At 36.2% G+C, this 72,089-nt stretch overlaps 3 protein-coding genes across 3 annotated transcripts; all 3 read right to left on the reverse strand.

Moving 5' to 3' along the window:
• Positions 1 to 26,626: 26,626 nt before the first annotated feature.
• Positions 26,627 to 27,205, reverse strand: LOC149260546 (protein NRT1/ PTR FAMILY 8.2-like). Its single transcript, XM_089459980.1, has one exon. It carries the CDS (start codon positions 27,203 to 27,205, stop codon positions 26,627 to 26,629), a length of 579 nt encoding a protein of 192 aa, XP_089316106.1.
• Positions 27,206 to 31,579: 4,374 nt separating this feature from the next.
• On the reverse strand, positions 31,580 to 37,975 carry LOC149260547 (protein NRT1/ PTR FAMILY 3.1-like). Its single transcript, XM_089420837.1, is given in 5 exon segments — positions 31,580 to 33,018; positions 35,844 to 36,400; positions 36,508 to 36,725; positions 36,836 to 37,081; positions 37,265 to 37,975. Coding segments are annotated over 4 exon segments (1,908 nt in total). The 5' UTR covers positions 37,062 to 37,081; positions 37,265 to 37,975; the 3' UTR covers positions 31,580 to 32,111.
• A 985-nt stretch (positions 37,976 to 38,960) lies between these two features.
• Positions 38,961 to 43,693, reverse strand: LOC149260548 (protein NRT1/ PTR FAMILY 3.1-like). Its single transcript, XM_089420835.1, has 5 exons — positions 43,542 to 43,693; positions 43,100 to 43,348; positions 42,743 to 42,960; positions 42,080 to 42,636; positions 38,961 to 40,200 (listed from the first exon to the last, which is right to left on the reverse strand). Exons 2-5 carry the CDS (start codon positions 43,326 to 43,328, stop codon positions 39,294 to 39,296), a joined length of 1,911 nt encoding a protein of 636 aa, XP_089276961.1. The 5' UTR covers positions 43,329 to 43,348; positions 43,542 to 43,693; the 3' UTR covers positions 38,961 to 39,293.
• Positions 43,694 to 72,089: the final 28,396 nt, after the last annotated feature.

The following is a 72,089-nucleotide window of genomic DNA, read 5'->3' on the forward strand; positions in this document are numbered from 1 at the left end:
TCAGGGCAGATTTGAAGGAAGGAAGAACTATGGCGGCTGTAACACAAGAAGCCTTTCAGGAATAGGTGAAAGATGTGAATTGGTTGTGGCATTTGAGATTTGGACATCTCAATTTCGGAGGCCTGAATCTGTTGCACAGAAAGGGAATGGTAAAGGGATTGCCATTGATTGAGAAACCGGATAGCCTTTGTGAAGGTTGCATCTTGGGCAAGCAACACAAAGAAAGCTTTCCAGCATGAAAGAATATAAGGGAAAAAGCACCCTTGGAAATTGTTCACTCTGATGTGTGCGGACCGATGCAAATACCATCATTTGCTGGAAATAAATATGTTTTAACTTTTATTGATGATTACACCAGAAAGACATGGGTGTATATGCTGAAACAGAAGAGTGAAGTGTTTGAGAAATTCCGCCACTTCAAAACTCTTGTTGAGAAGCAGTGTGGGCATTATATCAAAGTGCTTAGAATAGATAGAGGAGGAGAGTACATCTCCCAAGACTTTCTGCGTTTTTGCAGAGAGAATGGCATACAAAAGCAGTTCACCGCAAGGTATACACCTCAGCAAAACGGTGTTGCTGAAAGAAAGAATAGGACCATTCTTGACATGGTCAGAAGTATGCTGAAGGCAAAACATTTGCCGCATGAGTATTGGGCAGAAGCTGTTACTTGCGCAGTTTACATCTTGAATAGATGCCCAACTAAAGCTGTCATGAACAGAATACCAGAAGAGGCATGGAGTGGTCAAAAACAAACTGTCACTCACATGAGAGTATTCGGTTGTGTAGCATATGCACATGTACCGGATCAGCTAAGGAAAAAGCTTGATAGTAAGGGGGAGAAGTGTGTCTTTATTGGCTATTGTGATGAGTCAAAAGCATACAAACTCTATAATCCATCCACCAAGAAATTAATAGTAAGCAGAGATGTGCAGTTCATTGAAGATGAAGCTTGGGATGGAAGCTTGGAAAAAACAGTGAATGTGAAGACAATTGTGTCTCATGAAGAAGAAGAGGAAGGGACAACAGCAAATAATCCTTCCTTGGTGGCTCCTCCTACACCACAGCAAGTTCAACAAACCACACCACAAGCTGGAATTCGAACAGCCTTGAGAAGTCAAGGAAGAACAGTTGTTGTCACACCACAAACAGCTGTTGCTGAAACACCACAGGGATCAGATATACCCTCAAGTTCAGATGAAACTCCAAGCACACCAAGAAGACCAAGATTCAGAAATCTGAGTGAGATTTATGAACAAGGAGAGGTAAGTAACAATACCGGTCTAAATTCATTATTCGCTTTATATTGTCATGTTGATGACCCAATTCATTTTGAAGATGCTGTAAATTAAGATAAATGGATTGAAGCAATGAATGAAGAAATTGGTGCAATTGAGAAGAGTAAAACATGGGAGTTAGTGGACCTCCCTAAAGGCAAGGATGCCATTGGAGTTAAGTGGGTCTATAAGACCAAAAGTAATGTTGAAGGCAAGATTGACAGGCACAAAGCAAGGCTTGTTGTGAAAGGCTACAAGCAGCAACAAGGTAAAGACTATGATGAAACCTTTGCACCAGTAGCAAGGATGGAAACAGTGAGAACAGTGTTGTCTATTGCAGCACAACATAAATGGAAGATTTATCATTACGAAAATATGGTTAAAAGATTGCTTAAACCTTTGAAGGTGCTGAATCCATATATACAGTAAGAAAACTAGTTTAAATGGTTATGAGCCACCGGGGTGAAAGGACTTTGCACTCCTTGATTCTAGGGCACCAACAGTTAAAGACCACTTAGGAGAAAGTCAAAGGATCATCAACTTACTAAAAGAAAATCTAACCATGGCTTGTAATAGAATGAAACAACAAGTTGACCAGCACCATTTTGAAAGAGAGTTCGAGGAGGGAGATTGGGTCTTTGTTAGACTCCAACATTATAAGCAACTATCACTAAAACAGTAAGGGAAGAATAAATTGTCACCTAAATATTATGGACCATACCAGATAATCAAAAAGGTAAGAACAACTGTCGAATCCATAATACCTTTCACATATCAAGTCTCAAAAGAGTATTAGGGCAAAACCAAACAACACAAACAGAAATACTAGAGACCAATGAAGAAGGAAGAATAGTCCTTGAACCTGAAGGTATACTCGCTACCCAAGAAAAGGTTTTACGATCTAAGACCATAAAGGAATACCTCATCAAATGGAGTAGGTTACCATAGGAAGATTCATCTTGGGAATCAGAACATTCGTGCATCAACACCGAGGCCTACCTATGCTTTGAGGACAAGGCATCTTAAGGGAAAGGCAATGTATGAACTTAAAGTCATAACAATTAAATAAAATATTAAAATATTATTTAAATAATTATAATAAATTAATTAGCAAATAATTAGTTACATGAAGAGACATCAGTCCCCAAGGGACATGTCTCTCTGATTAAGCATGGCCAGTTAACTCCTATTTAAGGAGCACCACCTCAGCCTTGTAAACATCATTCAATTTTTATCAATATATATATATATATATATATATATATATATATATATATATATATTACATTTAGAATTTACCTAGTATTTTATTATCAGTCTACAGTAATTTAGAATTAAATTTCTAACATTTGTAGAAGACATCCGTAAAAAATAGAGGTAACACAATCTTTCACAGATTGGGTTGAAAGGAAAACTTCCATGTAAAGCAAACTGGTATTCAAGAAGAAGCAAGGGGAAAAATTTCCTCAATTGATCATTTAGTAAATCTTTTGGGGATTAAAAGCCTCCATGTATGGGGAGATGTGATTTGGATTGGAGCATTATATTATTTATCATCTATATTGATGCTTTCAAAGTGGGAAAAAAAAAAGTAGGAATCAACTTGCACAGTCATCTTAATAGCAAGTTCGAGTTTGGAAATTAGGATTTGAAACTATCTAGAGTCATTTTAAGGCATCAAATGGAATTTTTTTGGGTCAAACATTCCTCAGATTTGGCTTGGACCCTTTGAAGTTGATCTGTAGTCACAGACCTTACCAACATTGTGAATCACATCAATCATCACTCATAAGCAAAAGTTATGCCTCTTTCAATTTGACCCACCATGTTATGAGAGCATGTCATATTATCACTTAATACTCATGCATTTTAAGCTAGCCACCTATGGACTTTCAAGAAGATTCTAGAATACTCAAAACCATAATTTTAATCAAAGATTAAGGACCTAAACATCTCGCCCCTTATGGCTACTAGGAAATACTAAATCTAAAGCCACTAAGAAGAAATGTTAATTCAACAATGCATTAGGAGTGAGAATTTATGTAGCAAAACAGGAGATAATGTTTTATAGTAGCCTTATAGACCATAGGTATTAGGCAACTCCATAGAGAGTACATCTCTATTTATATTTCCATATTTCCATATTAGAGAAAAGATAAAAAAAATATCTACGCTTTCTAGCTAAGTTTTCTACCATATAAATTTTCCAATATAATTTTTATGTTATTTTTTAAATAGTGTACTTATAATTTTTAAATAAATTAATCTTTTCAGTAAAAAAAAAATGGAATATCTTATAAGATCTGTTGTGGTGAAGTATTCAAATGTAGTGGATAAATTAATACAAACTAACTTCATATGTATATTATTCTAATCATTACGAAAATATGGTTAAAAGATTGCTTAAACCCTAATTATATTTAAGCCGCTATTGACGATGAAAGTGAAAGATTGAAATTGGTGTAACCTCAAGGACATATATATACACCGCTATTAACGATGAAAGTGAAAGATTGAAATTTATTCCATTCATGATCCATTTACAGATTGTGAAGTTTAACCAGATCAAGTTCCAGGTGGCCACACGTTGATATCCAAATTATATGCAAAAACTTATGTACATTCAGATTTGTGGCTACACATCGTTTCGGCAGCAAAATCAGAACCCTACAAAACATATGAGGATTCTCTGCAAAATGAAATGTCCACTAAGCACGATGCAGACGTTAACCACCTATTAATGAAGAGTCATTTCATCTCATCTCATTCTCATGTTGAAACAACTGGACTCGACGCACCTCTCAATTCCCCATTTTGCCCATGATTTGCCAAAATTTATCCTTTTGGGAGGATTTTCTTTGGTTAGGAACTAGGTTATTTTGGGATGATGATGACACCGTGGCCCTCCTTACCATAATATAACGAGAATCATGGGGGCTCGGTCTTGGCTAACCACAGTTATTTCGCAGGGTTGTCCGCCGAAAGCAATAATGTACTGAAATTTTCAAAACACTATGGCTGACTCGTTTAAAAAAAATACATGGACACGCATATCCATAACCATTGATTGTTGACTCATTAAAAAAATACATGGGCATGCATATCCATAACGATTCCCTTAATTTTAAATGGTGAAGTCGACAAATGCTCAAGTATGTCCTTTGTACTTTTACGTATATCTCTGTATCCTTGAAAGCTACCAAAAATATTAAGCCAATATAATACGGAGTAAACATAACTTTGATTATGTCATACCAATTTAATTTTATCACTTTGATCTTCATTTTGTCACTTTGATGTTGATCAAAATTATAAAAAACTCTCCGCCTTTCAAACCTCGGCTAATTACATGCACTGTGCATGTGCTACTTGAAGAAGTTCCGAGTGGTATTGAATTTGTCAATATGTCTGGTCTTCTTTATTTTACGCTTTTGACATGGAATATCGCAGCATAGTTAAACAACAACCGAGAGTGGCTGTGGCACATCGCTCCCCGTGAGTATTTACTAACCTTTTTGAACTTCCCTGAACTAATGAAACAACACATGGATTGCCACTATCATACTGCATTGTGCAATTATTAGTATTTAATAAATGCATGCAGTTGCAGACATGTTAGCATCACCACTAGAATGTGAAGGGCGCGGGTACTCCATGCACCATGGGAAACGAAATACAATTCCACCCCTGCCTTGGCGTAGGCTTTCACCGGCACTGGAGACGTGATGGTATTTGCGGAGCTTTCCAGTTTATTGTGACCATTTAAACTTCTATTATCGCGCTATTGTGCGGAAAATTTTAATTTTTTGAGCGGTAGTCCAGCTCATTGTTCGGACCCCGAACCTCCGCAAATTGAGTTCAATCTGCGGAGGTCCGCACAATGAGCTGAAAGCCAAGCCCACTCCGCATAGTGAAAGCCACATATAGTGAAAGCAACATATGAGGCCAAACTTCGTTGTTTCCTCCAAGGCGTTAAAAATACGAAGATAGTCAACCCTTTTGCAGTAACTAATATGAGGATACTAATGACTGTTGTAACCACTATTGCATGTCGACTTTTTGAGTAATGTGGGGTTTACGGTGTGAAGAAATACTATAAAGGGCTAATGTTTATTAATATAAACTATGATTTCTTTTAAATGTTTAAAAAGAGTAAAGTGGATTAGAAATTCAGATATTTAAATCCAAAACATTTAAGTTGAAATAAAATTGCATTCACTTGTTGAAAATGCTCGTGCATATGGCTGCAAAAGCATGTCTCAAAATTTATTATTGAGGTTGTGTTTGTTAGACTTAATAGAAAAAGTTAGCTTTTTCTTAGATTAGGTTGTTTGTTGTGGTAGGATAACATTGAGAACTTCTGATTAGGTCTAAGATCTTATTATTTAATGAGTGGTTCAAACCACCCTGTTTATGTGCTAGTTTATATGTAACAGACCTATGTGTGGATGAATGCAGAGCGTTTAAGTGCAATTTCTCTCTTCATTTTTATCATAGTATCAAAGCTTCAATGTTGAGTGAAGGAAAGCGAAAGTGTTTGGGTGACTGAGATTGCCTGTAGTGTGGCTCTTAGTGGCGGTGGTGGAGAAAGTTTTTTGTTGCTTAATCAGCACGTAGTGTATCTCATAAAACACACTTTTCTATGTTGACCAACGCACTTCCTCCACAGAAAACTGCATTGTTCGCTGGTTGTGAAGTGAGCCATCGAAATTTGAAGTCCCTTGAGGCCCTCAAGGCCGAGGTGCACAACTTCATCGAAATCTGCTGATCGTTGTGGCCACTGCGTGCTAGTGGTCTGTGCTGATGGGAGCTTTCCTCACAAGTGCTGCCACAAATCTGGATCGGTGGCACCATGTTTGTGGAGACGAGATCTACTGATGTGGTCAAGTAGACCGTCGTGCTTGATGCAGTGAGGAAAAGAGCCTGTGGTCAAGGAGTTTGTCATGGTTGGAGGAACCGACAAGAAGAGCTGAAAACCCAAACCCAATCGAGCAGTCTTCTCGTGGTCGCAGCAGCATTGTGGATTGCGCGCAGCTCGTGAGGAAGTGAATCCTGTGGTCGCAACACTAAAGGCGGATTTGTTTGAAGCCTAGTGAGATCTGTTGTCGTGAGATCTGTGGTGAGGGAGAGGACGTCGAGATTTTTAAAATCCGCTGAGATTTGTCAACTAAGAGAACAACACAGATCTAAGTGGACCTTATGGATACCAGATTGAGCAGTGAAAAAGCGGATCGTGGTTGCTAGATTGCACCTGAATCTATGTGGCTGCGTGGAGCCTTTCCCTATGGTTGTTGGAATTTAATTCCAACTGCAACAATGAACAGCTGGTCACGAAACTGATAAGCAGTAAATTCTCCAGGCTGTTTGATGTCGCAAAGTCACCTTTGATATTTTTACACATAAATGTGCATTAAACTCACACAATTGATTTCCCCTGCAACCGCCGACTTGTTTTTGATAAAAGCATCACCGCCTTGCTGCAATAAATTCGGAGATAGGCATTAGAAGATATTTTGCAATTATTTTATTGTTTAAATCAGATATGTTTTAACATATAAATATATCAGACAACAGTTCTATTTTAATGGTTAGCGGAAGAGTGATATAGAGCAGAGGAGAGCTGACAGCAGCGTGAAGATAAATTCTTCAGAACACTGAAATGCACAGCAGTGCACAGCAGAGTAGACGCAACAACGTAGCAGACAGCAGAAAAAAAAAAATGCACAGCAGTGCAGATATTTGAATGTAATTTGTTTTATGGTTGTTTGCTGAGAGAGAAGGTAGATGTTATTTGTGTAAAATAAAAGCATTCCTTGTTGAATCCCTCTGTCAAGAGGAAGGTGTTTTTTAAAGCACAATCTTTTGTAAAATTCCCTCAGTATGAGGAAGACAAATCTGTAACAGTTAGTTTATTTTTAATAAATACAAGTTTTTTTTTTTCCCGTTGCTGTTACACCAATTACAGCATTGCTGCAACACCAAACTCTGTTGCTGCAACACCGTTTCCAGAGAACGATTTTTTCTGTTTTCTGAGTTAAAAACAGAGTATTTTTCTGTGTCAAAAACATAGTATTATTCACCGTTGCTACAACACCAATCTACGTTGCTGCAACACCATTTCCAGAAAACAATTTTCAGTTTTTCTGTGCAAAAACAGAGTGCAAAAACAGAGCAATTTTTGTCTGTCTGTTATGGAATTTATCAGAAAATTCCAACATGGTATCGGAGCTGGTCTAGGCACTCAGTGAGTAAAAAACAGAGCTTGTTTTTCACTGTAGGAGCTGTAAGAAGCTTGTTTAGCAGACTTTTTCCAGCAGAGAAAGTTTTTGCTTGTTTTCATTTTACAGTCAGTATCTCTTCTTTACCAATACAGGTTAAGATGGCAGATGCTGGAACAGGTTTGACAAATTCCCAACTGCCACAGTTTAATGGGAAAAATCACAGTTATTGGTCCATAACAATGAAAGCATTGTTTGCTTCTCAAGGAATATGGGAGCTGGTTGAAAATGGCTATGCTGAACCTGCAAATGCAACAACACTGGCTGCTTTGACAGTAGCAGAAAGAGACCAATTGAAGGGCGACAGAAAGAAGGATGCCAAAGCCCTCTTTTTCCTCTTCCAATCAGTACATGAAAGTGTTTTTCCGCGGATTGCAGCAGCAACAAAATCTAAGGAGGCATGGGATATACTCAAAACTTCCTATCAAGGCATGGAGAAGGTGAAGACTGCAAAGTTGCAGATGTTGAGGAGAGACTTTGAAAATCTCAGCATGAAGGAATCTGATACAATAGATTCATTCTTCACTCAGGTTATTGGCTTGATAACCCATATAAGATCTCATGGTGAGATTCTTGAAGATAGAAGGATTGTAGAGAAAATCTTGAGATGTTTACCCTCAAGGTTTGAATCTATTGTTGTAGCAATAGAAGAAACAAAAGATCTCTCACGGTTCACGGTAGATGAGCTGAGTGCTTCACTTTTGTCCCATGAACACAGACTGAGTAGAGGAACAGATTCCTCATTTGAGCAAGCATTCAAGACTCAGATGTCTTTTGGCCAAAGAAGAGGTCGAGGCAGAGCAAATAACAGAGGTCCTGGAAGAAGCCAAAACAGAGGCAGAAATTATCCTGCTAGCACAAACGGAAGGAGCTGCAATCAGAACCAAGCTGAAGGTTCAAGCAAACAGCAAGCTCATGGACAAAGGTATGACAAATCCCAAGTCCAATGTCATTATTGTAAGAAATATGGGCACTATGCCAATGAATGTAGGAAAAAACAAAATGACATGAATAATAGGCAGAATGTTAATTTTGCAAATGAAGAAGATAAGAACCCAAAGAACGTGCTGTTAACATGTAACATAGCACAAGACAAACAAGACGATTTTTGGTTCTTAGACTCAGGTTGTAGTAATCACATGACTGGAAATATTGCAATGTTTGCCAATTTGGATGAAAATGTGAAATCTGAGGTAACAACAGGGACTGATGATAAGATAACTGTCAAGGGTAAGGGCAGAGTCAGTATTCGAGTAAAAAATGGAGAACAGATGATTGTGCCAGAGGTATACTATGTACCTGGTCTGAAATGTAATCTTTCGAGCATTGGACAGCTCATAGACAAAGGTTACAACGTGTTCTTCAAAGATGATACGTGTAGAATCAGAGACATACCTCCAAGTAAGAAGATCATTGCATAGGTACAGATGACCAGCAATAGAATGTTTCCTCTCAAACTCAGGGCAGATTTGAAGGAAGGAAGAACTATGGCGGCTGTAACACAAGAAGCCTTTCAGGAATAGGTGAAAGATGTGAATTGGTTGTGGCATTTGAGATTTGGACATCTCAATTTCGGAGGCCTGAATCTGTTGCACAGAAAGGGAATGGTAAAGGGATTGCCATTGATTGAGAAACCGGATAGCCTTTGTGAAGGTTGCATCTTGGGCAAGCAACACAAAGAAAGCTTTCCAGCATGAAAGAATATAAGGGAAAAAGCACCCTTGGAAATTGTTCACTCTGATGTGTGCGGACCGATGCAAATACCATCATTTGCTGGAAATAAATATGTTTTAACTTTTATTGATGATTACACCAGAAAGACATGGGTGTATATGCTGAAACAGAAGAGTGAAGTGTTTGAGAAATTCCGCCACTTCAAAACTCTTGTTGAGAAGCAGTGTGGGCATTATATCAAAGTGCTTAGAATAGATAGAGGAGGAGAGTACATCTCCCAAGACTTTCTGCGTTTTTGCAGAGAGAATGGCATACAAAAGCAGTTCACCGCAAGGTATACACCTCAGCAAAACGGTGTTGCTGAAAGAAAGAATAGGACCATTCTTGACATGGTCAGAAGTATGCTGAAGGCAAAACATTTGCCGCATGAGTATTGGGCAGAAGCTGTTACTTGCGCAGTTTACATCTTGAATAGATGCCCAACTAAAGCTGTCATGAACAGAATACCAGAAGAGGCATGGAGTGGTCAAAAACAAACTGTCACTCACATGAGAGTATTCGGTTGTGTAGCATATGCACATGTACCGGATCAGCTAAGGAAAAAGCTTGATAGTAAGGGGGAGAAGTGTGTCTTTATTGGCTATTGTGATGAGTCAAAAGCATACAAACTCTATAATCCATCCACCAAGAAATTAATAGTAAGCAGAGATGTGCAGTTCATTGAAGATGAAGCTTGGGATGGAAGCTTGGAAAAAACAGTGAATGTGAAGACAATTGTGTCTCATGAAGAAGAAGAGGAAGGGACAACAGCAAATAATCCTTCCTTGGTGGCTCCTCCTACACCACAGCAAGTTCAACAAACCACACCACAAGCTGGAATTCGAACAGCCTTGAGAAGTCAAGGAAGAACAGTTGTTGTTACACCACAAACAGCTGTTGCTGAAACACCACAGGGATCAGATATACCCTCAAGTTCAGATGGAACTCCAAGCACACCAAGAAGACCAAGATTCAGAAATCTGAGTGAGATTTATGAACAAGGAGAGGTAAGTAACAATACCGGTCTAAATTCATTATTCGCTTTATATTGTCATGTTGATGACCCAATTCATTTTGAAGATGCTGTAAATTAAGATAAATGGATTGAAGCAATGAATGAAGAAATTGGTGCAATTGAGAAGAGTAAAACATGGGAGTTAGTGGACCTCCCTAAAGGCAAGGATGCCATTGGAGTTAAGTGGGTCTATAAGACCAAAAGTAATGTTGAAGGCAAGATTGACAGGCACAAAGCAAGGCTTGTTGTGAAAGGCTACAAGCAGCAACAAGGTAAAGACTATGATGAAACCTTTGCACCAGTAGCAAGGATGGAAACAGTGAGAACAGTGTTGTCTATTGCAGCACAACATAAATGGAAGATTTATCATTACGAAAATATGGTTAAAAGATTGCTTAAACCTTTGAAGGTGCTGAATCCATATATACAGTAAGAAAACTAGTTTAAATGGTTATGAGCCACCGGGGTGAAAGGACTTTGCACTCCTTGATTCTAGGGAACCAACAGTTAAAGACCACTTAGGAGAAAGTCAAAGGATCATCAACTTACTAAAAGAAAATCTAACCATGGCTTGTAATAGAATGAAACAACAAGTTGACCAGCACCATTTTGAAAGAGAGTTCGAGGAGGGAGATTGGGTCTTTGTTAGACTCCAACATTATAAGCAACTATCACTAAAACAGTAAGGGAAGAATAAATTGTCACCTAAATATTATGGACCATACCAGATAATCAAAAAGGTAAGAACAACTGTCGAATCCATAATACCTTTCACATATCAAGTCTCAAAAGAGTATTAGGGCAAAACCAAACAACACAAACAGAAATACTAGAGACCAATGAAGAAGGAAGAATAGTCCTTGAACCTGAAGGTATACTCGCTACCCAAGAAAAGGTTTTACGATCTAAGACCATAAAGGAATACCTCATCAAATGGAGTAGGTTACCATAGGAAGATTCATCTTGGGAATCAGAACATTCGTGCATCAACACCGAGGCCTACCTATGCTTTGAGGACAAGGCATCTTAAGGGAAAGGCAATGTATGAACTTAAAGTCATAACAATTAAATAAAATATTAAAATATTATTTAAATAATTATAATAAATTAATTAGCAAATAATTAGTTACATGAAGAGACATCAGTCCCCAAGGGACATGTCTCTCTGATTAAGCATGGCCAGTTAACTCCTATTTAAGGAGCACCACCTCAGCCTTGTAAACATCATTCAATTTTTATCAATATATATATATATATATATATATATATATATATATATATATATATATATATATATATATATATTACATTTAGAATTTACCTAGTATTTTATTATCAGTCTACAGTAATTTAGAATTAAATTTCTAACATTTGTAGAAGACATCCGTAAAAAATAGAGGTAACACAATCTTTCACAGATTGGGTTGAAAGGAAAACTTCCATGTAAAGCAAACTGGTATTCAAGAAGAAGCAAGGGGAAAAATTTCCTCAATTGATCATTTAGTAAATCTTTTGGGGATTAAAAGCCTCCATGTATGGGGAGATGTGATTTGGATTGGAGCATTATATTATTTATCATCTATATTGATGCTTTCAAAGTGGGAAAAAAAAAAGTAGGAATCAACTTGCACAGTCATCTTAATAGCAAGTTCGAGTTTGGAAATTAGGATTTGAAACTATCTAGAGTCATTTTAAGGCATCAAATGGAATTTTTTTGGGTCAAACATTCCTCAGATTTGGCTTGGACCCTTTGAAGTTGATCTGTAGTCACAGACCTTACCAACATTGTGAATCACATCAATCATCACTCATAAGCAAAAGTTATGCCTCTTTCAATTTGACCCACCATGTTATGAGAGCATGTCATATTATCACTTAATACTCATGCATTTTAAGCTAGCCACCTATGGACTTTCAAGAAGATTCTAGAATACTCAAAACCATAATTTTAATCAAAGATTAAGGACCTAAACATCTCGCCCCTTATGGCTACTAGGAAATACTAAATCTAAAGCCACTAAGAAGAAATGTTAATTCAACAATGCATTAGGAGTGAGAATTTATGTAGCAAAACAGGAGATAATGTTTTATAGTAGCCTTATAGACCATAGGTATTAGGCAACTCCATAGAGAGTACATCTCTATTTATATTTCCATATTTCCATATTAGAGAAAAGATAAAAAAAATATCTACGCTTTCTAGCTAAGTTTTCTACCATATAAATTTTCCAATATAATTTTTATGTTATTTTTTAAATAGTGTACTTATAATTTTTAAATAAATTAATCTTTTCAGTAAAAAAAAAAATGGAATATCTTATAAGATCTGTTGTGGTGAAGTATTCAAATGTAGTGGATAAATTAATACAAACTAACTTCATATGTATATTATTCTAATCATTACGAAAATATGGTTAAAAGATTGCTTAAACCCTAATTATATTTAAGCCGCTATTGACGATGAAAGTGAAAGATTGAAATTGGTGTAACCTCAAGGACATATATATACACCGCTATTAACGATGAAAGTGAAAGATTGAAATTTATTCCATTCATGATCCATTTACAGATTGTGAAGTTTAACCAGATCAAGTTCCAGGTGGCCACACGTTGATATCCAAATTATATGCAAAAACTTATGTACATTCAGATTTGTGGCTACACATCGTTTCGGCAGCAAAATCAGAACCCTACAAAACATATGAGGATTCTCTGCAAAATGAAATGTCCACTAAGCACGATGCAGACGTTAACCACCTATTAATGAAGAGTCATTTCATCTCATCTCATTCTCATGTTGAAACAACTGGACTCGACGCACCTCTCAATTCCCCATTTTGCCCATGATTTGCCAAAATTTATCCTTTTGGGAGGATTTTCTTTGGTTAGGAACTAGGTTATTTTGGGATGATGATGACACCGTGGCCCTCCTTACCATAATATAACGAGAATCATGGGGCTCGGTCTTGGCTAACCACAGTTATTTCGCAGGGTTGTCCGCCGAAAGCAATAATGTACTGAAATTTTCAAAACACTATGGCTGACTCGTTTAAAAAAAATACATGGACACGCATATCCATAACCATTGATTGTTGACTCATTAAAAAAATACATGGGCATGCATATCCATAACGATTCCCTTAATTTTAAATGGTGAAGTCGACAAATGCTCAAGTATGTCCTTTGTACTTTTACGTATATCTCTGTATCCTTGAAAGCTACCAAAAATATTAAGCCAATATAATACGGAGTAAACATAACTTTGATTATGTCATACCAATTTAATTTTATCACTTTGATCTTCATTTTGTCACTTTGATGTTGATCAAAATTATAAAAAACTCTCCGCCTTTCAAACCTCGGCTAATTACATGCACTGTGCATGTGCTACTTGAAGAAGTTCCGAGTGGTATTGAATTTGTCAATATGTCTGGTCTTCTTTATTTTACGCTTTTGACATGGAATATCGCAGCATAGTTAAACAACAACCGAGAGTGGCTGTGGCACATCGCTCCCCGTGAGTATTTACTAACCTTTTTGAACTTCCCTGAACTAATGAAACAACACATGGATTGCCACTATCATACTGCATTGTGCAATTATTAGTATTTAATAAATGCATGCAGTTGCAGACATGTTAGCATCACCACTAGAATGTGAAGGGCGCGGGTACTCCATGCACCATGGGAAACGAAATACAATTCCACCCCTGCCTTGGCGTAGGCTTTCACCGGCACTGGAGACGTGATGGTATTTGCGGAGCTTTCCAGTTTATTGTGACCATTTAAACTTCTATTATCGCGCTATTGTGCGGAAAATTTTAATTTTTTGAGCGGTAGTCCAGCTCATTGTTCGGACCCCGAACCTCCGCAAATTGAGTTCAATCTGCGGAGGTCCGCACAATGAGCTGAAAGCCAAGCCCACTCCGCATAGTGAAAGCCACATATAGTGAAAGCAACATATGAGGCCAAACTTCGTTGTTTCCTCCAAGGCGTTAAAAATACGAAGATAGTCAACCCTTTTGCAGTAACTAATATGAGGATACTAATGACTGTTGTAACCACTATTGCATGTCGACTTTTTGAGTAATGTGGGGTTTACGGTGTGAAGAAATACTATAAAGGGCTAATGTTTATTAATATAAACTATGATTTCTTTTAAATGTTTAAAAAGAGTAAAGTGGATTAGAAATTCAGATATTTAAATCCAAAACATTTAAGTTGAAATAAAATTGCATTCACTTGTTGAAAATGCTCGTGCATATGGCTGCAAAAGCATGTCTCAAAATTTATTATTGAGGTTGTGTTTGTTAGACTTAATAGAAAAAGTTAGCTTTTTCTTAGATTAGGTTGTTTGTTGTGGTAGGATAACATTGAGAACTTCTGATTAGGTCTAAGATCTTATTATTTAATGAGTGGTTCAAATCACCCTGTTTATGTGCTAGTTTATATGTAACAGACCTATGTGTGGATGAATGCAGAGCGTTTAAGTGCAATTTCTCTCTTCATTTTTATCATAGTATCAAAGCTTCAATGTTGAGTGAAGGAAAGCGAAAGTGTTTGGGTGACTGAGATTGCCTGTAGTGTGGCTCTTAGTGGCGGTGGTGGAGAAAGTTTTTTGTTGCTTAATCAGCACGTAGTGTATCTCATAAAACACACTTTTCTATGTTGACCAACGCACTTCCTCCACAGAAAACTGCATTGTTCGCTGGTTGTGAAGTGAGCCATCGAAATTTGAAGTCCCTTGAGGCCCTCAAGGCCGAGGTGCACAACTTCATCGAAATCTGCTGATCGTTGTGGCCACTGCGTGCTAGTGGTCTGTGCTGATGGGAGCTTTCCTCACAAGTGCTGCCACAAATCTGGATCGGTGGCACCATGTTTGTGGAGACGAGATCTACTGATGTGGTCAAGTAGACCGTCGTGCTTGATGCAGTGAGGAAAAGAGCCTGTGGTCAAGGAGTTTGTCATGGTTGGAGGAACCGACAAGAAGAGCTGAAAACCCAAACCCAATCGAGCAGTCTTCTCGTGGTCGCAGCAGCATTGTGGATTGCGCGCAGCTCGTGAGGAAGTGAATCCTGTGGTCGCAACACTAAAGGCGGATTTGTTTGAAGCCTAGTGAGATCTGTTGTCGTGAGATCTGTGGTGAGGGAGAGGACGTCGAGATTTTTAAAATCCGCTGAGATTTGTCAACTAAGAGAACAACACAGATCTAAGTGGACCTTATGGATACCAGATTGAGCAGTGAAAAAGCGGATCGTGGTTGCTAGATTGCACCTGAATCTATGTGGCTGCGTGGAGCCTTTCCCTATGGTTGTTGGAATTTAATTCCAACTGCAACAATGAACAGCTGGTCACGAAACTGATAAGCAGTAAATTCTCCAGGCTGTTTGATGTCGCAAAGTCACCTTTGATATTTTTACACATAAATGTGCATTAAACTCACACAATTGATTTCCCCTGCAACCGCCGACTTGTTTTTGATAAAAGCATCACCGCCTTGCTGCAATAAATTCGGAGATAGGCATTAGAAGATATTTTGCAATTATTTTATTGTTTAAATCAGATATGTTTTAACATATAAATATATCAGACAACAGTTCTATTTTAATGGTTAGCGGAAGAGTGATATAGAGCAGAGGAGAGCTGACAGCAGCGTGAAGATAAATTCTTCAGAACACTGAAATGCACAGCAGTGCACAGCAGAGTAGACGCAACAACGTAGCAGACAGCAGAAAAAAAAAAATGCACAGCAGTGCAGATATTTGAATGTAATTTGTTTTATGGTTGTTTGCTGAGAGAGAAGGTAGATGTTATTTGTGTAAAATAAAAGCATTCCTTGTTGAATCCCTCTGTCAAGAGGAAGGTGTTTTTTAAAGCACAATCTTTTGTAAAATTCCCTCAGTATGAGGAAGACAAATCTGTAACAGTTAGTTTATTTTTAATAAATACAAGTTTTTTTTTTTCCCGTTGCTGTTACACCAATTACAGCATTGCTGCAACACCAAACTCTGTTGCTGCAACACCGTTTCCAGAGAACGATTTTTTCTGTTTTCTGAGTTAAAAACAGAGTATTTTTCTGTGTCAAAAACATAGTATTATTCACCGTTGCTACAACACCAATCTACGTTGCTGCAACACCATTTCCAGAAAACAATTTTCAGTTTTTCTGTGCAAAAACAGAGTGCAAAAACAGAGCAATTTTTGTCTGTCTGTTATGGAATTTATCAGAAAATTCCAACATGGTATCGGAGCTGGTCTAGGCACTCAGTGAGTAAAAAACAGAGCTTGTTTTTCACTGTAGGAGCTGTAAGAAGTTTGTTTAGTAGACTTTTTCCAGCAGAGAAAGTTTTTGCTTGTTTTCATTTTACAGTCAGTATCTCTTCTTTACCAATACAGGTTAAGATGGCAGATGCTGGAACAGGTTTGACAAATTCCCAACTGCCACAGTTTAATGGGAAAAATCACAGTTATTGGTCCATAACAATGAAAGCATTGTTTGCTTCTCAAGGAATATGGGAGCTGGTTGAAAATGGCTATGCTGAACCTGCAGATGCAACAACACTGGCTGCTTTGACAGTAGCAGAAAGAGACCAGTTGAAGGGCGACAGAAAGAAGGATGCCAAAGCCCTCTTTTTCCTCTTCCAATCAGTACATGAAAGTGTTTTTCCGCGGATTGCAGCAGCAACAAAATCTAAGGAGGCATGGGATATTCTCAAAACTGCCTATCAAGGCATGGAGAAGGTGAAGACTGCAAAGTTGCAGATGTTGAGGAGAGACTTTGAAAATCTCAGCATGAAGGAATCTGATACAATAGATTCATTCTTCACTCAGGTTATTGGCTTGATAACCCATATAAGATCTCATGGTGAGATTCTTGAAGATAGAAGGATTGTAGAGAAAATCTTGAGATGTTTACCCTCAAGGTTTGAATCTATTGTTGTAGCAATAGAAGAAACAAAAGATCTCTCACGGTTCACGGTAGATGAGCTGAGTGCTTCACTTTTGTCCCATGAACACAGACTGAGTAGAGGAACAGATTCCTCATTTGAGCAAGCATTCAAGACTCAGATGTCTTTTGGCCAAAGAAGAGGTCGAGGCAGAGCAAATAACAGAGGTCCTGGAAGAAGCCAAAACAGAGGCAGAAATTATCCTGCTAGCACAAACGGAAGGAGCTGCAATCAGAACCAAGCTGAAGGTTCAAGCAAACAGCAAGCTCATGGACAAAGGTATGACAAATCCCAAGTCCAATGTCATTATTGTAAGAAATATGGGCACTATGCCAATGAATGTAGGAAAAAACAAAATGACATGAATAATAGGCAGAATGTTAATTTTGCAAATGAAGAAGATAAGAACCCAAAGAACGTGCTGTTAACATGTAACATAGCACAAGACAAACAAGACGATTTTTGGTTCTTAGACTCAGGTTGTAGTAATCACATGACTGGAAATATTGCAATGTTTGCCAATTTGGATGAAAATGTGAAATCTGAGGTAACAACAGGGACTGATGATAAGATAACTGTCAAGGGTAAGGGCAGAGTCAGTATTCGAGTAAAAAATGGAGAACAGATGATTGTGCCAGAGGTATACTATGTACCTGGTCTGAAATGTAATCTTTCGAGCATTGGACAGCTCATAGACAAAGGTTACAACGTGTTCTTCAAAGATGATACGTGTAGAATCAGAGACATACCTCCAAGTAAGAAGATCATTGCATAGGTACAGATGACCAGCAATAGAATGTTTCCTCTCAAACTCAGGGCAGATTTGAAGGAAGGAAGAACTATGGCGGCTGTAACACAAGAAGCCTTTCAGGAATAGGTGAAAGATGTGAATTGGTTGTGGCATTTGAGATTTGGACATCTCAATTTCGGAGGCCTGAATCTGTTGCACAGAAAGGGAATGGTAAAGGGATTGCCATTGATTGAGAAACCGGATAGCCTTTGTGAAGGTTGCATCTTGGGCAAGCAACACAAAGAAAGCTTTCCAGCATGAAAGAATATAAGGGAAAAAGCACCCTTGGAAATTGTTCACTCTGATGTGTGCGGACCGATGCAAATACCATCATTTGCTGGAAATAAATATGTTTTAACTTTTATTGATGATTACACCAGAAAGACATGGGTGTATATGCTGAAACAGAAGAGTGAAGTGTTTGAGAAATTCCGCCACTTCAAAACTCTTGTTGAGAAGCAGTGTGGGCATTATATCAAAGTGCTTAGAATAGATAGAGGAGGAGAGTACATCTCCCAAGACTTTCTGCGTTTTTGCAGAGAGAATGGCATACAAAAGCAGTTCACCGCAAGGTATACACCTCAGCAAAACGGTGTTGCTGAAAGAAAGAATAGGACCATTCTTGACATGGTCAGAAGTATGCTGAAGGCAAAACATTTGCCGCATGAGTATTGGGCAGAAGCTGTTACTTGCGCAGTTTACATCTTGAATAGATGCCCAACTAAAGCTGTCATGAACAGAATACCAGAAGAGGCATGGAGTGGTCAAAAACAAACTGTCACTCACATGAGAGTATTCGGTTGTGTAGCATATGCACATGTACCGGATCAGCTAAGGAAAAAGCTTGATAGTAAGGGGGAGAAGTGTGTCTTTATTGGCTATTGTGATGAGTCAAAAGCATACAAACTCTATAATCCATCCACCAAGAAATTAATAGTAAGCAGAGATGTGCAGTTCATTGAAGATGAAGCTTGGGATGGAAGCTTGGAAAAAACAGTGAATGTGAAGACAATTGTGTCTCATGAAGAAGAAGAGGAAGGGACAACAACAAATAATCCTTCCTTGGTGGCTCCTCCTACACCACAGCAAGTTCAACAAACCACACCACAAGCTGGAATTCGAACAGCCTTGAGAAGTCAAGGAAGAACAGTTGTTGTTACACCACAAACAGCTGTTGCTGAAACACCACAGGGATCAGATATACCCTCAAGTTCAGATGGAACTCCAAGCACACCAAGAAGACCAAGATTCAGAAATCTGAGTGAGATTTATGAACAAGGAGAGGTAAGTAACAATACCGGTCTAAATTCATTATTCGCTTTATATTGTCATGTTGATGACCCAATTCATTTTGAAGATGCTGTAAATTAAGATAAATGGATTGAAGCAATGAATGAAGAAATTGGTGCAATTGAGAAGAGTAAAACATGGGAGTTAGTGGACCTCCCTAAAGGCAAGGATGCCATTGGAGTTAAGTGGGTCTATAAGACCAAAAGTAATGTTGAAGGCAAGATTGACAGGCACAAAGCAAGGCTTGTTGTGAAAGGCTACAAGCAGCAACAAGGTAAAGACTATGATGAAACCTTTGCACCAGTAGCAAGGATGGAAACAGTGAGAACAGTGTTGTCTATTGCAGCACAACATAAATGGAAGATTTATCAGATGGATGTTAAATCAGCATTCCTGAATGGAGTGTTAAAAGAAGAGGTTTATGTAGATCAACCTCCAGGCTATGAAGTTGAAGGCCAAGAGCATAAAGTTTGTAAACTGAAGAAGGCTCTTTATGGGCTGAAGCAAGCTCCAAGAGCATGGTACAGCAGAATAGATGCTTATCTGATTGAGAATGGGTTTGATAAGTGTGATGGTGAACCCACACTCTACATAAAGTAGAATGACGGTAAGATTATTATTGTTGTTTTATATGTAGATGATTTGATTTTTACTAGCAATGATGCTTCTCTCATTGCTGATTTTAAAGCAGTCATGAAAAGTGAATTTGAAATGACTGACTTGGGCTTCTTAAGATATTTTCTTGGAATTGAAGTAGACCAAAGTGAAAATGGTATTTTCATTTCTCAAGATAAATATGTAGAAGCAGTGTTGAAGAGATTTAACATGCAGAACAGCAAAGCAGCTGTGACTCCAACTGTAGTGGGGTTGAAATTGACCAAAGAAGACAACAGCAAATATTTTGATCCAAAACTGTACAAGAGCATAGTTGGCAACCTTATGTACTTGACTGCAACTAGGCCGGACATTATGCACGCTGTGAGTTTAATTTCCAGATTTATGGAAAGACCGAAAGAGACTCATTGGCAGGCAGCCAAGAGGATTCTAAGGTATGTGAATGGAACGAAGGGGTTTGGTATTTTATACTCCTCTTCTGAAAGTTTCATATTGACAGGTTACACTGACAGTGATTGGGCTGGAAGTGTTGATGATAGGAAAAGCACATCAGGATATGTGTTTCATATGGGATCGGGAGTCATCTCATGGGCTTCCAAGAAGCAACCAGTTGTGTCTTTGTCAACAGTAGAGGCAGAGTATGTGGCAGCAACAGCAGCAGCATGCCAAGTAGTATGGCTGAGAAGAGTTCTCAGAAATTTGTGTCATGAACAAGAAAAGGGCACAACCATTTACTGTGACAATAGCTCAGCAATAGCATTGTCTAAAAACTCTGTTTTTCATAAAAGAACAAAGCACATAGACACCAAATTTCACTTCATACGTGAATTGGTTAACAATGGTGATATTGTTTTGCAGCACCGCAGAACAGAAGATCAGCTAGCTGACACCTTGACAAAACCATTAGCAAAGAAAGGCTTTGATCATTTCAGGAAATGTCTGGGTATGCAGCAGTTGAAATTAAGGGGGAGTGTTGGAATTTAATTCCAATTGCAACAATGAACAGTTGGTCACGAAACTGATAAGCAGTAAATTCTCCAGGCTGTTTGATGCCGCAAAGTCGCCTTTGATATTTTTGCACATAAATGTGCATTAAACTCACACAATTGATTTCCCCTGCAACCGCCAACTTGTTTTTGATAAAAGCATCACCGCCTTGCTGCAATAAATTTGGAGATAGGCATTAGAAGATATTTTGCAATTATTTTATTGTTTAAATCAGATATGTTTTAACATATAAATATATCAGACAACAGTTATGTTTTAATGGTTAGCAGAAGAGTGATACAGAGCAGAGGAGAGCTGACAGCAGCGTGAAGATAAATTCTTCAGAACACTGAAACGCACAGCAGTGCACAGCAGAGTAGACGCAACAGCGTAGCAGACAGCAGAAAAATAAAAATAAAAAATGCACAGCAGTGCAGATATTTGAATGCAATTTGTTTTATGGTTGTTTGCTGAGAGAGAAGGTAGATGTTATTTGTGTAAAACAGAAGCATTCCTTGTTGAATCCCTCTGTCAAGAGGAAGGTGTTTTTTAAAGCACAATCTTTTGTGAAATTCCCTCAGTATGAGGAAGACAAATCTGTAACAGTTAGTTTATTTTTAATAAATACAAGTTTTTTTTTTCCCGTTGCTGTTACACCAGTTACAACGTTGCTGCAACACCAAACTCTGTTGCTGCAACACCGTTTCCAGAGAATGATTTTTTCTGTTTTCTGAGTTAAAAACAGAGTATTTTTCTGTGTCAAAAACAGAGTATTATTCACCGTTGCTGCAACACCAATCTAAGTTGCTGCAACACCATTTCCAGAAAACAATGTGCAAAAACAGAGTGCAAAAACAGAGCAATTTTTGTCTGTCTGTTATGGAATTTATCAGAAAATTCCAACAATGGCATGGAGTCATGAAGCAGTGTTTGACCATAGGGAGTGCAAGCATTAAGCGCGGTGCTGAAGGCAAACCCTGGGCAGTGTTGATCTGTGGGTTGATCGAGTGCCATTGTGCTACTGTGTGTGGTGTGGAGTTGCTTAGCGAAAAGAGTGAGGAGTAGTGTGAGCACAGTGAAACGTTGTGTTGTCATTTTTAGAGCTTAGCCTGAGATCTGGATTTGATTTCTCCATTTAGAGGTGTTTCTTGTTTGAGAGGATTCGATTAATTGATGTTGCTTGGAGGATTTGCAGAGCAGTTAGCAACATTGAAAGAGGGTTTAGCAATGAAGAGCCATTAAAGATAAGGCACTCTAAGTGAAAATATATGGCAGGAAACCAACAACTCGTCGTATGTGAACAAGAAAATATTCGTTGAACAATCCTTTGGGGTCGGAAGAGGCATTGGTTCATAGCCTTTAAAATTGTCATGGCTATTGAAGATTCCACATTTCTTTAGACTTGAGTCGGGAGAAGTAAAATTCAAAGGAGATGTGAACGAGGTTAATTCCCGCATAGGACAACATATAGTACCACTATTTTCTTGGGGATGACAGAGGCACCAGTTTTCCATAGAAAGCATTTTTTTGTCTGAGCACAGAGGACTTAGAATTGGGCTCACTGGACCAGATAGTGAAGAACTCTTGCTAGGTTGTACTGATTCAAGTACTAAAAGTGCTAACTTGTTGCTGAATGAGGGAGGAGAAATTCTCTTTGATTTCTCTTCTTCCTAATCTAATTTTGTATGAATATTAGTATATATATTTAAAATCATTTGTGCATCTGCCTATGAAGTCGATCTTTCATATCCTCATTTGTGGAAAGCACCAGGAACAATGCTAGTAAATACAAAGTTGAAGCTTCAACTTGAATTCCCCAAGGGTATGCAGATTTCCTCCATCAAATTTGCCTGGTTTGGTAATCCTGTAGGAGAGGTGTGTCCAGTGTTTCTCTAGCATGATACAGTGATCGTATATTGTAAGTGCGAGTAGTTGTTTTGGCTGGCTGGAAAAGAGCTACTTCGGGAGAGCCAATTGGGACTAGTTTTTTATTTTGCTGCTGATAAGAGTCCTCAAGGAGTGTTTGTGTGTTGAAGTGAGTGCAGTGATGGGTCAACAAAGGAGACAAAAAGAGTCTTGAAGAAAACTAAGGAGAAAACATCAAGGGACAGATGTAATATATTGTGCTGAATTTGGTGAAGAGTTTCGAGTTGACGCTGATGGACTTATAGCTGATCAAGTCAAGGATCATGATTCAGATCTAGAACTTGATGAAATTGTTAAGAGGTTAATGTGAGATTTACCTTCTTTTTCAGGTATGAATTATGAAATCTGGGCAACTGAAATGAAAACAACATTATGGAAGGTAAATTTATTGAATTATGTTGCAGATGCTATCAATTTAAACTATGATAGTGGAGATGCATCATCATTACATCTTACAACATCTGCATTAGATGAAAACATCATGTTCAACATACTACATGAATATGGTAAGATTCAAAATGCAAAATTTTTGTGGGATATTTTAGAAATGAAATACAGTTTGAATGAGGCTAAAGATGATGAAGGTTTTTCTCTTGAAAATGATAATTGTGTTTTCAATCCCATAACTGATTGTGAAACTGAACATGTCAACATTGAAGATGCAATGATGAGTGATGAATGTGTGCTTGTAATTGACATTAAAACATGTCATGATGAAGAAACAACCATTATTGTAGAATCTGAATTTTTTTATGAAGAAAGCTTCCCTGATGTAGAGACCTATGAAGTCAAATTTTATGAGATCTATGTATCTCATGATGTGAAAAGCATCTTATTGATGAGTTGTTGTTCAGTGAGAAGAAAAGCCTATTTCCGTATACAAATAAAATGCAGGACAACATGTTTGCAACAACAAAAATGAGTAAACAGGTTGAAGGCATGAATCAACAAACTATGGCAGCAGAGAAAGATGGAGAAATGAAAGCTCTCTTGAAGGAGCAGGAAGACAAAAGTCAATATGAATCTAACATTGTTTTTAAGTGTGCAGATATTGGCATTCAAGAAGAAACAATTGAAAAGTCTCAAGGACCTGCAACATTGAATGTTAGCCTTCAATCAAGATCAAGAAAGAGGAGGATAAGAGTTCAAGTGTTCCGCTTTTGGGGTAGAAAACGTACAAAGGAGGAGAAGCTCCATCACTACCTTATGGCAATAAAAGTGAAGATGAAACTTCACCAACAAATGAACAAGCATGGACTCTCAAGCAAGAAGACAAAAATGAAAGCTCAATTACCAAGTTTTTCATGTACTATTGTAAGCCTAGCTGAGACTAGACCAGCAAGGGTATTCTATTTTTCCAAGCCCTTTCTCCATTAAGGGGGAGTGTTAGAATTAATGGAGAAAGTTAGTCTTTTCCTAGATTTGGTTGTTTGTTGTTGTAGATGGTTCAAACCACCCTATTTATGTGCTAGTTTATATGTAATAGGCCTTTGTGTGAATGAATGCAGATCATTTTACCAGAAAAAATCTCCAGGTGTAGTCTCTCACCTGAGAACTGCCCAATTTGATCAATAAATTTGATTCTTCATTTTTATCCGCGTTGCAAATTGTGACAATGATTTTTTATTTGATCTTTATAATTTTTACCACAAAGAGACGAGGATTCACAATACTATCTCTGTCAACCATTAAATGTATTCTAATTGGAGCATAGTTAATTGATTTGACAAGTTTTTATTTTTAAATTTTTATGTTGATTTAAAATATTGAAGTTCATTTAAAATACTAAAATGACTATCGTGTGTAATTGTTGAAGATTTGTTGTGTTAATAAATCATTAATAGTTGTGGTGAAATAGGAGAACATATAGAGAAATTACTCATCTCGTGAAGAATATTAATAAACTGTTAATATGTTCTACGACATATAAGAGAGAAGCACTAGCAATGTAGTGAAGGTCATAGCACTGTATGGCAGCATCCAACAATTAGAGAAGCCAATCAAAGTCATTAAGCTAATGCCCTACCATTCCCAGCATTTGGTCTATTATTCCATTGCGTTAAAAATGAATGGGTGAATCTCAGTGTTGTGCGAATTTTTCACTGTGCGGAGGAAAGCTAAAAAGTGAAAGTTTCACATAATGAAACATAGTTTAAGTCCTTACCCGAGCTTGCTTATGTAAAGGACCTATAACATCGTCATTCTGGTATCATTGGGAAGAGCAATAGCATAGTGTTAGTGTTAGAGAATTTGGAGATTTGTTTAGCCCTTCCCTCCCTCTACTAAAATGACCTCATTAGGAAAGCAGTAGCATAGTAGTGTTTAGCCCCCAATCTCACCCTCTTTATGAAAAATCCCTACAACCACATTAGTTCTGATATCATTGGTCAAAGGAGTAGCATTACCAAAGGAATGACCATTCACAAAATTAGTTTTTTGTTATACCTAAAATAAAATGCTTTCCACTAGGGGAATTATGTCCCATATCTAAAATAAAACACCATCCACTAGGGGAATTATGTCCCATATCTAAAATAAAAGGCCATCCACTAGGGGAATTATGTCCCATCAGAGTTTGTTGACTTAATCAAAAAGTAGAAATAAGATTTCTAAAAAATTAGGAAATTATATATAGTTGTGTAACTAGGTAAAGACTAATAAGTTATTTTTTATTTTATTTAAAAAAATTAGTAAAACTATTTATAAAATTGATTGAAGTTACAAATTTTAGTTATTGAATTATAATAAAAAATTAAGAATTTGTTTATAATATTGAAATTTATAAAATCATATAATTTTATAATTAAAATGGTTAATTTTTAATTTTATCATTCATTTAAAGAAATATCAATATATATGGAAATATTCATTAAAAAATTTGTGCAAAATCTTTTACTTAGGTTAAATATTGATATTTAAAAAATATGTCTTTCAAATAATATGCTGATTTGTTGTGATAAGGTTATAAAGCTAAATGTTTTTTATAATAAAGGTTCACTTTGGTTTGTCTCAAGACACTAACCACAAGTTATTGGTATGTAATCTGCATACGGTTGGATATACACTTGGATATAGTGGTAGCCATTATGTTAAATCCAAGATATAACTAGAAAATTCTAACAGGTTTATGGAACTATATAAATTAAATAAATGATAAAGAAGATACACATAAATCTATGATTAATATCAAAACAATTATTTTATAATATATCAATATTACCAAAAACAATTATTTTATAATATATCACACATTGTCAAAATAAAAAGAATAATAAAATTCTTTTATAAAAAAAAAAACAAATTTTTCCAAATTATTATTATTATTATTTTAAAAATATATATTTAATTTAAACATATTTAAATTAAAAACACATTCATCGACATTACTATACAAATTTATTATAAATAGACTTGGAAATAAAAAAGGTGAAAATCATATTTTTTTTTCTTTCTTTTCGTTTTAAAATTTTTATTATAAATAGACTTGGAATCAAAAAAGAGTCAAAATCATATTTTTCGTTTCTTTCTTTTCTTTTTAAATTTTTTTATTTATTTATGTTTTCCGTAATCAATCCAGCCAAAAAGATCACGTCTGAGTCACTTAACCATAGAGCTTGACCGGAATTAAACGCAAAACTTAATACTAAAACTATCACTCATTTAACAGCCAAATGTTTCAGGACCGGAATAATTAAATGTTAATTATATTTAAACACTTGTCAATTTTTTTATTTAATTACATATATAGTAGATCCACAGGGGAAAAGCAGCTCCGACTGTGAATATCGCGTATCAGAGAGTAATAAAAATGGAATAATACATGTAGGTGAACTGGTTCGTAAGGCAGGGCTTATCACAGCTGGATTGTTCACCGTGGTGAAGATTCGAAGGTTCAGGAGGCAGCGGTAAATTGCACTTCTTGACTGAGACCAGGATAACTTGCGCGAACCCTGTGAGAGGGCTGCCCTGTGTAACTTCATACCGGTAATTTGGCGCGACGAGAAGGAAGAAGATGGAGGACATGACCATGGAAGCAGTGCAGAGGCTGAAGCCGAAACCCCAGCTAACATCGCTTTGAATATACACGACAACAGAGAGGGCAATTCTAATAGCCACACGGCCTGCGAAGTAATACCAGTTGAAGTAGCTCTGCAAGCATCTTTTCTCCCTCTCTCCACCCTGAGCGAACTGATTTGCCCCAAAGATCATGACAGACGGCCTTGTCCTGGCAGAACCGCCCGCCATGAATGTGAAAAACAAAACCAGAAGAGCGAATTGCCTCGCAGATGCGCTCTCGCATTTGTTCAACTTCTTCTCCGTGGCGCTACAGGAAGATGGCAAAATTACAGCCGTCAGCGTCAGAATAAACATTGCCTACAGATTAAGTTTTTAATTGAAGGGCGATCGATAAGATAAAGACCAGCACATATGAAAAGCAGCGGATAGTTATAATTCCAAATCGGTCGATGTAGAAGCCAGACCAGGCATTCAGCATACTGGTAACTGCCACTTTCTTCATGTTGTATTTTGTAATCAGGTATACCATCATGTTCGCTTGCACCCCACCACTGCCAGCTTCTCGTAGATAAATCGGGGATCATATTGCAAATGGTACCAAGATTCAAGTTCATCCAATATGGTTGAATGTGATATATGGTAAGAGAGACGATACGTTTTCAAAACTGAAACACGGTATGATGAATGATATAATGCAATTTTCCTAATAATTTGATTATATGTTTATTGTTAATATTGTTTTAACATGTTTTCCATGAGATGAGATAGAAATTAAAATAAATAAATAATTTAAGGTTAATAATTTAAATAAGGATAAAGCCTATGGGGCTTTGGATTGACAATGAATGGGTGTATTGTTAAGATACTTTTTCCTTCGGATAGGTCACTGGTTCAAATCTTCATGGGTGCTTACCTATTGAAAAAATAAAATAAATAAGGATAAAGATATAACATATTATTAATATTCTATTTCGTAAAATATATGAACAAATTTTGAAATATCAAATTTCACACATTTATGGAGACCTACACTTTGAATTTTTCTTCCTTACTTCTTAAAGTTTTCTTTAAATATGAGAAAATAATATTTCTCCATGCAAATAGAGTGGTGTATGAGAAATTTTATTTTCAATTAAAAAATATTAATATTCCATTTCCTAAAATATATGAACAATTTTTTAGATATCATGATATTTTATGGATATCATTCTCCATTCATCAAATTGAAAGGGATTAATCACCATTGAAAGAGATTATAAATGGTCAAGCAATAGAGGACCACATACAACACCAACTAACTAGATGTTATTAAGCTATTGAAAGACAACTTGGTTATAGCACAAAATAACATGAAACAATAATAAATCAATGTTTGAGTGAAATAGAATTTAAAGTGGGTGATTGGGTATTTGTGAGACTACAAATATATAAATAGATATCACTCAAGAAATAAAAGAATGAAGATAAATTACCACCAAGATATTATGGCCCCTATAAGGTGTCATAGAGGATTGGAACTATGGATTACAAATTGGAGTTTCTTCTATCTCATGTGTACATTCAATCTTTCATGGTTCTTGCTTAAATATGGTAATAGGAGACAAGATCCCAGACCAAACTATTTTACTACAGATAAACTAAGAATGAGAAATCATATTAGATACAAAAACAATCCTAGAACAAGTATTAAGAAGCTGATAAATAAAGAAATTACTAAGTACCTTATCAAATGGAAGAACTTAACGGTGGAAGAGGTGACATGGGAAGATGAGTTGTTCATGCAAAAACACCCACAAATATTCAAGTGTTAAGGACAACACTTGTTTGAAGGGGGCGGGGGAGGACATGTTAAGCCCTATATAAGCCCCATGTTAACCCTAAAAACCCTAATTAATCCCTAGATATGGAATGATTACATTTATATATTACAGTGTTATGCAAGCTAAATCCTTTCATCATACCATTTTATTATATATTGTACTCTTTGTCTCCTACATATAATAATGATACTTAGTCTTAGGATAATAAAGTATGGACTAATATAATGTATTCACTATATAAAAATGTCTCTCCCTTGATGTGTAATATAATTATTGTTTTGTTATCATTTTGAAGGTGCAAGGTTTATAGAAACTAATATACCTATAACAAGGAACTCTATGCCCTTATTCAAGGTGTCAACAAGTGAAAGTGTTATCTAGTGATGGCCAAGGAGGCCATCATGCACAATGATCACCAACAACTACAATATTTGTAGTTCTAGACTAAGCTACAACAAAACATACATTACAAGTGGATGGGGTTTTCATAGTAGTTTCATCTAGTTATCAGGTCTAAGACATACAACACACATAATTTAGTAGACATGCTTTCAAGGGCACCCACATACAATATTATATCTTTGGGAACTTTGATGGACATGGATCATTTTACTTGTGATTTATACAAAAAGGTATACATAGAATATGAGTACTTCAAGGAGGTGTTTCGAGAGATGTGGGGCCAAATTCATATAGAAGAAGATGGAAACAAGGATGATTATCATTTCTAGAATAGGTTACTCTATAAGGTCAACAAACTCTATGCTCCTAAAGGTGAACGATTGCATCTTATCATAGAGGATCACATATCCAAGGTTGTAAGATATTTTATTTTTGGGAAGACAATTGTCAACTTAGAAAGGTACATGCAATAACCCAGAATGCAGGAAGATATAACACAATATGTTATAAGATGTACTTTTCTATACCAACAAGTCTAGTAAAAAGAAGCGAGATCTATACCATCACTTATCACTATCCACTAGACCTTGGGAAATCATTTCCATGGATTATGTTGGAGCTCTATCAATGATTAGGAGGGGACATGACTATTTATTTGTGGTAGCTAATAAGTTCATCAAGATGTGAAATATTATGCCTTGCAAAAAGACCATAAAGGGACAAGAAGTAGCAAACATGTTCTTTAAATAGGTTTCAATGCACTTCAGGATACTAAGGAGCAACATCCCAAAAAAGAATACCAGATTTTTCAGTTCATTTTGGACTAGGTTTTGGGGCGAATGACATTAAGTAGAAGAGATCTACAACATTCCATCCATAGAAATATGGGTAGACATAAACAGTCAACAAGAATTTGGTGTAGCTTTTGAGGGGTTACAATCATAAGCATCCAACATATGGTGTAAAAATACGATCTATATACAAAACTATTATAACACGTCTCGATTTGGAAAATTGGAATTTGAAACATTCTAGAGCCTTTTTAAGGCTTCAAATGACACCTTTTTGGGTGAATTTTATTTGTGATGTAGCTTGGAACCTTTGAAGTTGATCTACACTCATAGAACTTACCAACATTATGAATCACATCAACCAACACTAGTATGCAAAATTTTTGCCTCTTTCAATTTGACCTACCATGCTGACCACCACATCATGAAAGGATGCCATCTTATAATCTAAGATCTATTTTAAGTACATATCTAACATGAGTGGAGAGGGATCAAATTTCTTCACATGAGTGGAGAGGGATCAAATTTCTTCACCCACAAACATTTTTGAGAGTGCAAAATAAAATGTAAAATTTTTCATTGTTTAAATTGTATTGTTGAGTGCTATAGAGTATATAACATATACTCGTATTCCAAAATATCTTTGTTGGATTTGGATAGAAAAAAAACATATACCTAAAAAATGACCAACTAGGTCAAAGGTTTTCACGGTAAAAACTTATTCTTTTCAATAGCTTTATATTATATGCATTATTTTTTTAAACAATATATAATATATACATAGTTGATATTAAAATATTTTACATAATATGTACATTTAGATTAGAATGATTTTTTTATTAATGATATATTATGATTTTTTTATTATTGATATATTTTTAAGTATTAAAATATTTTATTGATAACTCATATTGAATATTTTATTATATACAACCTTAAATATTTTGTTTTAAATTTTTTTCTATAAAATAAATATATATGAAGTTGATATCCAAATAAATTAGGTAACATGGACCTTCAAATATTTTATTTAAATCTAGTGTTGAAATATTTTTGAAAAGTATAAGAATTTAATATCTTAATCACATTTTTTTTTGTATATTAAGTCATATGGACAACTAACTAAATATGTATAGCAGATTCATTATTATTATTATTATTATTTTTATTATAGCCAAATTGATTTATAGAATATTTTATTTTTATTTTAAGAGGGACAAGTGTCAACTCCACTTTGAGCATTGTTTTTTATTATAGCCACATTACTTATATATTTAAAGAATATCTTATTTTTATTTTAAGAGAGACAAGTGTCAACTCCACTTTGATCATAGACATAATTACATTGGGTTGTATTGAAATTACAAGCTTGATGGGTAATCCTATGCAATCCAAGTGCCCTAGCATGGGGATTTTCCAAGGTGCTGAATCCATATATACAGTAAGAAAACTAGTTTAAATAACACAAATCAAGATTTCGCCTCATTGTACTAAAGACAACTCCTTTAATAAACTTCTTGGCTCCATTACTTATAGATATTGGGCGAAGAGTGTATTCATGACTTTAAACCAATCATTAATGAATTGAGATTTAAAATATATCAATCTTTATAACTGAAAATTGAATATCTTATAACATTCATTGATTGTGCTAATATAATGTATAGATTATCACTCACTCACTCATATTTATTAATTAAACCCTAATTATATTTAGGCCACTATTGGCGATGAGGGGATCCTTGGGGAGACCTTCGGCCTTGAACAGATGTTTGAAATTTATTCAGTTCGTTATTCGTTTACAGATTGTGAAGGATGAGGGGATCCATGGGGAGACCTTAGGCCTTGAACAGATGTTTGAAATTTATTCAATTCGTGATTCGTTTACAGATTGTGAAGGATAACCAAAAGTTTCAGGGAGGGCACACGTTGATATCCAAATTATATGCAAAAACTTATATACATTCAGATGTGGCTACACATTGTTTAGGCAGCAATGCAAAATTAGAACCCCACAAAACAAAGGACGATTTTTTGGTCCACTGAGCACGATTCAGACGTTAACCACTTATTAATGGAGTGTCATCTCATTCTCATGTTGAAACAACTGGACTCTGACGCACCTCCGAATTTTCCATTTTGCCAATGACATTCAAATCCGGCGCTAAGAAAAATGAGAATTGAAACGGAACTTGTATCATTGAAAAATGAAGTGACCCCACTCTGGTGAAGCCCATGTTTCCCTTCCTATTCTTGCACACATTCGAATTCAATCTCGTGACAACCAGTCGAAGCGTCAGGTTTATTTTCTAAGGCAGTGAACGGATCTTGATGTTTATAGGTACGAGTACAGATTATAAAATATACCAAGTTGAGGGCCTCGAGGGCCGACAAAAGCCAGTAGAAATATTCGAGATGACCACGGTTCAGATTGTCGTCGAGCCAGTCCGGTTGCCCGTCGCGGCCGGTCGTATTGTGGATTAAATTGACGAGCACGGCGTTTAAATAATTACCCAACGCAGTCATGCACAAAGACATCGCTATTGCCGTGCTGCGCATCGTGGCCGGGAATTGATTGTAAAAGAACTCGACGTAACCCACTGAGTAAAATGCTTCTGCCAGTCCGTGGTTGCAAAACTGGGGAAGCAACCACAGCGCAGAGATGGGAACAACGGCAAATGGCTGGTCAGTTAGACCGTGACTTCGGGCTGCTCTCCGTCTCTTCACTTCTACTAAACCGGCTGCCAACATAGATGACGATGAAATGGCGAATCCGATCCCCAGTCTTTGAAACACGGTGATACCTCTGTTATTCCTTGTTCTGCGCCTGGCATAGGGCACGACAACCCTGTCGTAAAATGGCAGCCATACGATGAGAACAAGCAGAGAGAAAACCGAGAATGATCCGGCGGGTATTTCGAAACCCTTGGAGCCTATCCGCCGGTCCATGCTTAGGGCTTGCAAAACGGAGAACGTGTGATACTGTGCGTTTGTGATTTGATTGGCAATTCCGCAGGAAAATATGGGAAGTGTTCTGATGACGGATTTGAGCCCCTCAATATTTTCAACAGAACAGACACTCCAGCTGCTAATCGGTGAGGAGCCATCCGCTCGGTTGGGGCGGGGATTCATTATGGCAGCTTTGTTCAAGAACCTGGTGGTCATAACAATTTTCAAAATTAGGGTTCCTTGTTAAAAAGTATATAAACAGATGCGCTGATTGACGTGGAAGTACCCTTCAAACAATGCAATTAATAGCAGAAGCCTAAGACTGAAAACGAGTATGGAATCAGACATTTAAAACTAGATTCATCCCAATGTAAAGCAATGCATTCCTTTTTTAGATGTCAATGTACAAGACAAATGGCCTCCATATGAAATAGAAAAGCTGTTGGATCCTCATCCTAGTCGGTCCATCAATCTACATCTATAGAGAGAGGCTCTTGAATCCTCATTCTAGTGACTCGATCCATGAATATATCAATCAATTACGAATACAGCATACTGGAGAGGCGCCAATTCCAGACACAGTTGCAGAGAAGAAATCAAGTGATGCAGTCATAATTTTGCAAATTTACATATCAATTCTTAGAGAGGCAAACTCTACTTATGGTTGAATAGAAATTCAGTGGTTTAAGGCTTTTCTGGACCAATATTTATAAGATATATACCCTTCTCTCTATAATACTGTGTACTTATTTCATATAAGACCTTGTAGAATCAGAATGAGAATTCTCGATTTGAGAATTATGTACTGTAATGTGGATTTCTTACTTACCAAAAGAGACCAGAGAATCACACACGTGTTCTATTTTAGTTCTAAGCTAAATGTTGCGATATAGCCTACTGCGTGTCGTTGTTGAGTAGGAACGTGGAAGCCCGCGACTTTGATAGTTTGATAGGCAGGAGGAGAGTTCATTAGTTTATCTTTAATTATGATAAAAATTAATGTAATTAGGAATAGTTTAAATTCGAATGGTTTTTAGTGTGATTTTTTGGAGTTTTTTGGTAAGTTTTTCTGGTGTAATTTCTCTAAAATCTAGCATGAACATATTGAAGTCACAAGTTTGATGGCTAAACTCTGCACAATCAAATTGCCTTAGGGATTTTTCAGGGTGCTGAATCCATATATACAGTCAAAAAACCAGTTTAAATAACACAAATTATTAAAATCACAAGTTTGATGGGTAATCCGTGCACAATCAAAGTGCCCTAAGGTTTTTCCCGCGCTGAATCCATATATAGAGTGAAAAAACCAATTTAAATAACACAAATTAAAATTTCACCTCAAACTTTTCCCACTGATTCAACCATGGGAAAGTCCAAAAAATCGCACTAAAAACAACTCCGTTTAAATTATAGTTACCAAATTCAAATTTAAATTTAAATTTATTTGGATAAGTAAGAAAATGGAGAACATACATTTTCAAATTATTAATAACCATTATAATAATAAAAAATTCTGTTTAAAAAAACTATTTCCAATTATTAATAATTACAAATAAAATTATATAATTTTACATTTAAAATAACAAATTATAAATTCTTTTATCTACACGTTCATCTAAACTATAAATATATATTTTGTTCAATATAAACTGAATAAAAAAAGCATACATAGATTACTATATAGATTTCATTAAAAACCTGCTAAATAATTAAAATCAACCTGCACTACCATCATTTATTAATGTATTACCATTAATATTAATAGTAACTAGTAAAAGTAGGCATGTCACGGATCCACTGAACTGGATTTTCTTGTGTTGCAACCCCACCTCTTCGTTGCCTTCGGCCTGATTAAATCCTGTCGAAAATCAACGTCTTACTAGACGAACCCAATCGAACATCCCGAATTTTCAAACTTTTCCTGCTATTATGGCCGAATTTGGTAATTATAGTTTAAATCTTCTATGTTAGGTTAATTTTGTCAACATCCCGAATTTTCAAACTTTTCTGGCTTAATTTTGTCAACATCCCGAATTTTCAAACTTTCTCGGCTTAATTTTGTCAACATCCCGAATTTTTAAACTTTTCTGTCGTAATTTGTCAACATCCCGAATTTTCAAACTTTATAGTTATGTTATATTAATTTTGTATAAAATGGAGTACAAATTTACAATTTGAGCTATGAAATTTAAATGTTTAGAAATTATTTTAATATATTGAATTTATTTACATTTTTAAACAAAATAGAACAACCATCCCACTTTAAAAAATTCGTTATTTAAAAAGACCCAATCTTAAAAGTAATTAAACATCGCCTTTTATTTAATTTAAAAAATTAAATTACTTTTCCACTGAATTGAACTGAAGAGAGAAAGAAGGATCATTTTTCAACTAAATTAATTTGTTAGTATCTTTACAAAGATCTTTTCAAAACCTGAAACCTTTTATTTGCAATATGCACGTTTTTTATGAAATGGTGTTATTATATTTACGAAGACCTTTTAAGAAATCAAAACTTTTACTTGTATTAGCGGGGTTTTGACTTAATGATCGGATTCAGTGAAGAACAAAAGTCGGTCACAGTTATTCTTCAGCTCAATTTGGTTTATGGTCAATGTCTGCTGGTTAGAGTTGGTGGGAAATAGACTTTTGGGATTATTTTCCTTTATAAAATGATAAAATTATTTATAAATAGTGGGTGTTGTTGGAAATAATTAATTTTAAATTACATGTAAAATTTCAATTCCTATAAAGAACTTACGTATTTTATTTTTATTTCAAAATAATGAAGAAAAAAAAAATGGTGGTGATTATAGACTTATCCACTTAATTTGGATGAACAGGGCGATACTAGAACATACTGTCAGGTGAAGTTTGAGAAACATCTGGATATCTATATCTGTAAGTTTAAACACTGATCTATTTTTTTTCAATTTAATTGTATATAAAAATAGATTTAGATGGAATAAAAGAGCTACGATTATCAATATGTAGTACCAGGTAGCAGTAAAAATGGAATAATACATGTACCTGAACTGGTTCGTAAGGCAGGGCTTATCACAGCCGGATTGTTCGCCGTGGTGAAGATGCAAAGACTCAGGGGGCATGGGGAAATTGCGCTTTTTGAGCGAGGCCACGATAACCTGCGCGAACCCTGCGAGAGCGCTGCCCTGTGGAACTTCATACCGGTAATTTGGCGCGCCCAGACGGAAGAAGATGGAGGCCATGAGCATGCAAGCAGTACAGAGGCTGAAGCCTAAACCCCAGCTAACATAGCTTTGAATGTACACGACAACAGTGAGGGAAATTATAACAGCCAGATGGCTTACGAAGTAATACCAGTTGAAGTAACTCTGCAACCGTCTTTTCTCCCTCTCTCCACCCTGATCGAACTGATCCGCCCCGAAGGCCATGGCAGACGGCTTTGTCCCGGCAGAACCCCCCGCCATGACTGCGAAAAAGAAAACCAGAAGCACGAATTGCCCCGCAGATGCACTCTCGCATTTGTTCAACTTCTTGTCTGTGGCGCTGCAGGAAGACGGCAAGAGTCCCGGGATTACAGCCGTGAGCGTGAGAATAAATATTCCCTGCACATCGAATTATAATAAAAACACAGGCAATATTTTTGCTGATCTGGTCGATTAAGAACAAACGTCGCTGCATTTAATTGAAGGCTGATCGATAAAATACAGACCAGCACATATAAAAAAACAACCGATGCTTATCATTCCAATCGGCCGACGTAGGAGTCTGCCAGAAAGGCGCCGGGCAGGGTTGCAAGGCCCATTGTTCCAAACCAGGCATTTAGTATACTGGTAGCTGCCACTTTCTTCATGTTATATTTTGTAATCAGGTATACCATCATGTTCGCTTGCACCCCCACCACTGCGAGCCTCTCGCAGGTCTCCGTACCTGTAGGTCAACGAAGAAAAATCAAGGATCATATTATAACCCTACCCATTTAGTTCTGGCTGGGTATTCATTACAGGTGATTTGAGAATAAACGCAGTTATAGATTTCACCTATTATGAAAGGCATGGTTTTCAAGCCGCCAGCTGTTCTGGGCTGTTGACCATCTGCCTCGTCGTTCCCCAACTGTCGATACGGTCTCTTCGCTGGTAGAGAAAAGAATGAACGCAAATGATCATTTACAGATGGACTGTCATGCTCTTCACATCCGAGAGGCCGGCCCGATTCGTCCATTTGCAAAGCTAATTCGACTACCCTTTTCTCTTCTGCCATAGCCATGGCTTGGCAAGATCTGGTACCTGTGAAATAAACATGTGAATGGACTTAGTTCATAGATATATAATACTACATAAACAAGTAAATTTAAAGAAAATGCTTTTCTGTGAAGGTAGTTATCAATGAACATCCATAACTCGTTTGCATGGTTAACTAAATTGCAGATTCTAGAAATATTGCGAAATTGAAACAATAAATAGCCTTACCAGGAGCAGTTCAGCTCTGAGATGCTGTGAGTTCCACCCCCAATAGATAACGAGCTCTTTCTTGGGCCAATCCCGGTGGGTTTCTTGCATGTGTATTGAAATATTTAAATATGAAAGGAACGTGAATGGGCGTGTATCGCCAGGTTTCTTGCATCTCGAATGGAATATTTAGATATGAAAGCAACGTGATCAAAGGGCGTGTTGCAAGTGGAGTGCACTCCTTTTGACGGTGCCTGTCCCGAGAGCAGAGTAGGTTGGAGAATGACGCTAGGTTCCGGATAATAGTAACAGTTGACCTTAAAAGGGAAATTACCTTCAGATTCTTGATATAATTTTTATGAATTTCTTAACAAAAGGAGACGCTTCATTGCCAGTCAAGGTTTAAATAGTTTAATGCGAGAAGTTACCTTCAGATTCTTTATATATTTTTATGAATTTCTTAGCAAAAGGAGACGCTTCATTGCCAGTCAAGGTTTAAATAGTTTAATGCCCGTTAGGTTTTAGATAGTTTAATATTGTAAATGATCAATCAACACTATACCCACCCACCATGTTGACCACCACATTATGAAAGGATGTTATCTTAAAATCCAAGAACTATTTTAAGTACCAATTTAATATAACAGGAGTGGAGAGGTATCTAATTTTTTGAGGTGCAAATGTTTTGAGAGAGACAAATATAATGTGCAATTTTTCATTGTTTAAATTGTATTTTTGAATGTTATAGTATACATAATTTATACTCTTAATCCAAAAAATATTTGTTGTTGGATTTGGACAAAAAAATATACACTTCAAAAAAACCAACCAGTTCAAAGGTTTTAACCATAAAACTTATTTTTTTCAATAATTTTATATGATATATGTATTTTTTTTTAAAAACAATATATAATATATACATAGTTGATATTAAAATATTTTATATTATATGTATATTTAGATATTTTATCACTGCACATTAGAATAATTCTTTTATTAATGATATATTATGATTTTTTTATTATTGATATATTTTTAAGTATTAAAATATTTTATTGATAACTCATATTGAATATTTTATTATATACAATATTCAATATTTTGTTTTAACATGTGTTTCTATATAAATAAATATATATGAAGTTGATATCCACATAAATTAAGTAACATAGATCTTCAAATATTTTATTTAAATCTAGTGTTCAAATATTTTTGAAAAATATAAGAATTTAATATCTTAATCACAATTTTTTTATTATAATAAGTCATATGGACAACTAACTAAATATGTATAGCATATTCATTTTTTGTTTCTTAGTATAGTCATATTGCTTATATATTAGAGAATATTTTATTTTTATTTTAAGAGGGACAACTGTTAACTCCACTTTGAGCATTGTTTTTTATTATAGCCACATTGCTTATATATTTAAAGAATGTTTTATTTTTATTTTAAAAAAGACAAGTGTCAATTCTACTTTAAACATAGACATAATTACATTAGGTTATATAATAAACCCTTTGACTATTGAGCTATCCATATATTCATGACTTTCAACCAGATTCTAAAAAACTCAAAAACCCACCTTTTTCACATTTCAAATATTTAACACACTTACAAATAAAAAACAATCATTAATGAATTGAGATTTAAAATATATCAATCTTTATAACAGAAAATTGAATATCTTATAACATTCATTTAGGGGGCACACGTTGATATCCAAGTTATATGCAAAAATTTGTATACATTCAGATATGGTTACACATTGTTTAGGCATCAATGCAAAATTAGAACCCCGCAAAGCATAGCACGATTCTTTGGACACTGAAATGTCCACTGAGCACGATTCAGACGTTAACTACCTATTAATGGAGTGCCATCTCATCTCATTCTGATGTTGAAACAACTGGACTCTGACGCACCTCCGAATTTTCCATTTTGCCTATGACATTCAAATCCGGCGCTAAGAAAAATGAGATTCGAAACGGAACATGTATCATTGAAAAATGAAGTGACCCCACTCTGGTGAAGCCCATGATTCCCTACCTATTCTTGCACACATTCGAATTCAATATCGTGACAACCAGTCGAAGCGTCAGGTTTATTTTCTAAGGCAGTGAACGGAGCTCGATGTTTATAGGTACGAGTACAGATTATAAAATATAGCAAGTTGAGGGCCTCGAGCCCCGACAAAAGCCAGTAGAAATATTCGAGATGACCACGGTTCAGATTGTCGTCGAGCCAGTCCGGTTGCCCGTCGTGGCCGGTCGTATTATGGATTACATTGACGATCACGGCATTTAAATAATTGCCCAACGCAGCCATGCACAAAGGCATCGCTATCGCCGTGCTGCGCATCGTGGCCGGGAATTGATTGTAAAAGAACTCCACATAGCCAACAGAGTAAAATGCTTCTGCCAGTCCGTAGATGCAAAACTGGGGAAGCAACCACAGCGCAGAAATGGGAACAACGGCCAATGGCTGGTCAGTTAGACCGTGACTTCGGGCGGCACTCTGTCTCTTCACTTCTACTAAACCGGCTGCCAACATAGATGACGATGAAATGGCGAATCCGATCCCCAGTCTTTGAAACACGGTGATACCCCTGTTATTCCCTGTTCTGCGCCTGGCATAGGGCACGACAACCCTGTCGTAAAATGGCAGCCATACAATGAGAACAAGCAGAGAGAAAACCGAGAATGATCCCGCTGGTATTTCGAAACCCTTGGAGCCTATCCGCCGGTCCATGCTCAGGGCCTGCAAAACGGAGAACGTGTGATACTGTGCGTTTGTGATTTGATTGGCAATTCCGCAGGAGAATATGGGGAGTGTTCTGATGACGGATTTGAGCCCCTGAATATTTTCAACAGAACAGACACTACAGCTGCTAATCGGTGAGGAGCCGTCCGCTCGGGTGGGGCCGGGATTCATTATGGCAGCTTTGTTCAAGAACCTGGTGGTCATAACAATTTTTAAAATTAAGGTCCGTGGCCTTAAAATGTGAATGAAGCCTAATACAATATATATCGCATGTTAAACAGTATATAAACATATGCGCTGATTGACGTGGAAGCACCTTTCAAACAATGCAACTAATAGCAGAAGCCTAAGACTGAAAACGAGAATGGAATCAAACATTTAGAACTAGATTCATCCCAATGTAAAGCAATGCATTCCTTTTTTAGATGTCAATGTACATGCCAAATGACCTCCATATGAAATAGAAAAGCTGTTGGATCCTCATCCTAGTCGGTCCATCAATGTATATCTATAGAGAGAGGCTCTTGAATCCTTATTCTAGTGAATCGATTACGAATACAGCAGACTGGAGAGTCGCCAATTCCTGATACAGTTGCAGAGAAGAAATCAAGTGATGCAGTCATAATTTTGCAAATTTACATATCATTTCTTAGAGAGGTAAACCCTACTTATGCATCGGTATCGATTATGGTAGAATAGAAATTCAGTGGTTTAAGGCTTTTTCTGGACCAATATTTATAAGATATATACCCTTCTCTCTAATACGGTGTACTTATTTCAGATAAGACCTTTTAGAACCAGAATGAGAATCCTCGATTTGACAATTATGTACTGTAATGTGGATTTCTTACTTATCATAAGAGACCAGAGAATCAGACAGAGTAGGTATTAGAGAGTGCAGCATACAGCACTAAACACACATGCTCTGATACCATATCAGAGAGAGAGAGAGCGGAGACAGACTCAAAACACATAACACAGAAAACACAACTTGTTTTCATTTGATAACTGAAACAGGCTTATATACACAGCACAGATCTTTCTGGAGATCTATGGGGCGGTGCCCATTGTCAACGTATCCACGACTTTTTAAACCTGTACTATAAATATCTGCTATATTCTCTAAATTAATCTAGCTACTACATTAAATAAGAGTAATTGGAATTAATACCTTCCAACAGTAGGAACGTAGCGCAAGCCAGGGACCTTCATAATTTGATATGGCAGGAGAGTTCATTAGTTTATCATAAATTATGATAAAAATAAATGTAAATAGGAGTAGTTTGAATTATAGTTACTAAATTCAAATTTGAATTTTATTGAATTTAAATTTATTTAAATGCATAAGAAATGAGAGAGTATATTTACTAAAAAATTAATTAAACGATTATAATAATAAAAATTTCAAATATTTTTATATTAAAAATTATTTTCAATTATTAATAATTACACATAAAATTATATATTAAATAAAATATATAATTTTACATGTAAAATAACAAATTACAATCTATTGATTTATATATTCATCTAAAGTATAAATATGTATTTTGCTCCATATAAACTGAATCAAAGAAGCATACATTTGAATTAGCTGTGTATAATCATAAATCATAAATTTCTATATACATTTTCATTAAAAACCTGCCATTACGATTATAAATGTATTACCATTATTATTAATAGTAACTAATAACAGTAATGGATCCAGACAGGTTTCTAAAAATGAATAGTTGTGTGTCTGGGAACAGCTTAAGAACACTCCTAAATAGCCCTTGTCAAGAATCTGAACAGGGTTCTAAATATGAATAGTTCTGTGTCTGGGAACAGCTGAACAACACTCCTAAATAGCCCTTATCAAGAATCTGAATAGGGCGATACTAGAAGATACTCTGTATACTGAAGTTTGAGAAACATCTGTATATGTATATCTGTAAGTTTAAACACTGATCTATTTTTTTTTTAATTAATTTAATTGTATATAAAAGCAGATCCACATGGAATGGAATAAAAGCGCTACGATTGTGAATATGTAGTATAAGGTAGCAGTAAAAATGGAATAATACATGTACCTGAACTGGTTCGTAAGGCAGGGCTTATCACAAGTCGATTGTTCGCCATGGTGACGATGCAAAAACTCAGGGGGCATGGGTAAATTGCGCTTCTTGACTGAGGCCACGATAACCTGCGCGAACCCTGCGAGAGCGCTGCCCTGTGGAACTTCATACCGGTAATTTGGCGCGCCCAGAAGGAAGAAGATGGAGGACATGAGCATGGAAGCAGTACAGAGGCCGAAGCCGAAACCCCAGCTAACATCGCTTTGAATATACACGACAACAGTGAGGGCAATTATAATAGCCACACGGCCTGCGAAGTAATACCAGTTGAAGTAGCTCTGCAACCGTCTTTTCTCCCTCTCTCCACCCCGATCGAACTGATCCGCTCCGAAGGCCATGGCAGACGCCTTTGTCCCTGCAGAACCCACCGCCATGACTCCGAAAAACAAAACCAGAAGCGCGAATTGCCACGCAGATGCGCTCTCGCATTTGTTCAACTTCTTGTCCATGGCGCTGCAGGATGACGGCAAGAGTCCCGGGATTACAGCCGTGAGCGTCAGAATCAATATTCCCTGCAGATGAATTCTAATAAAAATAGAGGCAATATTTTTCCGGATCCGCTCGAGTAAGAAAAAACGTTGCTGCATTTAATTAAAGGGAGATCGATAAGATACAGACCAGCACATATGAAAAGCAACCGATGGTTATCGCTCCAAATCGGCCGAGGTAGGAGTCTGCCAGAAAGGCGCCGGGCAGGGTTGCAAGGCCCATTGTTCCAGACCAGGTATTCAGCACACTGGTAGCTGCCACTTTCTTCATGTTGTATTTGGTAATCAGGTATACCATCATGTTCGCGTGCACCCCCGCCAATGCGAGCTTCTCGCAGGTCTCGGTACCTGTAGGTCAACGAAGAAAAATGAAGGATCATATTATAACCCTACCCATTTAATTCTCGCTGGGTATCGGGCCGCTTAAATCCTATAGCTAAGTATTCATTACAAGCGATTTGAGATTAAATGCAGTTATAGATTTTACCTATTATGAAAGGCATGGTTTTCAAACCGCCGGTTGTTCTGGGCTGTTGACCATCTGCCTCGTCGTTCCCCAATCGTCGATACCTTCTCTTTGCTGCTGGCAGAGAAAAGAACGAACGGAAGTTATCATTTACAGATGGACTGTCATGCTCTTCATTTCCCGGAGGCCGGCCCGATTCGTCCATTTGCAAAGCTAATTCGACTACCCTTTTCTCTTCTGCCATTGCCATGGCTTGGCAAGATCTGGTACCTGTGAAATAAACATATGAATGGACTTAGTTCATAGATATATAATACTACATAAACAAGTAAGTTTATGTAAATTTAAAGAAAATATTTTTTTGTGAAAGTAGTTATCAATGAACATCTTTAACTCGTTTGCCTGCTTAATTAAATTGCAGATTTTAAAAATATTGCGAAATTTAAACCATAAATAGCCTTACCAGGAGCAGTTCAGGTCTGAGATGTTGTGAGTTCCACCCCCCAAAAGATAGCGGACTCTTTCTTGGGCCAAAGAATTGTCACGCTGGGTTTCTTGCATGTTTATTGAAATATTTAAATATGAAAGAAACGTGAATGGGCGTGTATCGCCAGGTTTCTTGCATCTCGATTGGAATATTTAGATATGAAAGGAACGTGATCAATGGGCGTGTTGCAAGTGGGGTGCACTCCTTTTGACGGTGCCTGTCCCGAGAGCAGAGTAGGTTGGAGAATGACGCTAGGCTCCGCTTAAGAGTAACAGTTGACGTTAAAGGAAAAATTACCTTCGGATTCTTTATATATTTTTATGATTTTTTTAACAAAAGGAGACGCTTCATTGCCAGGTTTAAATAGTTTAATGTCCCTTTGGTTTTAGATAGTTTAATATTGTAAATGATACCAATTCAAAGTTCATCGAATATGGTTGAATGTGATGCATGCTAAGAAAGTCTAGATATTTTCAAAATTGAAACATTGTGATGTATGATGTACAGTGGTGGTAATATAATTCAGGTTTTATATTACAAAGTAGAATTATAATAATTTTATTATATGTTTCTGGTTAAACTTTAAAATGATTTGAATAATTTTATTATTTCTTAAAGGTAAAGGTAAAATATTTTATTTTACAAGATAATTATTATTTTTTAATGAAAATAATGTAGAAATTAAAATAATATTTTATTAGTATTTTATTTTACAAGATAATTAAATAAGAATAAAGATAAAATATAGTATTTTGCTTAATTTTAAGCTTATGTGATCTATATCAAGTTTATTGAGAAGAGTTTTTGGTGAAAATCACATCATAATTTATTTGTAGATGGGTTTCGACCTAACAAGTGTGGTTCGTCCTGAGAACAAGTTGAAGAACCAAATCATGGCTATAGGTTAAATAGAGAGAGCAGATCATTCAATGGCTATATTTGACCAGGAAACAACTATATTGGATTAGACCAAAAAAAAAAGACAAGGAATTTTTTTTAGTTAATTAATTAATAAGTTAATTTTGATATATTTATTTCCATTTTTGATTAAATGTAATTGTTGATATTTAACCAAAAGACTATAAATTAACAAGTAACTAATAAACCTGTTTTATTATTTTTTATTATTTACAACTATATACACCATATAAAAACTTATATTATTATTTATATGAAATAATAAGAAAAATAATAAATATTTATTAAATGGATAAGCTAATTAGTATTAATATTCTATTTCATAAGATATATGGACAAATTTTGACGTGTGAAACTTCACACGTTTAAGAAAGATTCGCATGAATTTCTCCTTTTTCACATCGCAAAGTTTTTTTTAAAGAAATAATAATGTTTATAAAAGAGGAATATTTCTCCATCATATGATGAACAAACTTTGATATTTGAAACTTCACACATTTAAGAGCGATTTACATGCTTGAATTTCCCATTTTCCACATGGAAAAGCTTGTTTTTAAGATATCATAATGTTTATAAGAAAGGAATATTTCTCCTTACATATATTGGTGGATAAAAAATTATATTTTCTAATTAAACAAATACGTAAACTTTTTTGCAATAAAAATAATTATCTCATTATGAGAAAAATGTCTTGCTCAATAAGCAAGGGTTCTCCTCATGTAAGTTCTTTGTTAGGCTTCAAACCTTTTAGATTATAATACTCATTAGAATTTTTCTATGAGAACCAATACTGAGCATGATTATGAAAAGTGTAATATGGTAATATCATATGTATACAATGTAAAGTAATTTAACTTATTTTAGTTAGGAGGATATTTCCACAATATTTCTATTGATATTTCCACAATGTTTTTATGAATATTTTTTAGTCAAAAAGTTATTTAAAAACTATAAAAACACAATATTTTTATGAATATTTTTTAGTCAAAAAGTTATTTAAAAAATATAAAAACACATAAGTCTAATTAGAGTTGAAAAGTTTGTCAACTCATTATCATTCATAATTTCTTATTTACAATGTCAAATTACATATCAAATGAGTATGATAGAATAAGAACTATAAATTTGTTGTAAAATAGTCAACAATAAAATATCACAACCTTTAAATATCTCTTATTTACAATTTCAAATTGCATATCAAATTAGTATGATAGAATAAGAACTATAAATTTGTTGTAAACTAGCCAACAATAAAATATCACAACCTTATAGTAATTTTAGTGACACAAATTCAACATACATAAAATTACACTAGTTTTTCTTTTCAAAATGGTCCTTGAAAACGTTTTTTCATTATAGGTTGGGTGCAAGTTGATGATGGTCTCACATGAGGTTTTAGTTGCAATGCACATCCAGAAAAACAACAATATGTTAACTTGGAGGGATGGTTAGAGTTACTTATGGGATAAATTTGAAACTAGTGTAAAAATACAAAATGTAGGAAAATGATTTACATTCTAAATATATAATTTTTATAGAAATTGTGTCTAAAGGATCTAAATTTTTGTGTTTTCCTAACACGTGTATCTTATTTTTCATACAAAACATAATGTATATTTTTTTCCTAATTAAACTGTAAGTACTAAATGATTGAATATTACTACAAAAAAATTGTACAGTTCTAAAGAATATATTTGAATATATTTTTACTGCACAACTATTTTTCAAAAAATTATTATATATATATATATATATATATATATTTATTTATATTATGGAAATCATTATATCCTTGAAACTACACCACATTTTATTAGTAAAAACTATAATGGTCTTAATATTATCAATATATATATATATATTTTTAAAGATTTAGGTTTTAACGTCTTCTACTACACCATATAATTTATTTTACAAATAGTTAAAACAGAAATAAGTTATAGGGGAGATAAAAGTTACAGGGGAGATACACGTGGTATAAATTTTAAGATTTTGATATATGTCAAGATAAAAATGTATTAAAAATAGTAAACACTATTAATTAAAAAAAAGTTATATGTTTCAAATCTACACAATTGACTCTATATTTATGTAGTTTCATGGACAATGAATTTGTCTAACTTATAGAAAAATAAATGCAAATATATATATGTGTTTTGTCAAAAATTGATGTTTTCATGTATTTGTATCCCAAAACACCACTTTTGTGATATCAAACCTATATCTAAAGCAACTGAGTCATTGTGAGCATAAGATTCCCTCCAAGAAAAATTTAAATTCAAAAAATTTCATGTGCATTCCTAATGCTAAGAATGCATGCACATTTATAGCACTAAAAACTTATGCATGTTTTGTGCATGTTCTTAGGACAAGAATCACATGTGCATTTATAGCACTAAAAGTGCACGTGTTATTGCAACTAGTGATTTCAACACATGGGAAATGGTTGAAATGGAGGGAGAGAGAAGGGTGGAGATGGATGAGTTGGTGAGTGAGGGTAGAGAGTGAGTGAGAGTTGAAAAGTGTGTGTGTGTGTGTGTGTGTGTGTGTGTGTGTGAGAGAGAGAGAGAGAGAGAGAGAGAGAGAGAGAGAGAGAGAGAGAGAGAGAGAATGGGGGGGCATAGACATGAAGAGTAAGAGATAAAGAGATGATGTGTTGGGGGCAAGAGAATGAGAGAGGGGGAGTGAGTGAAGGAGAGAGATGGATGGAGGGATGAAGAGATAGATCAGGATAAATGGAGGGAGATAGAGATAAAGATAGAGGGCATAAAGGGAGAGTGAAGGAGTTGGAGGGGGGTTGTTTTGATGTAGGGATTGAGGGAGGAGGGGAGAGAACAAGAGAGATAAATAGGAAGTAAGAGGGAGAGGGAGGGAGATAGAGATAGAGTTGGAAGGGGAAGAGAGAGAGAGAGAGAGAGAGAGATAAAGGCAGGGAGAGAATGAGAGAGAGAGAGGGGGGGAGTGAGAGAGAGGGGGTGAGGGAGAGAGATAAGGAGATAAGGAGGGATATAAAGAAAAAAATGTAGGTGAGAGATCGAGGGATAGAAATAGGATAAAAGAGAGAGGAACTGAGAGAGGGGGGAGAGAGAGGGGGAGAGAGAGAGAGGGAGGGAGATAGTGATGTAGCTAGGGATATAGAGGGATAGAAGGAGAATAAGAGAGATGTGTAAAGGGAGAGGTATAGGGAAAGAGTAATGGGAGAAGATAGAAAGAGAATGTGTGTGAGGAAAGAGGAAAGAGAATGAGAGAAGGAGAGAGAGAAAGAGGTAGAGGAGGTGGAGTGAGGGATAGAGGGAAAGAGAAAGTTGAAAAGGGGTTGTTGTGAAGTAAGGGTTGAGTGAGTGAGGGAGGGATAGAGAAAGAGAAGATGTGGGAAAGAGAAGGGGTGGTAGTTAAGGATGGATGAAGAGGAGGAGCGAGGGAGGGAGACAAAGATATAAATGGAGGGGGAGAGATGGAGTGATATAGGGGAGAAGAAAGAGAGAAAGAGGGATAGAGAGGCATAGAGAGAGAGGAACAAGGTGGAAGGGAGAAACATGTAAATATGGAGAGAGAGAGAGAGAGAGAGTGACGAAGAGATAGATCTTGATGGGGGAGAGAGAGGGAGGGCTATAGACAAAGAGAGAGAGGGAGATGTGAAGAGAGATATAGGGAGAGAGATAGAGATGACGAAGAGAGGGATATATATAGTGAGAGAAAGGGGTATAGGGAGAGAGAAGGAGGGATATGGAGAAAGAGATGGAGGGGCAGAGAGAGAGGGAATAAGAGAGATGGGGAGAAGTGGGGTTAGGGTGGAAGAGGGGTTAGAAAGAAAGAAGAAGAGAGAAAAAGAGGGAGAGTGATAGGTAGAGAAATTGTGTGACAAGGGAGAGAGGGAGAGAGATAAATAAGGAGTGAGGGGATAGAGAGAAGGAGAGTGTGAGAGTGATGGTGGAAGAGAAACACACACAAACACACACATGGAGAGAGAGAGAGATAGAGAGAGAGAGAGTAGGGGTGGAAGAAAGAGAGAGAAGGAAGGATATAGGGAGGGAGGAGAGAGAAGGAAGGGAGGGAGATTGAGAGAGGAGAGAGGGAGGGAGACAAATACAAACATGAAGGTTGGAGGGAGAGATAAATATGGAAGAAGAGAATGTGTGTGTGAAGGAGTGAGCGAGAAAGAAATATATAACAACGTCGGGTTAAAAGTTTATGTAATAAAGTTAATAAAGGAAAAATAAGACCTATTCCAAGCTTAATGTTGGGAAAAGTATCCTAGTGGGCATCACTTGTTTATTATGGCTAAGGGGAAATTAGCAAAGACAATGAAAAAGGATTTGAAAAGGAAAAAAGGCATTATTGGCATTTTAATTATTGAAATAAAGGTCACAGGTTGCATGTGAGGAGGAAATTGAACAAAAATAGAGGTAAAATGAAGAAAATAGAGGCATCAATAATAAAAAGGCATCAGAGCATCAATTTGAGGCCTTTTGTCAATTGAGTTTTGTAGTTGGCTTCAGAGAGGAGAAGAGCACCAAGAGGATAAATCAATCAAGCAAGCAAAGGAAGGACAAGAAAGAAAAAGAAAACAAATTAAATTAAGGATCAAGCATGGAAGAGTTGGATAAAGTGGCTTCAACAGGAATACTTACAGGTAATAGGTTGCATGTATGATTTCCTAGCTAGTTTTGGCATGCATGGTACATGCATGTGTGTATTTGGTTCATTTGTTGTCATTGGCATGGGTTTGACCAGGTGTGACAGTGGTTTTAGCCTTGCCTTGCCAATTCTGGATAGTGATGGCGTGATGGGATTCATTATTGGTTGAGATTTGGATTGAAAAAAGGTTTTGGATCTAGGTGAGGTGGTCTCAGGAAAATCCAAGGGTTGGGGGTGGACATGATTTTCTTCAGGAAGCCCTCAACATGTGGGTGGAGACAAAAAAATTCCTCAAGGGATGGTGAAGGAATTATGAGGCATGCAAGCTTGGTTTGGTTTTGTGATCTTGAGACTAGTTTAGGTGAGATCACGGTAATGTGAGTGTGGAGGTGGTTTAACCTCTGGGTTCCCTTGTTTTTTATGTATTGGTTTATCCCATGAAATCCCACATTCATGCTTGGAATATGGCTCGAGGGTAATTGGTTGAAAGATAAAATTTGGTTCAACCCAATCTGGTGTTAGGTGGTACGTGGAAGTCCCTAACTTGGTTGGCTTTTGAATAGGTTAATAAGAGATAATTCCATCTTTTATTTTATAATTAAATGTACTTTCTATGATGCCTTTGATGTTTGTTCTATCATTGTTATTATCCTGGTTATATGATGGTTATAAGCATGGTTTATGGTAGATTCCAGTTATGGCTCTTATCATGTTTTTATTGGTAAATGAATTACTATTGAATGCATGACCTAATAGATGTTATTGTAGCTATTGTGAGAGGTCATTAGACCTTCTTGATGATTCTCAAATAAATTCCATATCTCCATGTTCAGATATGCATTCATGACCTATAGATTTTGTGTTCAAAATGTGTTTGACAAAATGTATGTCATGGTCGGGCCTGGTTAGGTCAAGTTTTTGTCTAAGTTTTACATTGATGGCTTTGTCCTTGTGTCATTCATCATTCTTGAAAGTTCTATCATGTTCTCGGTAGAGGTTTGGATCCCGTTGAAGCCTCAAAAAGTGTTGCTTACAACGTGGGGGAAAACCACCCAGTTCAGACCTTGGTTGGCAGTTCCTTTTCTGTTTGGTGTAGTGGCTCCGACTTGGGATAGTGGGACCAGTTTATCAATCTAATTTATGATAGTGCTAATGGGGTGATATGTGATATTTTGGAGTAATGTTTAAGCTAAAAGTAATCTAATCTAAACTAATAATCACATGTATATATCATAATTTAAACACTATCTAGCTATGACTATACCCGAGAATAAATTTGAAGTATGCGATCTACAATAATGTCTTAAAGCAATTGGTAATAAAGATCATTCAACTGCAATAAGAAATGAAATCGTTTTAACAATAATCGTTTCAGATAAATAATTAGCTGAAATGATTGTGAAATATGTATCGCATAAGAAATTATTCATGTATTCAGCATAAAATTTAAGGCCATCACCATACAAAAGTGCAATAATGCTAACCAAGATTCAAACTTTCATACATAAACAACTTGAAGAGAAGTTATTGCTTAATACATAAGTAAAACAAAATTATGAGATAAAAGTACCATTTGTAATAAGTCATGCTCATGTGATTCAACAATATTGATCTAATTCCAATCAATCCAATACCATCTAAGAGTACAAAAGTGAAATTTCAGTAGACTATGCCAGATAAGATGAAAATAAATCTCGTTCCATTCATTTCACCATAACTTCCTCAAAGGGACAAAAGTGCATGTTTTGAAGATTGTTTCTGATAAAATTTCTGGAACCCTCTTTAAATGCATGAGAGGGGTTTAAATACTAAACTATAAAACTAAAAATAGATTATTACAAAAATTATTGAGGAGGTTTAAACGACCTTTCTCAAATTATGCAAAATAAAACAAAAATAACAAAGAACATGGTGACTAACTCCTTTGCGTTTGATCTTTGAGATCGCAGATGTTTGTCATGAGCTTAAGTTGTGACGGTCAACATTTCAACTGCCCAATGAACACAACTTCGGTCAGTGCTGGCACCATTTTCTCTATGGAAGTGGTTAGGCATCGCAGGGTCATCCACTAGTTGTGAGGTTTCACTAAATGTCACCAGTATGCTTCCCAATTTAACCTGGTTATTTGCCTAATTACTTATCCTTTTTCCTCTATTGTTTGCCTCCACTATTATTTGAGTTGTTTGACATTTGGAAGAAAACCTAGAATGGACTCTTCCACTAGGTCGGTGCTATGTAAATTTTCATTGATTTTCTCGATAACATTGTTTGTTGTTGTTGCTACATCTGATGTTTCATTTTCTGCCTATCTAAGCTGAGAATCCTAGTCTGCAAATAAAATTTCCTTGTGTGATTCCTCTAGTTTAGGCAAGTCGACCTTTCTCCCATCTTCTGAATTCTGCCAGGTAATGAAGTTGGAAACTCTTTTCAAGATTTCATCATATTCAAGTCTCATCTCAATGACTTGACTCGTCAATTTGTCACTTGTCTCGCAATAGGAATTCCATTGCGAGATCTTCTGGCATAATAGTTCCTTTTGGTGCATCAACTGGGAGTTAAGGCCAAGCGCTTTAGTAATAAACTGATCAATTTTTGGATCATCTTTATGCAGATCAGTTATTCCTTGTATCTGCACTTCCTTTTCTACTAAGCTGGCTTGATGTTTTATTTGCATCTACTCGAATTCTTGTTGGAGCTTAGCTAACTATGATTTTGCTTGCTGGTTAGATTTTTCTTACTATAACTGTTGTTCTAACAACAAAATTTTATTTTCCCTTTCCTTGAGAAACATTTTCACCTCTGTTGCTTTATCGATAGTCATTGTAGCATAGGCTCCTACAAATTGTGACAGTCTATTAAGGTTCTTAGATGGGTCGATGGGTGAGTCTTTCTAGACAATATCCATCGGTTCATTATCAGGAATAGTAGCAGTTGTAGCATCCAACTTCCTCTTCTTCCTTTGTCTTTTAAAAACGAATTTGTGGGTAGGGCTATAGAATACATCTAAAGGAGGAATCTCCTCAATCCTTAAAACAATTTCAGAGGTAGGAGTGATAGGAATGTGCTCTACCTCTTGAGTATTTATAGTTTTCTCTACTGCAATTTCTTGAGTTGTTCTGTGTTGTGGAGTCTATAGCTCTAGCATTTGTTCCTCTGTATGGAGCTTTCTATTAAAGTGCTCCCATTCTTCATCTAAATCAATCACCAGGGGTTTTATTGGCTGGGTGGAGGTGGAATGAATTTCGGCTTGTTTTTTAGCTGAAGTTTGCTCAGTTGTCTTTTCTGTAGACTGGGTTGTATCTTTTTCTGACTCCTTACTTTTTCTTCTCCCATTCTGTGATTGTTGTTCTGAGTGCTCTGACTCCCTGGTAGACTTTTCTTGGGATTCTGCTTTAGAATCAACTTTATAATTTTCTTTGGAACTCCCTTCCAAACTTATGTTGGGAGTTAGCTCCCTTATTGGTTCAATCTGCAATTGGTCCAATGTGACCTTTAATAATCTCCTTTCTCGGTATTCATGAAAGTCCTCAAGCTCTCTTGGGTCAAAAAGTAGTGATGCCATGTGCTTCACATCTGTGAATGTCTCTTTTTGTAACAAGATGTCATCAAATGCATATTTCTCATGATTGAATACCTTCACTTTTACCATGGTAGTAAAGTCTTTGGCAGTGCCAAATGGGTCATACTGCCTTCTTGGGAATTTAGGTAATTGTAGAGATAACATGATCTCTGATGCTTTAAATGCATGCCCCACATTGTGTAGTGAAAATGCTCCACCCTGCAAAGGGAATGTAGGCCAAATGGCCTTTTTTGCTTCCTTTAATGCTTTGCTCAGCCCACCCTAACCAGTTGTTTGATAGGGTATCTCTCTAGCCATCAATTTGTCTAGAACATAGTATGGGAGGACATGTGGCGAGGTAATGCTGCCAAATACCCTGATATACGTGAATGTTTCCTCTCCAAACCATCTGGCCACTGGGAGGATATCTACCTCGACTTCCTTGGAAAACCTATGAGCGTCTCAGTTGTAAACCTGTTTTTGGATAGGGAGCATGACTCCATGACAAATTTTGTAAAAATGTGGGTGAAACTGAGATTCCCACATGTCTTTATGGTATATATGAATGGGAAGTGGATCTTGGACAATCCACTTCCATTCCATGATAGGAAATTTTGAACCAAAACAAATTGCATCCATCACATAGGCACTCATAAAAAATGAAGGGTAAAACCTTGTTGAGACACTCGTTTTCCTCCTATAATCGATTATTGCCTTTGCTAAATTATCAGACAAAATTTGGGCCCAATTCATCATGGTTGCGTTTACAACTGCATCTATTAATGATAGCCATTCTTGGGAAAATTTAGTGCTATCGGGCTTGCCAAACATTCTACATAGCATGGCCACTGCAAAACTATGAGGGGGAGAAATAGACTTAGTAGAGTACATACCATTTTTGTCCTTTTTGATCTTGCCTTCATTATTTGACCAAGTCTAGGTGCAATCTGTTGGGTCCTTGTTCTCTTTGGAAAACTTCTCAGTGAACTGTTTGTTGTAGATGACTTGTGGTTCTAGTAGGTGGTACATAAGTCGTAGGTTGCTTGGTGAAAAATTTCCCAGAACCTCTTGGCTTTTGGTCTTGAATTCTTTGTCTAAGATATCGGCCTCATCAATAACCCATTTAACCATATTTTTATATGGGATTATCTTTGGGCACGCATCTATGCGATGGAAAAATGAGCATGCCGTCTCAAAAATGGAGGCATCTGAGGAATCATGACCGTCAAGTGTGATCTTTGTTTCCATAAGTCTTGGTTCCTCTTCTTCTAATATATTATACATGGTTTCCCAGATAGAGTTTCCTCCATCTTTGTTGCATGTAGTATCCAAAAATAGAGGAGTCATTTTTGATTTCTCATATGCGACTGCCTTGCCTTTCTTCACCATCGCCCCCGAAGTTTTGTTTTGTGGATTGTTCCTGAAAGTGGAGAAAAACAGTAGCTATTGGATATACAAAGATAATAATGAATGTGAAATGAAATAATACAGAGAACTTGTAAAGGTGATAAAAGGGTGTTTTATTTGAACACAAGTAAGAAGTTATCATATCACGTTGAATGGCTTTTCACACATAAATGCCATTAACCTTCACTAAATGCCCACTAATGATTGTTATCTCTTAGCTTTAATGCTCATAAGTGTCCGCATCATAAGTCGGGAAGAAAGCTTCTAGGGTGGGGAACCTTTGAATTGCGATAATGCTGATTTTGTGATTTGCGAAGCAATATCGCAGATCACATTATCACATTATTCCTTTTTTATTTTCTTATCTTCTCTTATGTTTCTACGAGATGCGAGATGTGTGCTACTTGTTATTATTTATAAGACATAGCTCATTTGTTAGGTTTTCTATGTAAAGACCTTTCTACTAAGCGGCAGAACTAAACATTTGTTTGTAATGTATGTCGGGAGCAGGTCTAGGTCTTGATCGCATTTCACAATTTTGACTGATGGTAAGCTTTCGGTGCTCTTTTAAATGCTCGAAATGTGATGCAGTAAGGAAATGATGCAATCGCAATTTCGCATTTTGCTTGTTTTTAAGGTAAAATATTAAGGCATGCCTTCTATGAATAGCAATATGCAATGTGAGACTTAGTTTTGATGAGAAATACCTAAGGACCTAGTTTATATAAGAAACTTAGTAGTTTCAAAGTGTTTTAGCATGAAGTCCTTCTTTGATTGATTTTTGCTAGATTTGGTGGGTTAGCAAGGCTTTCAATCATGCTTAATCATGCGATATGTGGGAAAGGAAAGCATTTAGTGGTTCTTTTGAAAAGGGGTTTGATTGATATCTTGTTTTATTCCAAAATTAATAAAGAAAATGCCTAAATGCTAAACTTATTTTCGGAAAGATTTTTTAAAGGGTCCCCATTTATTAATGTAATATTGACTACTACTATTAACAAATTTGGGGTTGTTGAATAGCACAACAGTTGGCGATTCACTTGGAAGAACCAGTTATCTCTGAGCGTTTTTTGAAATTTCTAAAAACTTCTAAAATAAAGATGATTTAGAAAATAAAATTTACAGGAAATATAAGGTAAGTAATATTGCTTTGTGAGTAATAAAACAACATCTACTTAACTATTGTTCTTTTGATTATCGTCTTTTCATAAGAAAGTTACTTTGTCTACATTAGTCATTACTCGGTTTTTTAAGATAAAAATAGGGAGGCTCTTCTCAGATCAATTTTTGGTATACTCAGTTGTCATAGGTAGAGCCTCTACTGCAAGCAGGTGTTCATAGCCTCGACAGGGTTACCTTTTAGCCAACAATGATTCAGTATCCCACCTTGGTTAGAATGCAATTTTGAAGATAAGCTCGGGTTTATATACTTATTGCCTTTTTATTTTCTGAAATAATTATTTTTCTTCAACTTTTTATCTTTTAACCCTTAAAGGACAATGTCTTGGTTTGGTGACCAAAATTGACAATGCCATTCACTTGATTTATAACTTAACTGAACAAGATGGCTCTTAATGAGACCCCTTGTCTTTTGATTAATATAATCTCAAGAAATTGCCCTATTTTGATATGCAGTATTGGTAATGTCAGCTAGTTATAACCTTATGATCATGGTAAGCCAGCTCTTGATGAGACCTCTTATCCTTTAAGTTTAAGTATATTTTAGAATTACACTCTAAAAATGAAAGTTGATTAGGTGGGGAGAATGATTGGCTCCTTAAGAGCTTTTGGATGAGAATTGTATAGTTTAAAGATGCTTTTCTGTAGAGAGACTTTGTATTGTTATTGATACTTTTCTTGACTGATGTAGAGGAAAGATTTCTTTCTAAAGTTAAGTTTCATCAAAGATAAAATAATTTTGGCAGAGAATAGGCAATTTTGGAGCAATAGAACTTAACTCTATGTTTCATGTGTGAAGATCATTTTCATAACAGTCTTTACTTATACAAGCGAAAAGTCAAAATTAAAAAGAGACTATTATTTGCAAAGACGAAAGTAAATGTTCTTTCACTTCTATTATTTTCTAAAAGAAAAAAAAAAAGGAAGACAATAATAAACAAGGAATAGAAGAGATCATCTTCTATGGGAAATATTTCTTTAAGATCTACCCATTAATAGGTAGAGATCCACTTTTACCTGATAAATTTTGTAATAGAAAGGTTGATGGGCCTATTTGTTCCACAATATGAAACGGGCCAAGCCACATTTGTTGGCACTTGGTATGCTTACCTTTTTCTTCGTGAGCTTTATCCCATTTTAATACCAGGTCTCTAATTTGAAAATATTTTGAACTTATAGAATTTGAATCAAAGGAAGTCTTGACTAACTGTTGACGATGTGCGTGTGTGATTCTAGCCTTTTCCCTTTCCTCTTCAAGCTTACGGATTTGTAACTGTATAACTTGCATAGAAGAGGAAGGAGTTTCTTCAATGAACTGAACTAATGCTAAAGCAGGAATAATTACATTTGTAGGTAAGACAATTTCCCATAGACCAAATTAAAAAGGGAAGTGCCAATGGAGGCTTTCTGAGTTATTTGATCTGCCCAGAGGGAAAATATCAAAGACTTATGCCATTTCTTTTGAGTTTGGTCAACAGTTTGTTTAATAATCCTTATGAGATTTTTGTTTATAGATTCAGCTAACCCATTTCCCTGTGGATAATAGTTAGCAAAGTATTTGAGCTTGAAACCTCTTTTAAGAGCAAATTCTATCATAGGATTCCCTGAAAAATAAGATGCATTATCAAACATCATGGCAGATGGTAGAAAAAATCTGGTTATGATAAATTGATCAATGAATTCAATGATGTTTTCAGAATTGGCTACCTTGAGTGGTATTGCTTCCACCCATTTTGTGAAGTAATGAGTTGCTGTAATAATATATCTATGCTGCTTAGAAGAATGAGGAATGATCTCACCTATTATGTCCAATCCCCATTGCTCAAAAGGTTGTTCAATATTGATTGGCTGTAATGGTAATACGGGTTTTCTTTGTCTCCCAGCAGCTGTCTGACAAACTTTGCATCTCCTTACATAATCATGTGCATCCTTGAATAATGTTGGCCAGTAATAGCCAACATGTAGGTTTTTATTCGCAGTGGTATCTCCTCCAAAATGTCCACTAGCTGGTCCATCGTGTAGCTCCTACAACACCTTTTCTACCTCGGATTTTTCAAGACACCTAAGTAAAATAGAATCATAATTTATTCTGAAGAACACATCATTGACGATTTCATATGGTCTAGCTTTTAGCCTCAAGACCCTTCTCTTCTTGTAATTTAATTGTGTTGGGGCATATCCATTTTTTAAATAAAGTATGATATCAATGTATCTTGACTTAGTGTCGTTAAGGCTTACCTCATAGACTTGTACATCATCACCCGAGTCTTATAGTGCTGATATATTAGATGCTCCTGCTAACATCCTACAAAAACCTTGACCTTTTATAATTTTTGTTGGTCTGATTTCGATGTCATATTCTTGCAGAGTTGTTACCCAATTTGCTCTCTTCTCACCTACATCCCTTTGTATTAACAGATTTCTCACTGTTGAGAATGGCACTATTACTTTGGTGTGGGTTTTGAGGAGAAAAGGTTTGAAGTGTTTTATTGATTTGAAAATAGAAAAAGCTTGTTTTTCAACATTTGAGTAATTCAATTTAGCCCCCTGCAAATTGGAGCTAAAGAAAGAGATTGGGGCTTCAACTTTTTCTTCACTAACTTGTGTCAATATGGTTGCATATGATTTATTGTAAGTGGAACTGTATAAAATGAAATGAATTGAAAAATTCGAAGTTTCTAAATATGGAGCATTTATGATTGCTTGATTAATCAAGTTAAAAGCTTCATGTTCTGAGTGTCCCCATTTAAACAGAGAATTTTTCTTTATCATAGATTGAAGAGGTAAAACAATTCATGAGAAGTCAGAGACAAATATTTTAACAAAATTTATCTGACCTAGGAAATATTGGATTTATTTTTTGTTATGAGGTAAAGGTATTTCAGAAATTCCTCTTGTTCTGTCAGGGTCTATGTGAATCCCTGCTTCGGACACAATGAGTCCAATGTGCTTTCCTTCACTTAACGCAAAGAAATATTTCTTAGGGTTAAGTGAAATTCCATACCTTTGGCAACACTCAAAGATTTGTTTTAAATCTCTTAGATGATTACTGCCCTTTCTGGAATATATGGTTATATCATCTAAGTAGATCACTACTGATTTTTTTACTAAAACTTTGAAGGCTATGTTCATGGCTCTTTGGAAAGTAGCACCAGCATTAATCAGTCCAAATGGCATCTTTTGATAAGCATAAGTGCCCCGTTTTGTCCTGAATGTAGCTTTCAGCTGGTCATCTAGATATACTAAGATCTGATTATAACCTGAGAATCCATCAAGGAAAGACATTAGTTCTGAGCTTACAACTGACTGCAATATTTGTTCCATAGGAGGTAATGGGAAATTGTCCTTTTGACAAGCTTTTTTGAGGTTGTAGAAGTCTATACATATCCAAATATCACCATTCTTCTTTCTGATTGGGACAAGATTGGGGACCCACCAGGAATGTCTAACAGGGAAAATAATCTTAGCTTTGAGCAGTTTATTCAATTCAGATTTAATATGATTTTCTAAATTAGGATGGATTTTCCTTAATTTCTGCTAAACAGGTTTTTCATCAGATGTCATGGGAATAATATGTTGAATAATAGAAGTGTCATACATTTTAAGATCTTCATAGTTCCATGTGAAGACATTCTTGTATCTCTTCAACAACCGTATAAAGGCTGATTTTTCATCTGATGTAAGTCCAAGGCCTAGATTAATATTTTGAGGTTTCAGGTCAGTTCCAAGGTTAATCAATTCAAACCTCAGAGTTGAACTCTGAAGTTTTGAATTGGTGGGTTTTTTAAATCTGTCTTTGAGGTCATATAAATCTTCCAACTTAACTATAGACTTTGGTATAACATTATTGGTTGTTTCTTGTTTAAGTTGGTTATCATGCTGGTCTTCATCAACTATCTGGTCATCATAAGAGCCTTCTGATGTCAAAAAGCTTATGATATCCAGGTCGTTATTAAAGACTCTCCAGTTGGTGATATTATCGGGAATAGAAGGCCTAAAAATCAATTCAATAGAAAAGCGATCAGGGCTATAATCTTCTGGTGGAATAAGCTTGGAAGTGACATTAGCTAGGAGATTGGCACTGGCGTTTTGGAGTCTTGGAATAGGGGAAATATTAAATGCTGTAAAGTGGGAAGTTAGGTCTTGGACCAACGACTGGTAGTGTTTCAAATGTCCTAACAAATAGTGTATAGTATTTCTTACCTACTTAATCACAATTTCTGAATCTCCAAATACTTGGAGGTGTTTGATATTAAGGCCAATGGCTTTATACAAACCTTGAATTAGTGCTTCATATTCAGCAGTGTTGTTTGTGCAATCAAATTCAAGTCTGCATGCTAACATAGTCTTTTCCCCTTCTGGGCTAACTAATATGCATCTTGCTCCTGCTCCATCATTGGATTTAGATCCATCAAAAAATAATTTCCAAAATAAAGAACTAACTATAGGTTTATCTACAAAATTTACACATTTAGAAGTGTCTATTTGGGAAAAAATTTCGACTTGAGATACAATAGAGTTTTCCAAGAAAGGTGAAGTATAAGCATTAAAATTTCCTAGAAATGATTCTACTGAGTAGTTTTCGATGATATTGTTGCTATACACGACTAGTTCATTTTCTCCTTCTAGCTCTGTGACTATGTACTTTTGATGTTTTTCATGATAAATCCTTATTTGATTTGGCTTGCCATTATAGGGAAGCCACACGTGAGACCAGTCAGTTGCAAAATAACCATGAAGTTTCTCTGACCAATCTCTACTCAGGATTATGCCATAGAATTCAGGAATATGATCCATAAGAATGTCAATGACTTGACAAACTTTAGGGTTTGACGAAAGTCTAATGGTTACTTGATTAAGTTCCCCAACAACTTTGACTTGGGACCGATCTAACTGTACTATACACACAACAAATTTTTGCGGCTGAATATTCAAATTTGCACAGACTATTCTAGCTAAAATGTTAGATGAAACTCTTGAATCAACTAAATAGTTGTGTAAGTTCCTATTAAAAATTTCAAAAGTAAGGAGAAAAGGAGGAGTATGATATTCAGATCTTCCTCCAATCAGAGCGATGTCAGTTGGATCAATTTTGTCTAAAGAAGTGTTAGGGGGTCTTCCCATTTCATGAGTAGCTTGTGAGATCACAGCAGCAGGAAGAGGTGCAGTACGTACTACTTTGAGTTCTTTAAGGAGTAGCTTCTGCTGATGTTTCAATTTTTTAAGCTCATGAAAGTTGATGTTTGCCCTAGTCTTCTTCATATCATCAACAATATTATATTCCATTTCATCAGAAACTATTAGGGTTTTAGCTGAAGGTGAAGAATCTAATTGAGAAGGAGGAGTATGATATTTAGATCTTCCTCCAATCAGAGCGATGTCAGTTGGATCAATTTTGTCTAAAGAAGTGTTAGGGGGTCTTCCCATTTCATGAGTAGCTTGTGAGATCACAGCAGCAGGAAGAGGTGTAATACGTACTACTTTGAGTTCTTTAAGGAGTAGCTTCTGCTGATGTTTCAATTTTCTAAGCTCATGAAAGGTGATGTTTTCCCTAGTCTTCTTCATATCATCAACAATATTATATTCCATTTCATCAGAAACTATCAGGGTTTTAGCTGAAGGTGAAGAATCTAATTGAGAAGGAGTGGTTTGAGTGGATTTTGGTGAAGACTTCTTACTTGTTGTTTTGTCCTTGGGAGGTGGCATTGAAGCCTTCTGCTTTGGATTTATTTGTGGCAAATCAACAGGGTTTTTACTTCGGGTGGAAACAGGCAGTGCTTCTTGAGTTTCTTCGTTGGGAAGTATAAAATCCCACATTCCTTGTAACTCTGCCACTTCTTCATCATTTGTTTGTTCTTCGTTTGCTGAAACTTCATCTTCCTCTCCATCTAATTCAACATTTGATATAGCATTTGGAGGTTTAGGATCAGCAGGGGAATTCCTCTTAAATGGTCTAAAATATTTCTTAGAGGAAGTCTTTGCTACCTATTTTTTGATATCAATCATTTTGTTAGACATGGTTTTGAGAAATTTTTGTAAACCTTCAAGATCAAAAGCATCTTTAGGTGGTTTCTTCTTGGAGTCATCGCTAAAAATAACTTTCTTAGATTTTCGTTCTTCTAATGCGTTTTTCTTTTCTACAGCTAGAATATGTTTTTATACAATTATTGCCTCTTTCATATTTTTTGCCAAAGTCGGTTTGGCAGCTCTATCAATGAAAATAGTTGTGTTTGAAGGAAAAGCAGAAATATGCCACTCATTTTGGACCTCATCGTTGGGCTTAGATGCCATTGGTATCTTATTCAATAATTTATTGAAGTGAGAGTTGAAGTCTTTTATTGGTTCTTTAGGTTCATCTTTCAAATTGGAGAGGTCATTAATTAGGGTAGCTGTGGATCTATCATCTCCAAATTTAGTTAATAATTTCTCTTGAAAAGCATTCCAACTATTAACAGAACCTAATGGTAATGAGAAGTACCATGATCCTGTTGCTCCTTGCAAGATATGTGGGAATAATCTTACAAATGCATCTTCTTCTACTACTTCATTCAAGTTAATGGATAACATGAAATTGTTTATGTGTTCCTCAGAAATTAGGCCATTATCAAGATTGCATTTTGGTAACCATTTCTCTGGATGAGCTAGTAACTGATGTAAAGGCCCAGTCATCCTAACAACTCATGGGTTTGTCCATGGCCTCGGAGGATTCTGTGCCATTGTTGGTATGTGAGTAGGAGAAGGTGTAGTAGTGGTTGAAGGTGATTGGGTAGAGGAGGATGTAGTTCCTGTACCTGTGTGAATCATGATCTAGAGTGGTGAGGTGGATGATTGATCTTGTGATGGTATGGATGGAATGAATGAAGATGAAGATTGTGTTGATGAGAGAACCTCACTGTGAGATTTAGATGGTGTTTTCTTAGCTTTCTTACGACTTGGCAGAGGGAATTCGAATAGTGGGATTCCAATTTTTTCACTCTATGCTCTATTTAACCGTTGAGTTGGGTAAACTGAGAGGTAACATTATCTTGGGATAACTTAGATTCTTCTTGAGATAACGAAATCCCCTATAATTTATGAATCAAGGATTAGACTTCAGGTGCTTCAGTAGAAGAAGAATGATTTGGCTTCTTTGGGATTTCAATAATGTGTTCTATAGTTTTCTTTGCAACTTCTCGCTTAGGATCAGGATATTTGGAATTACAATGGCCTGTTGATTTGGATTTACTTGCCATTCATAGTTAGGCCCTCCTTCTAGCGCCAAAATGTTGAAGCCTCGAAAATCATTACTTACAACATTGGGGAAAACCACCCGGTCCGGACCTTGGTTGGTAGTTTCTTTTCCGTTTGGTGTAGTGGATCTGACTGGGGATAGTGGGACTAGTTTCCCAATCTAATTTATTATTGTGCTAATGGGGTGATATGTGATATTTTGGAGTAATGTTTAAGCTAAAAGTAATCTAATCTAAACTAATAATCACATGTATATATCCTAATTTAAACACTATCTAGCTATGACTATACCCGGGAATAAATTTGAAGTATGTGATCTACAATAATGTCTTAAAGAAATTGGTAATAAAGATCATTCAACTGTAATAAGAAATGAAATCATTTTAACAATAATCATTTCAGATAAATAGTTAGCCGAAACGATTGTGAAAGATATATCGCATAAGAAATTATTCATGTATTCAACATAAAATTTAAGGCCATCACCATACAAAAGTGCAATAATGCTAACCAAAATTCAAACTTTCATACATAAACAACTTGAAGAGAAGTTATTGCTTAATACATAAGTAAAACAAAATTACGAGATAAAAGTACCATTTGTAATAAGTCCTACTCATGTGATTCAACAATATTGATCTACTTCCAATCAATCCAACACCATCTAAGAGTACAAAAGTGAAATTTCAGTAGAATATGCCAGTTAAGATGAAAATAAATCCTGTTCCATTCATTCAACTAGAACTTCCTCAAAGGGACAAAAGTGCATGTTTTGAAGATTGTTTCTGATAAAAGTTATGTACCCCTCTCTAAATGCATGAGAGGGGTTTAAATACTAAACTATAAGACTAAAAATATATTATTACAAAAATAGTTGAGGAGGTTTCAACGACCTTCGTCAAATTATGAAAAATAAAACAAAAATAAAAATGAACATGGTGGCTAACTCCTTTGTATTTTATCTTTGAGATCATAGATGTCCGTCATGAGCTTAAGATGTGATGGTAGGCCGATTTCAAATTTCAACTTCCCAGTGAACACGGTGTCGTTCAGTGCTGGCACCATTTTCTCTATGGAAGCGGTTAGGCATCGCAGGGTCATCCACTGGCTATGAGGTTTCACTAAATGTTGTCAGTATGCTTCCCAATTTAACTTGGTCATTTGCCTAATTGCTTCTCCTTTTTCCTTTCTTGCCTGCCTCCACTGTTGTTTGAGTTGTTTGACATTTGGAAGAAAACCTGGAATGGACTCTACCATTAGGTTAGCGCTATGTAAATTTTCATTGATGTTCTCGATAACACTGTTTGCTGATGCTGCTACGTCTGTTGTTGCCTTTTTTGCCTATTTAAGCCGAGAATCCCATTCTGCAAATAAAATTTCCTTGTGTGATTCCTCCAGTTTAGGAAAGTTGACCTTTCTCCCATATTCTGAATTTTGTCAGGTAATGAAGTCGGAAACTCTTTTCAAGATTTCATCATATTCAAGTCTCATCTCAATGACTTGACTCGTCAATTTGTCACTTGTCTCCCAATGGGAATTCTATTGCAAGATCTTCTAGCATAATAGTTCCTTTTGGTGCATTAGCTGGGATTTAAGGCCAAGTGCTTCAATAATAAAATGATCAATTTTTGGATCATCTTTATGCAGATCAGTTATCCCTTATATCTATGCTTCCTTTTTTGCTAAGCTAGCTTGATGTTTTATTTGCATGTTCTCTAATTCTTGTTGGAGCTTAGCTAATTGCGATTCTGCTTACTGGTTAGATTTTTCTTGCTATAACTATTGCTCTAACAACAAAATTTTATTTTCCCTTTCCTTGAGCAACATTTGTACCCCTTTTGCTTTATCGATAGTCTCTATAGCATAGGCTCCTACAAACTGTGACAGTCTAGTAAGGTTCTTAGATGGGTCGATGGGTGAGTCTTTCCAGACAATATCCATCGATTCATTATTGGGAGTAGTAGCAGCTGTAGCATCCAACTTTCTCTTCTTCCTTTGTCTTTTAACAATGATTTTGTGGGAAGGGCTATAGGATACATCTAAAGGAGGAATCTCCATAATCCTCAAAACAATTTACAAGGTAGGAGTATCAGGAATGTGCTCTACCTCTTGAGTATTTACAATTTTCTCTACTGCTATTTCTTGAGTTGTTTTGTGTTGTGGAGTCTATAGCTCTGGAGTTTGTTCCTCTATATGGAGCTTTCTATTAAAGTGCTCGCATTATTCATCTAAATCAATCACCAGGGGTTTTATTGGCTGGGTGGAGGTGGAATGAATTTCAACCTATTTTTTAGCTGAAGTTTTCTTAGTTGTCTTTTCTGTAGATTGGGTTGTATCTTTTTTTGACTCCTTACGTTTTCTTCTCCCATTTTGTGATTGTTGTTCTAAGTGCTCTGAATCCCTAGAAGACATTTCTTGGGATTCTTCTTCAGAATTAACTTTAGAGTTTTCTTTGGAACTCTAGTCCAGAACACTGGGAGTTGACTCCCTTGTTGGTTCAATCCACAATTAGTCCAATGGGACCTTTAATAGTCTCCTTTCTCTGTATTCATGAAAGGCATCGAGCTCTCTTGGGTAAAAAAGTAGTAACGCCATGTGCCTCACATCTGTGAATGTCTCTTTCTATAACAAGATGCCATCAAATGCATCTTTCTCATGACTTAATACCTTCACTTTTACCACGATGGTAAAGTCTTTGGCAGTGCCAAATGGGTCATACTGCCTTCCTGGTAATTTAGGTAATTGTAGAGATAACATGATCTTTTCTTCTTGAAATGCATGCCCCACATGGTGTAGTACAAATTCTCCACACTGCAAAGGTAATGTAGGCCAAATGGCCTTTCTTGCTTCCTTCAATGCTTTGCTCAGCCCACCCTCACTAGCTGTTTGATAGGATATCTCTCTGGCCATAAATCTGTCCAAAACATAGTATAGGAGGACATGTGGTGAGGTAATGCTGCCAAATACCCTGATATACGTGAATGTTTCCTCTCCAAACCATCTTTCCATTGGGAGGATATCTACCTCCTCTTCCTTGAAAAGCCTAGGAGCGTCTCGATTGTAAACCTGTTTGTGGATAGGGATCATGACTCCATGACAAATTTTGTAAAAATGTGGGTGAAAATGAGATTCCCACATGTCTTTATGGTATATATGAATGGGAAGTGGATCTTGGACAGTCCACTTCCATCCCATGACAGGAAATTTTGAACCAAAAAAAATACATCCATCACATAGGCACTCATAAAAAATGGAGGGTAAACCCTCGTTGAGACACTCCTTTTCCTCCTATAATCGATTATTGCCTTTGTTAAATTATCAGGCAAAATTTGGGCCCAATTCATTATGGTTGCATTTACGACTGCATCTATTAATGTCAACCATTCTTGGGAAAATTTAGTGCTATCAGGCCTACCAAAGATCCTACATAGCATGGCCACTGTAAAATTATGAGGGGGAGAAATAGACGCAATAGAGTACATACCATTTTTGTCCTTTTTGATTTTGCCTTCATTATTTGACCAGGTTCGGGTGCAATCTGCTAGGTCCTCGTTCTATTTGGAAAACTTCTCAATGAACTATTTGTTGTAGATGACTTGTGGCTTTGGTAGGTGGTACGCGAAAAAGATCCCATAACCTCTTGGCTTCTGGTCATGAATTCTCTATCTGAGATATTGGCCTCATCAATAACCCATTTAACCATATTTGTATAAGGGATTATCTTTGGGCACGCATCTATGCGATGCAAAAATGAGAATGTCTTCTAAAAAATGGAGGCATCTGAGGAATCACGATCGTCAACTGTGATCTTTGTTTCCAGAAGTCTTGGTTCCTCTTCTTCTAATATATTATACATGGTTTCCCATGTATAGGTTCCTCCATCTCTGCTACATGTAGTATTCGAAAATAGAGGAGTCATTTCTGATTTCTCAGACGCGACTGCCTTGCCTTTCTTCACCATCGCTCCCAAAGATTTGTTCTATGGATTGTTCTTGAAAGTGGAGAAAAACAACAACTATCAGATATACAGAGATAATAATGAACGTGAAATGGAATAATACAGACAACTTGTAAAGGTGATAAAAAGGAGTTTTATTTGAATGCAAGTAAGAAGATATCATATCACGTTGAATGGATTTTCACACATAAATGCCATTAACCTTCACTAAATGCCCACTAATGATCATTATATCTTAGCTTTAATGCTCATAAATGTCTACATCGTAAGTTGGGAAGAAAGCTTCTAGGGTGGGGAGCCTTTGAATTGTGGTAATTCTGATTTTGCGATTTGAGAAGCAATATTGCAAATCACATTATCGCATTATTCCTTTTTTCTTTTCTTATCATCTCTTATGTTTATGCGAGATGCAAGATGTGAGCCGCTTGTTATTATTTCTAAGTCATAGCTCATTTGTTAGGTTTTCTATGTAAAGACCTTTTTACTAGGTGGTGGACCTAAGCATTTATTTGTAATGTATCTTGGGAGTGGGTCTGGGTCTTGATCACATTTTGCAATTTCGATTGATGGTAGGCTTGTGGTGCTCTTTTAAATGGTTGAAATGTGATGCGGTAAGGAAATGATGTGATTGCAATTTCATATTTTTCTTGTTTTTGAGGTAATATATTAAGGCATGCCTTCTATGAATAACGATATGCAATGCGAGACTTAATTTTGATGAGAAATACCTAAGGACCTAATTTATATAAGAAACTTAGTAGTTTCAAAGTGTTTTAGCACGAAGTCCTGCTTTGATTTATTTTCACTAGATTTGGTGGGTTAGCAAGGCTTTCAATCATGCTTCATCATGCGATATGCAGGAAAGGCAAGCATTTAGTGGTTCTTTTGAAAAGGGGTTTGATTGATATCTTGTTTTATTCCAAAATTATTAAAGAAAATGCCTAAATGCTAAACTTATTTTTTGAAATATTTTTTTAAAGGGTCCCCATTTATTAATGTAATATTGACTAAAAATATTAAAAAATGGGAGGTTGTTAAATAGCACAACAGATCCTAGCCCTGAAAAAGTGGCTCCGATCTTGGGACTGCAAGCATAGAACTGGGTAATTTAGACTACAGTTGTTGGGAGGCAGGGTTATCCATTTGAATGGGGGATTACATTCGCTTTATTTCCTTGTTATGCAAGCGATTGGGAATCCAGATCACTAAAAAGGAAAGTTAGCTTAGGGTTAAGGCACTTGGAGTCGTTATTTGGCTCTGGGGGCCCTGTAGCTCCTGAGGAAGGCCAATAAAGTTATGATTTTTCGATTCCACTTCCTTAACTGTACTTAGGAGGTTGAATCATGTCATAGTATCCCTCCACTCATGTTTACCTTGACAGGCTTTTGATGTTGGGTAAAGGTGGGAGGTGGCATTATAGAGTGGTATCAGAGCATGGCTCAAACACTTTAACTAGATGGGCTAGATGAAAGTTGGTATGTATGCATTGTCATGGTTATGGTTTTCATGCATGAGGTCATGACATGTAATTGGTATTGTCATGCATGATGTTGGAATGTTGATATGATTATGACTATACATGTATCGTGCTAATTTGGACTTATTTTATAGATGAGATAACCTCCCCTGAACGTCATTGAGGTATGGTTTTGATTATGGTATCTATTTGGTTTATCTAAAATGGAATTCTTGTAGGAAGAAGAGAATCAAAGATGACAAGAAAAATGGTGGACTAAATTTCACATGATTCTTCTTACAGATCAGTTGGGCAACAAGGAGATGAGTACTATAGCAGACACATTGAGGAGTATGAGGGAAGAGATCAAAATGTGCAAGGGAGACAATGATAGGTTGGTTGAGGCTCAGGAAATACTTTCAAGGGCTCAAGAAAAGTAGGCAGAGGTCAATGAAATGATCATTCAGAGTTTGTTAGACTTATAGAGATAGGGACAATTAAGTAATAGTCAAGAACATGAAGAGAAGACTAATGGGGCATATTGTAGTAGGTCTCAGTCAAGATACAGGTTGGATAGAGAGGACACAATCAAAGTTGGCAAATCATTGGATACACGTGACAGGAGGATTGTTATGTATGGGTTTCAGTCTAGTTCCTCATCTATGAGACATCATCACCATCATCGCTGCCATCATCCTTATAGGAGGAATGAGTACTTGCATGAGGAGTTCAAGAAATTCAAGCCCCTTACATTCAATGTAGAGATGAAGAAGTCAGAAGATGAAGAGGCATCATTTCTTGGGATGAGTAAATTCTTTAGATTGCATAACTATTCAGAGAACATGAAAGATGATATAAATACCTTTAGTCCTAAAGGGAAAAAAAATATATGGTGGGAAGATGTTAATAATGTCAGAGGTAGTAGGGAAGAAGAGTTGATTTGGGATGAGTTTGAGAGACTCTTCAAGAACTAGTACCTATCTGAGAGATATTATAATGACAGAGCTAAGGAGTTTTATGAACTGCATATGGGTTCTATGAAAGATGATGAGTATACTAGTAGGTTCTTGGAGTTGTTGAGGTATGTGCCTTACCTCAAGGATGAGAAAGCAAAGATTCAAAGGTCCATCAGTGGGTTTCCAACAACATATAGAGATCAGATTGGGTTTGATGAGCCTCGATCATTATAGGAAGCCACAAGGAAACTTAAGCATTGTTATGAGTAAATAAAGTGTAAAGTTGAGCATAATCATGAATTGAAGGGGAATGAGAAAGCTAAAGGGAAGTGGCCACTGAAGTGGGAAGACCTCAGGTTGCAAGTGAGAAAGAAAATTTTTCTCTTTATAAGAAGCATAATGCAACTGAAAAGGGACATGGATCTTAGCCCTAGAGAGCAGCAGAATAGAGGTGATGGTAGTGGATCATTGCAGTGTTATATTTGTGGCAAAGATCATGGCAAGAAGGACTATCCATTATACTAGGTTAGAAGGCCTTAACTCTACATTGATAAATAGGCATAGACAGTTGGGGATATTTTCCATAATGTTCCTTGGATCTATGCATCATTGGATAATAGACAAGTAGATCACCAATAATCTATTATAGAGATGGACAATAAGCTTTGCGATCAAGTTGTTTCTATTTTGATTGACCCTACATCAAATTATAGTTATGTTAACCTTGTCCTGGTGGATAAGTGTGGTTTGAGAAAAGAAGTGCATGCAAAGTATTAGTTGGTGCAGTTGGATACATGTACTAAGAAGAGAGTTCATCATTGGGTAAGAGATTGTGCATTTGAGCTGAATGGTATGCCTACTTTAACACATCTAAATTCACTTCCATTAAGATCATATACTATGTTTTTGGGTATGGATTGGTTGTATCTTCATAGGACAAAAGTAGATTGTTATGATAAGGCTATTGTGTGCTTGGATGATAATGGGGAAAAGTGAATCTTATAGGGGAAGAAGAATCCTACATCAGTGATGATGGTTATAGCTATGAAATTTAAGCACAGTAGCAGGAATAGATGTGTACTTTTTGCAATTCATATTTCTAGTGACAAGTGTAAGGATATTGAGGATGTAGAAGTCTTAAATAGGCACCTGGTCTTGCAGTAGTTTCAGGATGTATTTCCCACAGATATTTCAAAGTTTCCTCTCCACAGGGAAATGGATTTTTCTATTGAGCTGGTACCAGGGGAAGCACCAACATTAAAGGCAACTTACAGGATGAGCACTTCAAAGTTGGTGGAATTGAAGTTGCAGTTGAAGGAAATGCTTGAAAAGGGATACATTAGACCAAGTGTATCACCTTTGGGGTGCACCCATATTTTTTGTGAAGAAGAAGGATGGTACTCTCAGGTTGTGCATTGATTACAGGAAATTGAACAAGGTGAAGGTCAAGAACAAGTACCCATTGCTAAGGGTTGATGATTTGTTTAATCAATTAAAGGGAGTAGCAGTGCTCCCAAAGATCGATTTGAGATTAGGATACCATCAAGTGCACATGAAAGAAGGGGATATCTACAAGACTGCTTTCCAGACCAGGAATGGGCATTATGAGTTTGTTTTGGTTCCTTTGGGTTTGACTAATGCTCCAGCTACTTTCATGTGGTTGATGAAAAGTGCGTTGTGTCCTTACTTGAACAAGTTTTTGATTATATTCATTCGAATGACATATTGATATATTCTAAGAATGAGGAAGGTCATGCATAATAGTTAGCAGTAGTATTGAGATTGTTAAGAGAGAATCAATTGTATCCCAAGCTTAGTAAAAGAAGTTTGGACAAAGGTACATTACTTGGGATATGTTGTTTCCAAGGAGGGGATAATAGTGGATCCAGAAAAGATAAGCGTTATTATGGAATGGGTATCTCCTAGAAATGTGGATGAGGTTAGATCATTAATGGGGTTAGTAGGTTACTACAAGAGGCTCATCAGGAAATTTTCATAGATTTCCTATCCTATTATTTCATTGTAGAGAAAGGGAAAGAAATTTGAATGGACAAAGAAATTTCCATCAAGTTTTGAGCAGTTAAGGTAGTTTCTTACAAATGATTCATTTCTAAATATTGTAGATTGAGATAAAGAGTTCGTGGTGTGCACGATGCTTGTAAGAGAGGAGTTGGTGGAGTCCTAATGTAGGAGCGTGTAGGTGAGCCAAGTCGTAGATGTCAACTCTTATGGGATAGATTTAAAGGATCATATCTTACAGGCAGGATAATAGGATGATAAGTATAGGGAGCCTAGGCACAGGTTACAACAAGGTACAAGTGAACAGGATGTGGACTATCATATCATGACAAATGATTTGGTTAGATGTAGGGATAGGATCTATGTGCCAGATGATAGTGAGCTCAAGAAGCTTATCTTGAGGGAGTTTCATGTCAAGCCATGTTCAGGTCACCAGGGATATCAGAAGACATTAACAACTATGAATAATTTCTAATAGTGGTTGAATTTGAAGAACGAAGTGGTAGAGTTTGTTGCTAGATGTTTGGTTTGTCGGTAAGTGAAAGATGAGTGTAAGAATCCAGCTGGATTGTTGCAGTCTATTTTGATTCTAGAGTGCAAATGGGAGGTTATTTCCATGGATTTCATTACAGGTTTTCCAAGGACATCGAAGCAACATGATTCCACCATGGTTGTGGTTAACAGGTTGAGCAAGGTAGCTCACTTGATTCCAGTGAAGACTACTTATTCAACTAGTGAGGTAGCACAAGTATTCATCAGGAAGATAGTGATATTTCATGGTATTCCCAAGAAGATCTAATAGCGAAGTTCACTTCTAGGTTTTGGAAGTTGTTATTTGTAGGTTTGGATACAAAGTTGGCCTTTAGTACAACTTATCATCCACAGATAGATGGACAGACAAAGAGGGTCAAGAAGATTTTGGAGGACATGTTGAGGATGTATGTTATGCACCAGGAGAGGAGGTGGGAGGAGCATCTTTCACTAGTAGAGTTTACTTACAACAATGGGTATAAGGAGTCATTAAGGATGATTTTGTTTGATGTGCTATATGGGTGGATTTTTAATACTCCCATTAGTTGGAGTGATCCAATGAACATGGTACTTATAGGACTAGAAATTTTGGCAGAGATCGAACAAGAAATGAAGGTTATAAGGAAGAATCTAAAGGTAGAACAAGATAGACAAAAGATTTATGTAGATCAGC

This window comes from Pinus tabuliformis, chromosome 6, assembly GCF_031772625.1.
Source record: "Pinus tabuliformis cultivar Carrire ecotype Pingquan chromosome 6, CPIR1, whole genome shotgun sequence".
Classification (NCBI taxonomy): domain Eukaryota; kingdom Viridiplantae; phylum Streptophyta; class Pinopsida; order Pinales; family Pinaceae; genus Pinus; species Pinus tabuliformis.

What these genes read in the sequence shown, in the direction of transcription:
- LOC149260546 (XM_089459980.1), bottom strand. Translation starts at nt 27,205, where the DNA reads ATGTTTATTCTGACGCTGACGGCTGTAATTTTGCCATCTTCCTGTAGC.
- LOC149260548 (XM_089420835.1), bottom strand. Translation starts at nt 43,328, where the DNA reads ATGGCAATGGCAGAAGAGAAAAGGGTAGTCGAATTAGCTTTGCAAATG. An exon ending in GTTGCTTTTCATATGTGCTG is followed by an intron (nt 42,637 to 42,742) that starts GTCTGTATCTTA and finishes ATTCATCTGCAG; the next exon opens with GGAATATTGATTCTGACGCT. An exon ending in TGCCTTACGAACCAGTTCAG is followed by an intron (nt 40,201 to 42,079) that starts GTACATGTATTA and finishes TATGACCACCAG; the next exon opens with GTTCTTGAACAAAGCTGCCA.